Here is a 72089-nt window from a genome sequence, read left to right as displayed (position 1 = left end):
CAGAGGGAAGGACAGCCAAATATTACAATATATAACTAGAGCAAGATACACATCATGTTCAGATTACATTGAAGTTCGATTTTTTTTCTTTCATATTTTATAATACAATGATTGAAATCACAATGGTTTAGGTTACAGATGGGTGGGTTTCTTCATGCCAACATGGAAGCTTCGTCCCTGGTGTAAATGTTCATTTCTACTTTGGTTAATAAAAATGAGACCTGCCTCAGAAAAAAAATCATGTATCAAAAATACAGCAACAAATTAATTTAAGACAAAATTATTTTTAATGGCGCAAACACAACCAGACCTCCATTCCCATGGAACCAGGACATAATATCCTCCTACATCACAATACAAGGCTTTGGAATTTAGTTGAAAGTAACTGCTAGGCTACTATACCGCCTCCTTTGATGAATTTGTGCAATCGACAACGCAAAATAAACAATGACTGGATATGTCAACATCCAAACACGAAACAAACACAAATGTGTTTGATTACTTTCAGAGTTCGCTTGTCAGCTCCGGTAAATAAAATCAGAAAGGTGTTTTTAATTTAGACCAAGTAATCAAGAAATTATAGAATTACAAATAATGATAACAATTCTTATTCCTATTCATATTCATTGTGCTGCTTTATATCATATTGACAAAACCACAAAGTAAGAAGAGAGTCAGGGAACTGGTCGTGTGAATTATTAATGGAGACAGGACCATCAGACTCCATTGACGACACCGATACATAAGACACAGACGTATTGGAGCGCACGTGAAAAAGTTCACTACAGGTCTGCTCATGTATGAGTATACAAGGGATTCTTTATAGTCCTGTTGAAATAATGATGACATCGATGAAAAAGAACGTACAAAAGGTACAACTAACTGACTCCTTCAAAGCAAATGCTCAGTTTGTCTCAATGCGACATGCGCTTGCAGACACATTGAAACTCTATTAAAAGAAGACAATCTTTTCTATCTTGATGACACAATGCACCTATTTGGCAAATCTATATGATATTAAAATTCAGCTCAAGCTAATAGGAGGTTCTGCAGTCTTACATAGAATGCAATTCTATCTGTGGAACAAAATTCAGGCTTTTTCTTATGGCCATGCTGCGACAGGACGGATCTTTGCAGACTGCTTTTAAAGAGTTATACTCGTGAAAACAATGCAGCACTTAAGAGTCCAATAAAGCTGTCACAGACAACTGAAGATGTGCATAAAAAGAACTGATAAACAAGACAATAATATCTTTAAAAACCAAGAGAGAGTGCACTTTGGTGGACTCCAGGGCAGGATGCAGGGTCAAAAGAGCTGCGGTAAGCTCAATAGCCACAGTCAAGTGACTCAATTACCACATTTGCTCTTTGTGTTGACCCCTCAATTAGTGTGGAACTGTAACAATCTGCCCACCAAATACAGCCATTCATCACCAACTGCCCAAACCACCAACCTGCTTCGCTGAGCCACCTCGCTAGAGAAGAGGGCAGGCAGAGGTCAAATTAAAGCCTGGCCTCTGTAACTAGCCTCCTTAATATCCTCTGTTCAACAGGATGAACTCGGATACGTCCGCAGTCATTACAGATGCAGTGCAACATGCCATGAGACATTAAAGTAACACAGAGCAACGATGCAGTCTTGGTAGCGCTCTGTTTGTTGAAGGTTGCGGATGTCGGATCACTGTGATGGAAAAATAATAGTTCAAACTGGTCTGCTTCAGCAACAAGAGACTGCTCTGGTTCGTCTATCATTTATGGGGGTTTTTTTGTTGTTGTTTTTGGAATGTATCAATATTGGATCATTATTTGTGGAACAGACTTCCGAAAAAACAACACATTCAACATGAATAATTAAAAATATCCAGTGCTGACATGTTCATTTGTAAACTTTTGGTTAAATGTGATGTTGCAAGGTGAGCGAGGTACTTAAAGTTAACTCGACCGTGTGTTAAATTTGTCTAAATGTTCCGAAAATGCATGTTATAGTAAATGGATTTCACTTATAACGTGCTTTCCCACCAGATAAGCAGTCCCCAAATCACATTCACCCATTCACACACACATTCACACACCAGTGGATGCGGCTTCCATGCATGGTCAAAAATGACAACAAGGGTATACTTCAAGGCATTCAGTAGGTTTGTTATAGTATGTAAATGTAGGTGTGTACGTTGTTTGGAGATATAAGGCAGTATATAAGATATAAAGCAATTTGGGGATGTAAGGTAGTTTCCGAGTAGAAGTCAGAAAGACTTTCATGGTGTCATCTACACATTGTATTTTTGGTCATTTCAGGGAAAAGATGGGCAAACATGACAACACTTGACCTCATGGCTTAAAGTCTGTGGTCTTATGTAGCACAGAGTGCAAAGTCAGTGGAAATAATGCAATGAACAAATCAACACTCGTGTTACTACTTAAGAGGTTTTCAGATACTTACTTTCTTTAGAGTAAAAGAAAATGTTTATGGGACTCATAAAAAGAGGGAAAGCTTGTAGAACTGTGGCAGCAGAAACCTGGTTTAAACGATGGATGATCCAGGTTCTACCATGACCGCCACATTATGATGTCATTATGTCTTTATGTATCGACGCATGACGCAGCAGACATCATTATACGAATTCCAAATTAAATTTAGAAAGAAAGAACAAAAATGCAACAAAACATTAGGCCACATGAGGAATCTCAAGTCCTTGACAATAAGAAGTTTTCTAAAAGGGGCAAGTTAAATATTAATATTCATATTTGAACTCTGAAAACAGCTCAAAAGAGCACACTGCAAGTTAGGCAAAAGGTTAAAAGGCAAAACCAGAAATGGATCATATGGTCGAAAACTGCGTCGTCACAGTCTTTAGAACCGTGCAGGTAATTTTCTGGGTAATAAGTCAGTGAGGATCTTTCCTCACGCAGGTTATGACGATGTTTAAAGGTAGTGCGGTAAGTAACGGTGGCCAAGGAGTAACTGAGAGAGCGATAGCACAGATATCTAGATAAGGTCTAAGTGGGTGTTAGTTGGGTCGCCGTTGCCCCACCAGCTTCTACTATCCTCCACCATTCAGCAAAGCTCTGCGCTCTTTGGTTACGCTGTCAGCGCTGTGTGACAGAGCCACGTTCCTCTTGCCCCTCTCCTGCTGAGGTTAGGGTTGCACGCGCAGTAAAAGCCAGGCAGTGATGATTTAATTATGATACTGGTTCATTCAGTCACCGAGGTTAGGTTTCCAGTCAAGGGTGAACTGATATGAGCTAAGTTTGGTTCATGCTTACAGGAGCACACGGTGGCTCCCAAACAAATAACATTTAATCTCCCGGGAAGGCTGCCCAGAGGGTGTTTGGGGTCTCTGGGGGAAAACGTCTTGTCCTGCCGTCTCACTCAAACCCCGTGCAGTGAGACCTGTCGCTCTGCTCTCAGAGGTCTAATTTATTAATGACAGATAACTATCCACTGTCCTGCTGCCTGCACCGGTTCATCTCCTGTTTGGCAAAGTGAGTGACGCACCTCACTCTGGGGATTCGGTGAGTCTGAAAACCGCTTAGCAGTTCCATGACTGACTGCTTTGATTAACAGCTGGTGTGTATGATGATCTGAGTGGTACTGATCATAAGTTCCATCTCAACCTTTTGCTGAGTTACAAAAAATATCTTTTTTTTTGTTTGTTTGTTTTTTTTTGATAAACCACAGGAACACAGCAAACCAGAGAGTGGCTGCATGGCTTTTGTCTCACAAAGCAAATCCCTGTCTGTTATGACTTCAGGGTCCTTTCTTCACTCCACAGTTTGATGGCTTACTCTTCCTTTAAACCACAATCAATACCTTTTAGGCAAAATTTGCATTTCATAATTAAAGCAAGAGGGAGATATCAATTTGGAGCCATTATGCACCAGGCCTTATGGTGTCTGACATTTAGTTGTGATTACACCAGTGCCTGTATACTGTCATGAAAGTCATTAGACTGCTGTCATCTCGACATGTTTTTCTGGCCTCATTAACACAGCTTTCATGCAATTATGTGACAGCTACATATAGGCTAAAACTACAATTTCTTTCACTTTTATCCACAGAGGGGGTGGATAGGGTGTCAAACCTGGCCCAAGTGCCAAAACCGGGCCATTTTGCAAATTGCAAAAAAGAATTAGTCTCTGATTTTTTATTTGTGTGTCCAATTTATTTACTGGGGATCAGTGTTACAGTTTACAGAAGATGTTTCCACACTACAGGAGTAACATGCAGACTCCAGGCCACAAGCCCTTAATCGCAACAGGGGTTTTTGTGTTGAAAGTACTTAACCATCACAGCCACAGTCAACCTGCAAATGATTGCAGCAGAAAGTATTCATTATTTTTTTTCTACCAGGGATGGATTATAGCGTGCATTTCACAGATTCCACCTTGAGCCCATTGTGTTACATTATGTCCAAAGCTGAACTTGGTCCTGCGTCACCAGATGACCCTGCATTGTTCTACATGGGCACCCATGCTGCCTTGAATGACCCCCTTAAAATGAACAACTGTTTTTTTTTTTTTGCTGCTGTTGTTGTTGTTGTTGCTGTTCACACCGGGCTTCCTTTTGTTTAAACCCAGCCTTGGTCTCCTTTCTCTGTGGAGTTCAGGTGATGTGTGATGAGCGACGCTACAATAAACAGAGCAGCTGTATTGAGCCTCATCCTTGAAACGGCGTCTCAGTCGCCAGCATCTTATTTACATTCAAGATCGGGCTGCAGTGAACACTCTGACATTAACTACTCACGGTGTTTTATGAAGCACCCATCAGACAGCCATGACCTCGGCAGAAACAAGAGGCAGCGCTACAAATACCAGCACTCCAACTCAACAGCACCAAGAAAAGAAACTAATTCTAATTTGAACTTTTCTGCTTTATGTGGCCTCTTTTTTCTTTTTTTTTTTTTTCTCTTCTGGAGCCCTTTGGGGCATACTTTGCGATGTCAGGCTATAAATAAATAAAACCTGACTTGTCTTTACTGGAAAGGAACACCATCTGCTGAGCATTTATAGACTACACACTATTGTGTTCAATAGAGCTGCAATGAAAGCTGTTGTCTCATACTAACCTGTGAAACAGGAAGGAGAAAACATACATCAAGAGCTTGACACAAGTGCCAGACTGGGAAATAATTTTTAAGGAGCAGAGCAATTCCTGAATGATTGAATTTACGTTAACATTGATAAAATGTTCACTTGAAACAAACTTGTAAAATAAAGCAACATATTTACTTCATCATATAGGGGAAAATACACAACTTCATTTATTCTTCTGGAAGTACCACAACTCCCCGAGCAGTTTTTCTTGTTGTTGCTTTAATTAAAAAGACAGATGGGTGAGTAAAAAACAAAACAAAAGAAAGTGCATGGTTCATTTTCAAGTGTGTAACTGTATGCGATCCTGCCTGACAGATACAGTGAGAAAAGCCCAGCAGACCACCTGGCAGAATTATTTTCCGAGAAAGCAATTTAATACAATATCCCACATGACCTCCTCCGCACAAATAAGCCACGCGTGGCGGTCAGCCGGGTTGGGTTTTTGCAGGAGCGACTGCATGTATATGAGGGGAACCACAAAACAAATTATAGAGCAGGTAAATGGTCACAAGGCTCGGAGCGGCCCGCTTCACCGAACACACTGTCCGACGGAGGGAGCGTCCCACGCAGCCTCTATTCTGTGGAGGCTGCTGCGAGCTAAACGGCATTGCTGGTGTTGATAATCAATTCCACTGGATTAGTTAAAAGTGGAGGACAAAACACTAACAAATCAGATGGCTTCTTTTAAAACAGCACCATAAAGACACGGAGCAGCAGAGCATATAGATTTTCCACAGGGCTCAATTGTGTGAGAAGTTGTTGGGCTTGCATTATTGACTTTCTCAGTATGGTGGAACCGTGGTAGTTAGGTGCCTTTCCTCAACTCTAATTATGGTGTCATAAACAGGAGAGACCATTAATGAAAACCACTCATGGCTTTAAAACAGCAGATAGGATTTGGAGAGTACAGAGGAGGGGGGCTAAGAGAGGCCTTAGAGTAGTCATGGTATCAATCACAGCAAACTACTCCTCTGTTGAGTAACGAGCATGAGAGGTGGTCAATAAGTCAGCCAGAGAGTCAACACACTGTAATAGAGACACAGCAGAGGATGGGAAGCAGAGGTATTTGACCTGAGACTGCCTGTCATGTCGGTGGTGTCGTGCTCGTGGATCATCCCGGTGAAAAAGTCACTCTGCCATGCGCTTGTCTGCAAAAATCAATATCATACAATAACACAGCGTGTCATGTATTTCCTACAATATCAAGATCAGAAATAGTCCTCTGGAAAAACATGCTTTTTTTTTTCTTCTTCTTCTTTTTTTTTTGTAGCCGATCAAGTATAAGATGGTGTCTGTGTCATAAAACAACTTGTATAAAAGCTGCATGCAGCTAAAAATATTTTCAAAGGTCACAGCGTATGACTGAAGTGCCAAGGACGCGTCTTTCCTCCTCAATCAGCAGTGCAGGTCACCTCAAGTTCAGGTGCTGCAAGAACCAGAGGATCAATACCACATCTACTCTACAATAAAAACATAATGCAAGCGAGACAAAGCTGCCGGACACCCTAATAATTTAATCATTTCTTTTTTCCAGCTGGAAGTGCAACATCTGATTTTGATAAACTGATTTTGATAAACAAGTTTTCACTCTCCCTGTTTCATAGGAAAATAGCAATGGAACTTTTTAAATGCAATTTATTCTGGGGGGGGGGGGGGGGGGACCATTGATTTGAAAGAAAAATGCACATTTTGCATCCTTTCATGATTAAATCTGCAGCACAAACAAAACAACATGAAAAACATTGGTCACAATTATGACTGATCAAGTATTAAAAACTCCCATTATGTGAAATTCCATTGCAGTATTTATTTGCTATTTCTTTTCCCCCAAAGGCTTTGCTTTACCACATGGTAGACATATATAATTATGACAAATATTTTCCTTTTGAGATTTGTCTGCAGATTTGGAAGACCGTCAGTTGAGTTACTCATGTTGAGCTCATTTTACTTTTGCAATTTAACAGCATGTATAACAATTCCATTTGAAGGGGAGACATTTCTGAATTTGGAAACTGTAGAAAAGGTCACATTAGAATGTCTTTCTTGTTTTGTGTATTGTCGGATGACAATGAAATAGAAAGTGTTTATCATTTTAGTGCCAAAGATTTATGGATTTAGGGTATTTATATTTTTAATAAACATGAAGTTTCATCAAAGAAATGTCCCGATTTGGAATTTCAGCATCATAAGAGCTCAACACATCTGGAGTCATAAATGACAATTGTGGGAGCAGAAGAAACAAAGAGTCCTCTACCAGATGGTTTAACTCCCACAGAGCGGTGATTTCTCCATGCCATGGAGCTACTGCAAGATTAAATGAAAAAAAAACTAAAACACTTTGAGTTCAGTTCTATAAATGGACTGTGGTAAGTTTTCAAAGATACTGGAGCAGCACATCTTAAGTACCCGTGTGTAAAAAGTGCCTCAGAGAGCTGGAACTGCTTCAAAAAGCTGAAGTTTGTCACACTAAATATCGATTTCATGCACGTTTTTATGTTTGCTGCATATTTGATGAAAAGGGAAACTTGTGATACGCCATTTACATGGTTTTTATGAGCTGTTCGTGAACTGAACGTAACCCTTTATTTACAATGCTGACTAAAAATTATCCTGATTAAAAATCCGCGTGGCTCCATTTATCAAACATCTTTTCAGTGATTGTCAGTGTAACTTTTGATGAAAGAAAAGTACGATTCAAAATATCACTTTATCAGCGGATATATTTTAAAGAAACATATATAGAATGTATTAAACATATAAACGTGTATGAGGAAATAAGCCACAGTGACCGACCATGAGTCTAACAGGTTAGACAGTTGCAGCCTAATAGAGAATAACTTCCAAACCTCTGAAGCTTCTCACCAGTGTGCTTCAGATATTATTTTCATTTTGCGTGTGGCCGCCAGTGTTTGAGCCGCGTGCACTGTGAGTTTCACTGTTGGAAGTGTGAGAGCTGGCAGCGTGCTTTACTTGGATCTTAAAATACAATACGTGATATATTTTGTTCGATCCGCTGATGAAGTTTCTTTAATCACTGTGATCTGAAGATCAGAGTAGTTCAGCATTGATCATAGGGTGGCAGATCCCATTTTATTACTTTTCCTCTATTAAATTGTGTAAGTGTTGTGAGTTTGTCACAAATGTGCTGTTCAGTTCATCTTGGAGGAAGTCTACAGCGGTGGTAAAACACTTTGATATAAAATTTCCCCGTAAAGAATTCATTGAATGGAGCTTTAAATAAAAACAGAAAAAGTAGGACTGTTAGGGTTTATTTACTCGAGTAGCATCCCATTAAGGTATTTCTCATGTTTGAGGGTTTGAGTGCCTCTCTCCCTGATGGTGTCGATTGTAGCAAGTCTACATGCATTTACAATATGATGGCCGCAGTAAAGCCATTTTGATTTTCTGGAGTGAGGGGCAATAAAATGTAATTACAACATGTTTTACTATTAACTTCAAGACAGAGTCGAAACGGCCAAAGCAATTTCATGCTGCCTGTAAAAACAGTATCCAACAAGAGGGGAAAGGCAGAGTCATGGTTGAGTGGCGGAGAGTGTGAGTGAGGCATTGATAGCCCTCTACAGGCTAACGCCAGAGCCCACACAAGCACTGTACACCTAAACTAGACAAATCTATCTCAGACACATATTAGATAAATATTTATATGCTATAAACTGTATCAATAAATCCCTTGGGGAAGGGAAGCTATTCCACAGTATGTCAATAACTGATTTCGCCAGCAGATAATCATTTTTCTCTCAATGGTGGAGCTTGATATGACGTCGATACATGCTGTCAGAGTTCATTTTTGCTGCGGCGGGTAGAAAGAGCATCGCTGAGAGGATATGGCATCCTTCTATTCAGGCCCATTGATTGGGAGGCAGTGTGTTAGCGTGGGGGGTGGGGTGGGGGGGGTGGTGCAGGCTGTCACGTCTTATGTCTTATGGTGTGCGTCGTATTAAGCTGGATGGAGACTATGAGCTGTGTGGAAGGTCTCCAGCTCCATTTGGCCACGGCGGTACAGGGCACACAGGGGAGTCAGGCCTTTTAATTGTCTCACTGAGACCCGGCTGCATACAAGTAGCTCATGATACACAGGAGGAGAGAGCAGTGGAGGGTTCACGGGTCTGAAATGGCAATTGCACAACACTACTCTGATACCACGAACATATACAATCAGTCAGGATAAAGATCTCACCCTTGGCGGCATGAAAAGGGAGAAGTGAGCAGCGCTCAGGAAAAATCAATACGGAACCGCTCATTTTGGAGGGACATGTGTGTCACAGTCAATAGGAGTTAATAGGCTGGGTTGTTCAGTGAAGACAGGCGGCTTGGGAGAGCAGCCCACTCTGACAGCTTAATACATACTGAATGGCAAGCTGGCTGCATGTAACAGTCACTGCGGACACGTCAAGTGTGGAAGGGAACCTGATGTGCGCAGGCAAAAGTTAATTATAGAATAGAGCTGAAGGTCTTACACACAGAACTAGAGAATTACCCATCCAGTAATCAGAACAGACACATGCAGCTGACCCGCAGTCCGCAGAACACGCGCTTACTCTTTATTATTAACAGTGACTGTGGAGGAAAGTTTGCCGAAAGATGCTGGACTGACGGCAGCTTCTCACCAGTCCGTCTGTGGAGATTGAAAGGATGCAGCTATCTGACTGCAGAGGCCACTTTCAAATGCATCTAAAAGAATTAAAATTAAAAAAAAGACAATAAAGATGAAAATGCTATTGTTTGGTAAATAATTTCTACACCAATAACTAATGAAAAAAAATGAATTACAAACATTTTTGAAATTCAAATTATGAGAATTGTGGATTTTTGTTCATACAATGTAGGAAAAACAGAGTGTTATTTGATTGCAATGATGTCTCGGCTGACAATGTGAAGGTTAATAAAATAATAAAAATTCTAGTTAATTCTAATAGACGTAACCTATTCAGAAATCTATTTTAATTGAAATGTCTAAACTAAAATGCATTGTCTGCCAATATTTTGAGATGCCCCTTTAGAAATCTATAGGATTCACAATGTGGATAATTAAATGCGGAGACAAAACCATTTAGTAAGCTCATTGTTAGAGTAAAGAGTCAACATGGTGAATTGTTATTCCAATCATAATTAATTTGCTTTCAATACATGATAGTTACTTTGATCAAATGAGTACAAATCTCCAAAAACATTTTAAGCAACTGGTAGGGAAGGTTTAACCTCTAATATTTTAGTCTAAAAATATTCAATATCACTGAAAATTTACTTACTACTATTTACATCATCTGTGTATAAAAATCCAGCCTCTATTTTTATCTTGAATTTTCAGTTATAGTTTTCCCAGTTTTGGAAAGACGAACAAATTAGTTGTGTTGAGTACAAGTACTGCAACACGACACTAAATTCCAAACATTTGAACATATTAGTTACTTTCTTACCACATGTAATTACATCGTCAACAGAAGAACTTCTATTACATTTATCTGTACAAAATATTATGTTCAAAGCACATATTTAGACAAAGTATATAAAATGACTATGGTTTGATTATTAATTCAAATTGTGGCCGTATCATTATTAACCAGATTACATGGTGTAGCTTCGATTTATATACAAACCGTAATGTGAGTATTTGTCTTTCACTCCTTATTCCCTTCAGAGAATATTTGTGGTGTTTTTGCTATTATTCAGATAGCTGGTGAGATTGAGAGAGACGTGTAAAAGGGTGAAGGGACATGTGGTAAAGGTCTGGCTGGCTGAGACTCACGCTGGAGGCTCAGCTGCTGAGAGCTTTTCAGGCCACAGTGAAATCTGCCTAAAGTAGTTGTGATGCACAAGGAGCTCCCCCCCAAAAAAGCCAACAGCAACATGATCTGATTTTAAGGTGGACAACTTTTGACATTTCTTCAGTTTTGACCTCAAACATTGTGTCTGGATAAAAGATAAAATTCCACTCAGACCATTTTTTTTTTTTTGTGTGTGGATTCTCATGAGTTGACAAAGGCAACAGATAGCAGCTAAACGCTGAAGTGCAGCCCTGCATCCTGCTCTAATTAATCAGTGTTCACCAACATCTCACCACAGGTTAATTGGCTACAAGGCACCTTGTAGCAAAACAAACCAAAAGACACATTTCCAGCATGTTGTGATATATTATGCCATCAGTTGAAAGAGAACCAGGCAGAGGGAGTCTAAGGCTAATAATAACTTAATTAATTGGGGTCTTTAGGTCATGCTGTTTGGTTCCATAAAGAAGGATACTCCTCTTAATTAGTACCCATTAACATCTAATTTGGATTATTATCACCTCTTAATTTTATCCAGCTAATTAATAATTAATTACAATTTCAGTATACGTTGAAGTTCAAATCCTCTGCTACAATTTCATTTCATAAATGGCAGTAAATTGTGAGTCATGGTAACAAAGTAATGCAAATATATACCTGTATTAATGTGTTGGTATATCATCCCTGTTGGAAGAATAATCGCAAGAACACAAGATGTATTGTATTAAATATCATGAGATGTGAATCTGAGTTGTATCATCCAGGATTGGTTAGCATTCGGGGCCGGAAAGGGGAAGCAGCCATATCGTACCAAGAAAGAGTGAGAAGAGAAGGAAAAAGGTTTTGGCTCCAATTGACATTTCAATAAGTGGAACAGAGCATTAGCAATCCATTCCCAACTTTTCTGAAACAATTATTGAGATGGTACCTCCAGGCGATGTGTGTTCCTGGTCCCTGGAGTCCTGCTGGCTGAAACAGTAATTGACTAAATTGTAGAACACATCGGGGCCATTTACAAATTTGCCAAAAATGAATCGTTTAAAACGAAATGAGGGTGACTCTCAAATTAGCAAGGAGTATGATTGAGATGTGGCTCTGGGAATTAAGGAACATGATTTAGAGCTCTGCAGGAACGAGCATCTGTGAATAGTCCAGTGTTACTCACCAGCCTGCTCTGACTCCTATTTAAGTCTTACCGCTGTTTAACACACGCTCAATAAAACATGACCATAGATAGATAGATAGATAGATAGATAGATAGATAGATAGATAGATAGATAGATAGATAGATAGATAGATAGATAGATAGATAGATAGATAGATAGATAGATAGATAGATAGATAGATAGATAATATAATATACGGGAAAACAAAGAGTGAGAAACGCTCATCATTGCATTATGTTAATTTTTTATTCCTTCATGTAGTCTTATACTTACATTGAATGTGTGATTGACTGGACATTAAGGCGAAAAACAAAACAACAAATAATCGAAACCGCTGAGCTATAACAATGAGCCAAACACTGGAAAGCAATGTAACGTTCAGCGGCGCAGTACATTGTAGATGGAAGTGACTTCAGGCTTGGCTGGAGTTGTTTGAGCCCACGAAACACTTTCTTAGCTCAAAAAAATGTTTTTTGTTTTTTTTTCTCAGTGCAGTGTGATAAATCATACAACACAAAGCTCATTGGTTTAAACATATTGTGCTGCAAGGTGTTTGGTGGAAGTGATCTTAGCTACATTTTACAAGGTGTAGTCATTTCTGAAAAACACCAGTGAATTACTCTGACTGTTCAGGCCCTGACAGGTCTGATTGATTGTTGTGCAGACACTGTGTTGATTGTTGCCTGTTGTGCCATTCCTGTGGCTCTCAGCAGCCACTGCTTTCATCTCGCACGGGCTAAACTCTTCCAACCAGTGATGAGTAATTACTAAGTTCATTAGTCGCACTAGTGGCCTAGAGATTTATTAAGAGCAAAATTTGTCATCAACTCTCTCCCCTGCTTTTTGAACATCTTAACTGACTTCATTTTATATTGAAATGGGCAATTATTACCTCATCTGAAAATACAGGTGCAAGAAGGAAAATAACCTGCATGTGAGAATAACATTATATTAGACATTGCTGAGGTGCAGATTCTCTGTGTTGGTCTGTTTCAGGAGAAAACAACTGATAAATAGTGATTATTCTGCAATAATTTAGTTCCTGTTGGGCAACTATTAGGTCACCAAACTGACTGCTTTATAAATGCTGGGAAACTTCATTCAGCTTTATTGAAACTTAAGGTGGTGGATGGCTGGACCTAATGTAAGCTGACATTGGATGAGGTTACATGTTGCCAGTTCATCACAGGGCAAATACACAAAGACAGAATCACTCATAGTGTTGAGTTAGAGGAACTGAGTCATCTAATAAGCATGGTTTTGGAGGAGCAAAGCAGAGTGTGTGCAGAAAAAGGATGCATGCACAGGGAAAACATGCAAACGCTAGAGAAATAGGCCGGAATTAAGCCAAAGGCATTCTTACTGTAAAGTGAGAGGACTAATCAGCCTCCATCTTGAGCACCCACTCACTATGAAAGGGCAAGTTTGTGCACACCTTGTATATTTTATGAAAAAACCGTGTCTTCAGGTGCAATATAAATTAACAAATTAGACAAACTTTCCTTAACACATTAGTCCGACTGATATTGTGTGATATCCACCTCAAAATCGATGAAGCCAAGTAAAATATGCACAAAAACTAAAGAAACAAATGCAAAGAAAAGCTGTTTAGTGTTAGTAGAGAAGATGTGGCTTTTTATTTTCTTTTTATGGATGCCACCAACATAAGCTCTGGTGCGCCTCCCATCAATGCATATTTCGGAGAAGTGTGGTGCCATTTAAAATGGAAATAAATGTGCTTCCCCAGTGGTACGGAGCAAGTACTGTTACAGCAAAGAAAGAATAGACCAAACACAAAGTTCCTTACTTGTCAGCTTGTTTTACCAATCCAAAATGAAACCAAAGATGAATATGAAATGTTATGTCAAAAGGAGATGAACTGTAAAATTGCACTATTCATACCTATTAAATAATAGGGGAAAGTTATTAAGATTAATATTGAGGTGAAAAGGAAACAATATCAGTTGAGGTCACAATAGAAAGATGTGATCTGAATCAAGTCAGAACAGCCTCAACTGAGCAGCACAAAAAACCAAAAAATACGTTCAGTGGATACTTGAATGAAAACAGCAAAGACCGAGGACAAAATTCCGTGAACTCCAACAAGATCTTACCTTAACAGCCATGATGTGAAAGAGCCACAAGCCATCTTAGTACAATGTTCAAGTAATTTTTCTTTAATAGGAAAATTGTTACTTATTGATCTGCACTTTGTGAAGCCTTCAAGCAACGCTCCAATCACCTCAGCTGTCAAAGCCGCCGAAATACACTCTGCTCCTCTGCGATTTGATGGCACACTGATTCCCATTACTGGCACATATCCAACGTTAATTACCTTCGACATAACATTGTTTCCCTGTAAAGAGTGTAGTGAAGGCCACCAGCGTCCCACCAGAGGACAGTGGGCGGTAAGAGTGATAGGGAGAGTGCGCAGATACTGTCCTTTGCTTCGTCGAGAGCTTGTGTTGAATCTGTGCACCACTGAGTCTGGCCATTAGGCAGCATGATGGGCTTTTCTTTTCCAGACCATTTCCCATGGTCAAAATAGCATAAGAACACCATTTTGGTTCAATAGCAAAGATTTCAACTGAATAATCACAAGGGTGAAACTGTAACTATTACAGAGGCACCTCTGGGATAACCATACATAACTGGGGTGTCAAAAAACACTGTAGGTTTTCTGGAGGGCAAAGTGTTTAAAGTGTATGCTGTTGGCTCTTGCTCCAACATCTGCTTTTAATTACTCAATTAGCGCAATCATTTAGTCTCCTTGACATTCATCCAAATGGCAAATCATAGCCGGAAGTTGTTCTGTTTAAGCAGAGCGTTAAGAGGAGTCATGAAAAATGCATACACGATAATGTATATGGATACTTAACTAATTGAACCAATTAAAGGGAGGGAAGTGGTTGGAGTGAGAGCAGCGCCGACATCGCCCTCCGGGAAGAAGCTTTGACACTTCTGATCTACAGCCTCCCCTCTCTCTATTCACAAACCCGGGCCTGAGGTCATATTTTAGCAGACAAAAGGTTTTTGACTTCAGTCGCACAGCAACAATGAACCAAAAAATTAACAGCCATGCAAATTGAAGGCTTTGAGAGGCGCCATTTATGGCGAAAACTATCTGCCCATCCCGAGTCTTCAGAAAATGTCCACGGTATTTAGAATATTGGGTCTGTCCTTGGGAACTGCAACATTAAAAATAAATTAAGATGTTTGTCTGTTTGGTTTTACTGAAAAAATTCCAAAATATAAAAAAAATAAAAAATTATAATAATTTAAGATTAGTTCATGCAAAAACAAATTAAAATTCTGCTTTCTTCTCTATGAGATTCTGTGCCATTGCGAAGACGGTTATGATGATCCATGTGACTGTGCAGCTGCAACATGCACATCAGGGCAATCTTGTGTTTGTTGTTACTTCTGCAACTTTTGTCTGTGCATGGGATGTCTGGAAAAGGAGAACGTACTTTGACATGAATGCATGTATATTTCACCACAGGCATACCGACAGATCAACCTCAGGGGGAAATGAATATCTGCTCGATTTGCGATGAGCTTGCTTACCTCCTCCCAAAGTTAAAGTACCGTAATGCAGCCCCCCCTACCACAAAAAAAAAAAAAAGAAATAAAGAATGATTGTACCCCTGCGGTGGTGATTTCCTACATGCTATGGATGCATAAATAAACATAGGCATAAATACACAGAGGACACTGACTGGGACCAGCCGGCCAAGTGGGGCAGCTGTTATTAAAAGGGCTATTTATCATTGTCACCCCTCTCAGGTTCCATCCCTCTCTGCCCTCCAGCGATGTCACTAGGCCGCACAGGAACAATGTGGCTCATCCAACCAAACCTACCCCCTCTATCATATGCACATGCAAACACACACACACACACGTGGTCACAGACCCTCACACTCAAAGTAAATATAGCTTTACCTGCTGTTATATGCATATTTTGTGCATATACAAGAAACTGCCTGCTCGTTTGATGACAAGGCTGAACCCAAACGGAGAAACAAGAACCTTGCATCTTTCGATTTCCGTCAAATATCCACAACGCAGCTACACTGCCCACACGGTTCATTTTCTGCTCTGTTACTCTATTGATCGTGGCCACAATTATCCACTTTTCTGAAGCACTGCATTAAGTGAATTCCCCCTTTGTTGGACAATAAGTACAGAAGGTTGGCTAAGTCATACTATTCCTCAGCCTAAGGGGACAGACTACATCTACTGCACCCTCATCATCATTAGCAAGCCAGATAAAAACACACCTCAATTAGTCCACATCAGCTGCAGGAGCCACGTCAAGGAATGCTTCCCAGTGACCCGGGACAAAACGTCACTCGTAGCAGCTTCAACGTATTCAGACTGAAGGGGAAATATCCAGGGAAGCATTCACACACGGATAGAAAGGAGAGACTTTGTTTGTCGGGAGCCTTTTCATACATTGCCTCTCTTCATTTCTCACTTTTTCGTCTACTAAAGAAAAAGTGAAATCTATTGCAGCACTTGACGATGAATTCACGATGAATAAAAGTTGATAGATCCAGAACCAACAGCTATAGACAACATATTTGCTGGTATATTGTACAAATGCAATTACTCCAAACAGACACACAACCCCAGCTCTAAACTCAAACAACCTTTGCCATAGCTTGTTAGTTTTTTTTAATGTCCTGGTGGAAGATCATGTGAATTGTTAATGAAGAAAAGACTCCACACTGTAAATCCCAAAGCTTCTCTCGTCACCATAACTGATAAAAAAAAAAGAAGAAGCAGATACCTTTAGAAAAACTGGAATCAGAGAAACTGTGGCAGTTCTTTTTACTATTTTTGTTTAATAACAGTCTGAAATGATTAAATATTAATCAAAATAATTGACCTGTCTATCCACTGATCGGTTAATGGACAAGGACTCTCACTTCTATGTTATGTACATTATTTTCTATATCACGCCAACATTCTTATTCCAATCTAGACCTCGTTATTTTTCTCTCATCTGAGTACTAGAGGTCTGCTTCGCATATAAACCTCTCACACATGGCAATCCACTCACGATTAATGAAGTGCTTACTTAACCAATTTAAACCCTTAATTCCTATTAATTCAACATAATAGCCACCCCCTCCAACAGAATTAACAACACTCTAGCAGAAACCTGCAAATCTCTGCGGGCCAGAAAGAGTCAACCCAGCAAAATCCATATCCTTTGATAAATATGTAACAGTATGTATATCACTGTTAAAATGCATAACCCTCGCGTAAGACCCCTATCAAGTCTGCTTTACACCTGTATTACATTTCTCCCTCAATCAGCAGCTTTTCTGAGACACCGGCCTCCCACGAGGAGCAGAAACCATTAAAAGGCACTGCAGCTCATTTGCAGAAAGATTGGAGATCACACTGCATCAAAAAGTATGTGAAACATTTCTGGGAACAAAATTGATTTGTTCCATTTTTGTGTTTGTATGCAGCCTCGGTATCAGTGTATTTAATCTAAATCCCCTATCCAGCACTGGGTTGCTGTGTAGGTTGCTGCTTATTGTGCAAGTGAGAAGTGTGGCGGTCGAATAACACAAGTGGGGCCTTGTGTGTCCTAAATTAAGGGACATATAGCATTTTTGCTTCTATATGTGATATTTTGCCTTGAACGAGATGGCAAAAGCATATATGCAATGCTGCAATTTATATCACTCGAACAAAATCATCCATTGTTCCCTTTTTCCAATCCACTGATGCCGCTTGTTTAAGCTAGAAAGACATTATGCTTTTCTTTGGTGAGACACAACACATAAACAAATAAATAAATAAATATAACAGAGTATTTCAATTTTGACTTAGAGAAAACAGATCAAGCAAAGCCTGTGGCTAGAGGAGCCTGACTGCACGCTGGTGGGGGGTAAAAGACAGCCTGGGGGGTGTGGAGGGCGTCTGTTTTTTAATGAGCTGAAACTTTAAATACTGCATAATATATAATAAAAATGGATAGTTCATTTCACTCTCCCGATAAGTCGGAGGGAAAAAAAAAACTATTAAAATCCATTTCTCTCTTAATGTCAACAGAGTAAGCATTAAGTATGAATGAAGTGGATGTGATGCCACATCATCGACATAAAAAAAAAAAAAAAAACAGACGAGCAAAAATAATAATCAAGTTGAACTGGAGGAAGAAAGGGGCTTCAGGCACGCGGAGATAAGTGCAACATCTAAACACAGAACACACAAAAACAACGATAGAAACTATGACCAGAATATGACAGACGCCCCAAAAACACAAAGTGATCATTTAGTTACATCTATATATGAAGCTTGTAAATATCTATACTGATTAAGAAGTTGGCGCTCGGTGGTAATGTAAGCTCTTGGAGGAATGACTGACAGCTATTTCTGCCACCCACTGACAGTCGCTTTGGCAACACTGGCACAGTAGGAATAATCTTTCACTGGTCGCTCTTCCCCCTGCATGTGCACACACACACACACACACACGCACACACACACACACACACACACACACACACACACACACACACACACACACACACACACACACACACACACACACACACACACACACACACACACACACACACACACATACACACACCTATATATGTAAAAAAAATCAAATAAAAGCAATAAAAGCATTTTTAATGGCGATCCAGTTGCTTAGAGGAAAAAGAAAAAAAATAACCTTTAAAATGTCACTGTCAAGAGGTGACCAATTAATATGTACAGAAAGTCTTTTTCGTGATCACGAGGCAGTGTTTCTGGAGTGCTCCTCTTTCGAAAATGACCAAAGGGTGCACATCTCCAACTGCAGGCGCTCCCAGAAGAAACGCAAATGGGTTTCATGTTTCAGTTGTCACAATGCAATTCCAAAGGAAAGTGCCATTCGACAGTAAATATTATGACAATGCGGGCTGACACTTCCACATGGAGATGTAATTCCAGCGTGATCCTTAAAGTGATCTGAGTGATGGCTCAGGTACCCCCGCTGCTCGAGGAGCAAGCGCAGCGACAACGCTGGTAGCCCCACCAGAGGCTCTGTAATGATAACCTCGCCACATTAGCTGCAGGGGTTGTTCGCACAATAATTGTTTCTGCCAAGCCATATATCCATATGACAAGAGGAAAAACTGGTGCGACTTTCCTGCTAAATAATTGATCTGCAGAGCGGCTGGATCAACTGTTTCGGGGAGTTGGTTTGTTCTGTTTTGTTGCTTTTTTTTTGTTCTTTATTGTGACAAAACTGAGAACTTATTAGCTAATTAGAAGATAATTACAACTCTCTGCAAGTTGATTAGCAATTTCACTGCTGAACATTAACAATTTACAGCAACACCACACTCAATTTCAGCACTTGTTTTGCTTTAGTTACCTAAATTCTAAGCAGTACAAGTATTTAAAGATTTCACCTTGACAAAACTTATTACCAGCTCCAGCGTGCAATTAAACTTGCCAAACGGGCATTAATTCTTTGTTCATTACCACGTTAGGTGTGTGTTGGGTAATTTAGACACTTCAATACAGGAACAACACAAGCGCGGCTATTAAAACGCTTCAATCTTGCGTCAGCGGCAGACACATTTTGTTAATTTACAGAAGTCCATTTGGCGGTGGAGATACACTAGACCTGCAGTGGTGGTGACTAAGGTTCAGTGTGTAACGCTAAGCCTCGGGCCAGGCTGAAGGGGCGCCCTCCCCTGTAGTTTAGAGTGACTCAAAGGTGAAGCCCTGAAAACAAATACAAAGTACTCACATGCTCCACAGTTTAGATTTCACTGACTCACATCATCTGGTAATAGCCGGCATACAAAGCTGCAGTCAGTTGGAACCCCACACAATCGTGTCTGGCTGTACGGCAGTATCAATGCGGCTCGTGGGTCAAAGGGTCAATGAGTAATTAAGACATGGTTGCCTGAGCATTCCCCATGCACACTTTCAGTCCTGATGAAAGGTTGGAAATGAAAGGAGAGGGATTTAAATGTCGCCCGAACCCAACAGATCAGATTTCCATAAGTGTGTCTAAATGTTCCTTGTTCGTGGCAATTAGTATGATTAAAGCGTTAATGCGGTGTCACAACTCTGTTTAGGAGGATTTTGCACGTAAATTCTGCATGAGGTTTAGACAATTCGCGCCCAATGAAGGTTACACTGCCTGCAATAACATTTAAGCTCGCGGCCTTTTTGAGTTTCAGCTGAGCAGTGTGCTAAGCACTGCATATTAAGGGACTTTAATTATCTGTTAAAAATCTGAACATTTAATCACAAGCGCTCACGGTCTACGCGTAACAAACAGACGCAATAAACCTGCAACCGAGCTCATTTTATTGGACATCAGTATTTCTTGCATCCCACTGTTTCAATCTTATTTGTAAATAGTTGGTATTCACTTATCTGTTTGAGTTCACTTTTGAGTGTATTTAAGTTAAGTTTAATCCTTTTATCTCCCCATCCATCTTCTGTAATCTATCTCCTTTATTCAACTTGGGGTTGCAGGGCGATGAAGCTGATCCCAGCTCAGGCTGGATGAAGTCAGGGTACACCCTGGACCATCAGTCCATCACAGGCCAAAAAGGCACACACTCACATTCACGCCTACGGGTGGAGAACAAGCAAGCTCCACGTGGAAGAGTCCTTTTGGCTGACCCCACATTTCAATAAGAGATCTTCTTGCCACAAAACCAGTGTTATATATGTTGGGGTTACACTTCTAGAATTTACTGTTACTCGTGTGTATTTGGCTGCTCCCAAAACACACTACTGCAGCTTGTACTGTAAAGTATTTATTTCTTAGCTGTATCAGTGAATACATGCAATTTTTTTTTTTTTAATGTTTCCCATCTTTCGGGGCTGATGCAGTATCACGTTTTTGCTTTATCTTTTTATGGAAAAATTATGGTGGCAACATAATTGGTGTGTAATTGTCTTGTAGATGAGCTCGTTTTACATTTGACATCTGATAAGACCCCTCCCATTTGGAACGGCATGTCAAGGGGATTAATGTAGCCTTCAAGTGCAAAGGAGGTCAAAAGGTGAATTGATCCCCGTGTACAACAAGAAATGATTCGTTCAGATTCATTGTTGCTAAAAATGAAGAGGCCAAGACCTGAAAATTGAGGTTGCTGATAAATGCCATTAGCAAGCGATGCTAAGGGGAGAAATCAATATGGCAGTTTGTCAACCTGCCTCTCCAAAAGAGCAGAAGTGTGCAGCAGAGGTAAGCGCACCCCTTCAACAAAGCACATTACCAGAAATCAAAGGCCAGAGGAGGCCTGAAGGAAAGGATGTAAATGTCTCTCTACAAAGACCACACTTTGGTAATTAAAACCTATTTTATCAGCACTGTCTCGTCACTGGTTTTTCTCTAACACTATTGACTATCTGTTATGTGGAGGGTGACCACTAATTTAACCTTAAATAAATGAGCTGGGGTTATTTAGATTCCTGCCTTGGTTTACCAAAAAAAATGGAGCGACGGTGTTAAATTGATCAAGAACTGATGTATAAACTTAAGCAATGCAGAAAAAACCTGTATCTGAATCGTCTTCGGTGGTCATACTAAACACGGGGTCAAGCACAAGGAGACAAGAAAAACCTTTGTCATCAAGTCAATTTTTTGTATTGTGTTACCTCCGTTTTCACAGTAAACTGAATGGGCAAGCTCTCATTTACAGCAGCCTATAAGAAAGGTCATTGTGACAATCACTCTATTCTTTGAGAAATCCTAAGCTTCCCATTAAAGTTTAATGGGAAGTTAGCTCTCCGAATAAACACTAAGTATTGTGTTTCACTGTAATAACATGCATAACTGACTCCTCCTGTGCAACTTCAAATCTTGAATAATTAAAGATAAATCAACCTGTACAGTCACACAACAGCGTGGGTGGGGTGACAAGAGAGACAGCACATCAGTGGGACAAAACTCTCTTCAGTTCATATTTAAATTACGTTTTTTTAATTTTACATTTCTTAGAACTGTGCACCCTCGTCTTCTTTGTAAGCAAAATAGACTGTGACGGGTCCACAACTTGTCTGTACGGTTTCTTCGGCTCCCACAACCATCCAGCAACCAATACCATAGGCCAAACAAGGGATGCCTGCAAAAAAAGAGACACAATATGTTGTGTCTGCATCAGACAATCCAATACAGTTATAAAACGCAATCCCTCAGTCTTAATATCTTGTCTTACAATTAACTTCACACTAATGTAAAACCATTTCATCTCTCACTCTTGACAAGAAAGTTTGCCCATGGTCTAAAAAGTGAAGGAACTTCACTTTAAAACACTTGTGATATAAATCCTTCTGCTGAATTTTTGAGATTTCAATCGAACTTTGATTACACCTGTTGTACTTTCTGTGGCAAAAACCTTGAAACAACTGAGCATCTATTTTTTGACTGTAAATTGTGTGATTCTTTTTGGGTGGACTTGCATAGCTGATTGTTTTGCACATTTGACAATCGGTCTCACCTTTAAAAAAAAGAACATCTTTTATTTGGTATTTATTTCTCTTATACAAAATTCAGTTCATGATTTGGTCTTTGACACGATTTTATACACTGAAAATCTTCTGTCAACACAAAAACAACCACATTTTTTGCATTTTTCACAAGAAGCTATGCCAGTATTTTTCATTATTGACATGTATGGAGAAAATAATACAAAAGAACTTTGCACTGTAGTAGAGGACTTTAACGTTTTCTCCATTTTGGCCCATTTACACGACAAGGTATTCAAGTGAAAACGTTGCGTTTTGAGGGTACGTTTACACAACTTTGCTCAGAGCCAGTGAAAATGCATCTTTCTGGAAACAGCTCTGAAGGTGGGAATTTTAGAAAATGCTCCCAATGGCTTTTTTTTACATGATTATAATTGTCTGTATCTTACAAAAATGAGGGACAAAATGACTAATACTGACCCAGATTGATAACTTTCAACATGGTAAAGAAGTTGTCTTCAAAGTGCAGGTTCTGTGGAGGTGCTTTGGTGCAGTGGTACTTTATGAATGGGAAGCAGCCAGTCCTCAGGATGTGGTAGTTGGAGTCCTGGACCCTCCAGTTAAAGTTGGACCGTCCAAACTGATCATTGAGGACGGAGCTGTAGTGGACAACGTATGAAGTCCAGGGGGGCAGATTCCTCTGCAGCAGGTGGCAGGTCAACACCTCCGAGGCTGCAGGACGAACACCTTTCCTACCCAAAGAGCTCGGAAACAGGGCGATCTTTAAAAAGAGGCCGTGTAGCTTCATAAAAAACCTCTTCATGCCTGCTGAAGGCAGATACACACGCGCTCCTTATCGTATCGTTTCCATGAGATGCGGATTATTCACACGGAGCTCCGATTTGTTCTTATCAGTTCCGCTTTATGGAAGAAAAAACACAAAAAAACCCGCTCGAGATATTCTGTTCCACAGATCTGTTTGACGGGATATAAAGGTTAAATGCACACACATCGAAGAGAAATGTGCAGCTTTTCTACACTTAAGTCATTGCTCTGACCTGGTACTCCGGCATCAGTCATCCGGCTGGAAACGCAGCACCTACAAATGGTTCCGCTTCTCTTCAGGAACAACGGCAGCCTGACTGCGACTCATGCTTCCTCGAAATCCACACACAAGGCTACCGCAGCATTCATACACAATGTGTTGCGCACATCACCAGTCAATCCATAGAAAAAAGGCAAACTTTTATTCAACCGGATTAAACACTATTTACAAGCCACAAAATGCAATGTATCACCAAATGATCTGACTTGTGTTTTATATATATATATATTATTTTATTTTTTTATCAGGGTGATTAGTCATCTACCATAATTGTTTCAATCAATTGAAAGTCTAAATGTATGATCTGTAAATTAATTCCATAAAGATCTGTAACTGATACCAGTGTACCAGTTCGTGAAATAAAAAGACAATTTTGTTGTAATTTCAAAGGTGAACCACTTGTAGAAATACACTCTTCATTGTTCACTAGTATATTCTGTGTTTTTTCCCCACCAAATTCATTTAAACAAGCACTCTGATTTTAGACTATGAGTAAATTCAACTTTCTTCAGCAAAAACATTGCAGCTAAAAACAGCTTCACTGAAATTATGCAAGTTTGACAACACAAATGAGGAGAGATCGTTAACTCGTTAACATGATACCTTGAAATTGGTTTTCTCCTTGGATTTCACAGGATGATATTTCCTGATGAATGACTGACAGAATTCGAGCAAAGGTCACAAGAGCTCCCCAGAGATCCACCAAGACTGCTCTATTAACGACACCCCAAACAAACGAGTTTACTAATGATCCCCATGTTGCCAGCTAAGAAACAATCACCTTGTTCATCTGATGGTGGTGGTTAAATGAAACTTTCAGCAGACAACATCTTCTGTCTTCAGGGGGATGAGCACAGCTTGATTTAACTATTACAGCGCTGTGAAAGCGAAAGGATTTGTGTGATAAATATGTGAAATAACCCTCTGCTTAACAACTTTTAGAGTTTGGAACATTTACGAAGCCAGAGGTGGCATCCTAATCCTCTAAAAGAAATTGGTTTCATTCTCCTTCTCGTGAAGTTTTCCACCCACCAAATTGTCTTTCCATGTGCTTGTTTGTCGAACTGAGAAATGTAAGAGGACTGTACGTGTGCCAAAGTTGTTCCATTGGAAATGAGCACTGAATAAAAATCAAGCTAAATAACCTATACCAAAAGTTTTTTTTTAAACAATGTTGTATTACAGTTACAAACTTCATCCAGAAAATCAAAAAACGCAGGTAGACATATAAGGAAGAAATGTCTTTTATGATAAGCTGCTTCTTCCATGTTGCACTGTGATGGTACATTGGAGGTATTGATTATCAGGGGTGGAAGTAGTCACAATATTGTAACCAGCGTTTTTGAGTACCTGCACTCTTACAAGTTTTAGCCATACACTGGAACAATTTATTACCTGTAATCCACTTCATCTAAAAATATGATTCCATAGTGAATGTGATTTACAGGTGACAATTTCCTAAACATTCTTGCTTTTTGTGTACATTTGTTCACAAAAACCAAATGTCATATTGTAGTTTTTACAATCTTCATTCTGGAAAATGTGTATATTTGTCTGATCCACGCACATTCAATCGAATACCTGTTTTCAAATGCTAAAAAGAAATTTATTTTAGCAATTTTAATAATACCTTATTATTAATAGCTGTGAACAATACCTAATAATAATTTTTAGGAAGACATGATTACATTTTAGTGAGAGTTTTGTTTTACTTGTAATTTATTACAATTTATGAAATTGCTCTGTTGAATAGAAACTTTCTAGTATGCTTATGACTTACAAAATGAGATCAAATTTATGGACCACTTATGGGAAAACAAGGTCACACCAAAGTGTTGGTACATCTTAAACCTATCATAAAGTTGCTTCCATCATTCCAACACTGCACTGTTTATTACAGTCATAAAGGGAAAAGGCAATGCTTTGTTTCCTCTGAAATAGAGGTTACAAACACACGATTAAAATTAGAGCTCCATGTAGATTTAGTGAGCATCCAATCCCAATTTAGCACTACCCTTCAACAGCTGTTGTATATCTAACGTGCAACCTTAATCTCAGTGCCTCAAGCAGTGTGAGAAGCAGGTTACAGAAGTCTGGTAAAGACTATTTTGGCCTTCTCACAGCCAGTTTTATGTGTCTTTTAACCCCAATTGACATAAAAATAAAATGCTAAATATTGTGAACACTTCTGTGTAAAATGTGTGGCCTTGCCTTAAAAATCTATCATGTGTGAAGTTTTGAAATGAATGGCGTAAAAGAAAGTAGAAAAGCAAACAGATGTGTTATGCTTTCTCGCTATGTTGAATCATATGACCTTGGAGAGGTTAGACTTAATCAAGTGGCTTCCTGTAACTGCATAACAAGGACCAACAGGAGGAAGAACATAAGTGATGCATGTTTGCAAGAATTCATCAAAACCTAAAAAAATATATATATGTCGTCATATAGTTTGGATATGAGTGTAATAGGTTGTGGATTGTGGAAAATCTGTGTAGAGCAGAGATGGCGGAGTCCCGTGCATGTCCTGAGGGTCACTGCAGAGTGCGTGTGTGTGTGTGTGTGTGTGTGTGTGTGTGTGTGTGTGTGTGTGTGTGTGTGTGTGTGTGTGTGTGTGTGTGTGTGTGTGTGTGTGTGTGTGTGTGTGTGTGTGTGTGTGTGTGTGTGTGTGTGTGTGTGTGTGTGTGTGTGATTAGTGAACATGATGGGGATGGGGCACATGTGGTAAACTGTTGGGCCTTTCTTAATTAACTGCTGGGAGGAACAATTAATGTTTAGAAGACATGCCAAACACAAGATGAGCTTAATTGTACGACACCACTCAAACAAACCACGGTGTGAGGACGGAACATTTTTTGTTTTGCGCCCATTGTGAGGCCAAAGCGCGACTGAATGCACAAAAGAACCACTCACGGCACTATACATATCACCATAATAGACGGATGCTGAGCTTGTGGGTGTCATAAGTAGCACTGGAGAGGTTGATTACTTAAAAGTGGTGGGGCTCAGGAGGATAAAAATTGTCCTGCTTCTCAGCCACCTTTGGGAGACTACCAGAGCAGGCCTAAGCCCCTGCGAGCTCAGGAGATAGCGCATAACTCGCTGTGACGGCTGCGTGTTTGCACTTGTCAAGCACTGGACCCTCACACAACAATTAAAGTGTCCAGCAGGGATTTAATTGTGTTTGTAATATGCATGTCCCCAATGATGACCACTGTTAAAACCATTAACTCCTGCAGCGGCTCGACGGCTGTACTAAAACACCAGGCCAGCAACTAAATAAATGTTTGATGAAATAATACAAGTCGCAGAGTAACAAGCATAAACTCAGAAATGCTGCAAATAAAAAAAATTTAAAAAAGGAAAGAAAGCTTTTTGTTTAAGGTCTGGCACCAGGTTGATGAGGTGTTCAGGCATGCATACACATGCATAATGAAAATGGTATGAATTATTAATGTGTTGATTATTTAGGCTCATCTATCAAAATGATAATGAATTCAGCACCTAAACACCAATTGAGCTCAGTGCGTAATTACAGTATTAGTTGTATTTAACAATAATGAAGACCAAAATGTTGATCTATCTTTGTGATTACTGTAGTGGTACAAATACCCTCGAAAGTCTCAGGAATGCAACACACAAGTTTTTTTTTTTTTTTCTTGTTGCAGACAAAAACAAACAAAAAAGACTATTCAAGCTAAATTGAGGCATTTAAAATCAGGCTTTTTCAGATGTTCGAGAGAAAAACAACAATGTCACAATTGTAAACAAATCTGAATGCCACTTTGACTTGAATCTGGTGCTTACAGCTTTTATTTCTGATGGTATGAGCGCTATTAAACTGCCTGTGTGGCAATTTAGTGTTATTCATGTTATCATCAGAAGCATCTGGGTCACGGCCAGCTGGTCATTGCATGTTATGTCCAGATCAACAGCACACACCTGCATGCAAGGCTTCCTGAACTCTGTGTCACAGCACAGAAAGAGAGGCACTATAAACTTAATATTTCCAGTTTAATCACAAAAAAAACGGAGCATCAAACTCTTTCACCCGGCAATCCTTAGAAAACGAAGGGGTCAGTACCTTTTAGTCTTTACAGTGTTATCCATGTTGAGAGGCAGGAGAGGAAAACACAGTTAATGGTGTGTGTGTTTGACAGATTTAGGTAATTCACTTCTATAGTGACACATGCACAAAGTAGATCCTTCCCTGTGAACTCAGATTCAGTTTGCCCAGGGCTAGTTGGTTTGCCTCCGGTCTACTGAGAAGTAAAGTTCAGATATGTATAGTAAATGGCATCATTATAAGTATATTAAGGGGTCAGGTATGGTTGTAGCCTTCTGCTTAAATAGGGCTAATTTTCCCAATAATAACCTAATAGCTATGCCCTTTCTTCAAAAGTGGCAAATAAATCACCAGTGAAGGAGTTGTTAATAACTAAGTGGCAGTCGGCTGCCTCCTTTAGCTGTTCCTATTTGTCAAAGTAAACGCTGCTGCCACTGAATGCAAATTGCAGCCTGTCTGAACCCCGCAGTCTGTTTAACCTCTGTACTTTATCTCCGCAAGCACATCGACATCTGACCGTCCACGGTAATAATAAAGCTTCACATTGTTTTATACAGATTTAAATATGATGTGAAACATGGAGCTCACACTGAGGGTGCCATAAACAATTATTTCCAGCACTGGCAAATCAGTGTGTCTCAAACATAATTTCCTAGGAAAGGTTTAAAAACAGACATATATGTTTCCAAAATCACCCCTTCAAATGTCTATGCCACCGTTTTAGTTTTGTTCAGTTAAAGTTGTTTCTCCTTGGACAATTACATAATTCATTTTAATATTGTTTTTTGTGTTTGTGGAATATTTTATATTTCATTGGTCTATTTCTTTTTTTTTAACATTTGAAATAGTCTCTTTGTAGCGTATGCAATGGCAATAGCATTCGGTTTCTGATCAAGGATAAAGGCATTCTCCATATGTAAGAAGCTGAAACTGGATCATTGTGTAAAAAAAAAAAACCCAAATAAACCATTAGCTATGATAATTGTAAAATTTTTCAGGCAAGAGTCAAATAGTAGCTTCTGAATACAGATTGTCAAGTTAAAGAAAAAATCATATTCCTGAGCTTCAATATCAGAAATATTAAATCACAACATACCCAATAAACAAATAATTATCTGGTTTTATTTCAAAGGTAGAAGTCATGTATTAAAAATAAGCAATTCCATGTTATCTGAAACACGTTTTCTTCAATAAATCAAAATGATCTCCACCAAGAGGTATTTTACATACAAACTCGAACAAATTTTAAAAAATTGTTAAAATATGGATTAAGTGTGACAATTTGCGCACAACAAAAGCTGTATATATTCATATTCGGCAACAGTTCAGCAGGATGTGCTGCAACCTTTCACCTTTACTGTGGGTGGTATAGAAGCCACCACCGAGTGTCTATGTATCAGGCTGATTCCTGGACCTGAGCGATGGACACACACAGTCGAGCCATTCACTCAACTCACTAAAACTCATACTCCCATGTCCCATTGTCGCTCTTAACAAAGCCGTGGGAAATGTAAGCCTGGGTTGTACCTGTTTTCTATTGCCTTGCATTTTCATTAAAATCCCTGATGCTGCAGCTGGGGCCCCAGCGTTCCACAATGTGAGGAAAGACTGCAAGGGCAAACATATGTGACCCACTTCTTCCCATCAAATAAAGTAGGCAGCTTTTAGCAACAGGTTTGAATCTAAATTGATGTTTAAATCCAGACAGGTTTGCCCATGTGGCTCTCCTCTGTCTCAGCTTTGTGTGCGTGTGAGATGGTTAAGAATCTGTCATTAACGTTCCTGCTTCCATTGAAGCATGCGCTGTTATATAGTCTGTTCTTAATTATGCTGTCAGTGAATCCCTTTCAATATGGGGTCAACACTGAAGATGAAAATTAATTTTAAAGCCGTCATTATTTCATTCTTGACAGTTGGAAAAGGCCGGCAACGTCTTGGTTGCATTTGGAATATAACACATTTTTTCATAGGAATGTCACAATTTTGTCACTAAAATGTCAATTCAGGTTGAGTGTCAAAGTCACAAAATATAAAACAGTAATAGTAATTCTGCAAGGTGTTTTTGCACTAAATTGAAAAATAAATTAAAATGGAAAAAGTGGTATGAGAATATTTCTGTCTTCAATCTTAAAATACAGCTGAATACAAATTCACTTTAGAACAACAACAACAACAATGAAAAAAATAAACACCTGCATATGACTCTGATTTGAATATTCACTGCATTGTTTTGCCTCTTCTGTGCATTATCATCTAATCCAAAGGATGCTACCCTCTAGTGGCAAATGTGGCCTTGCTTAGTGTCTACTGAAAATTATTCCTTAAATATGAAGTTATATTGTGAAGTAAAATATAAATAAAGCTTTTAAAAATATAAAGAAGGCTTGAGACAATTGCACTAAAATATAATGTGCTACAAAATGTCCTTTTGCAGATTTTTTTTCTTCTCTTTTTATTTTTCTTTCTTACGCTTTGGCAAACATGTAAAATAGGTGTCGAGCTTCACGCCACCATTCTGAAGGTTTGGAGTTTTATAGCCCATATTATAAACAAAGCATTTGATTTTTACAGCTCTGGATCAATAGGCAGTCAATGTGGCCACATGTTAGGAGCAAAGGTTAAACCATAATAAACCAGTCCATTTCAAATATCATAAATCAAGAAGCTTTCAGAAAAAACTAAATCCTGACAAACGAGATCCAGTCTCGCTCTAATAACATACATTTCAGCAGACGACTGCAGGTAACCGGGTTGGGGTTAAACACTGACAGGTTATCCCGAGAAGCTGCCAAATCACTTTAGAGTGACCATTTGAAAGATAGGTACCTCTGAATTTCTCTGAAGTGTAAGGTTAAAGGGCAAACCTTAAATGGAGGAATCAGTGTATCGACACAATAAGACCTGGCAGTTTATTAGATGGCCTTGTGACACATTTCGTCCCTTTGCCCACAGTTTGCCTTTGCTGTGTTCCAGATCCCAGGGGAGCAGTATGAGAGGCACCTCTCCCGATGATATGGATCCCTGATCCAGCTGAAAAATTGGATCTTTCCTACCAATATGGCGAAATTGAGGCCTGAACAGACCTGTTCACATGGGTGGGGTCTGGTGAAGATCGGAGCACATAGTTTACAGCCATGGGGCCGGTCTCCAGAGGACAGTGGGGTCACCCCAAGGCTCCGGCAGCAGATCCACTGTCAGACAAGGTAACAAGGTCTGGATCAGTATAAGCCACCTGGACAGAGCGAGAGCAGAAAAATGGCTACAATACCCAACAAAAGGCTACCTACAAAACAGCACCTGAACTCTTCTGGATGCTGTGTAAGAACCACTAAAGGTGACGTGAAAATTATTTAATTTGTCAGCTCAAACGAGGAAGGACACAGGAAAATGCTAATTCTATACAGCTGTATTTGCAAGTGAAAAGCATTCAGCACATTACAATAGTTATGCGACCTTGCCTGAGGAAGGTGTTCAGGAAGCAGGCCAATTGTGATATGAGAAGCTTTAGCGGTCTGGGCATAATGGACGAGCCATCCGGGGATCTCATCTAAATATCTGGCATTAGTCATTCACTGAAAAGAAGTCCGAAATAGATCTAGGGACATTAGGAATTTTTTTTTTTCCTTCTAGCAATTCAATGTAAAATATTCTGTGTTATTCCTTGTTGTCCTTTTAACACAGCTTTGTAGGTGTCGACCACGTTATTGGTAACACTGTGTTATCCCGACAACTCCAGTGACTACTTGTTATCCTTGGGACCTTTGGTGGCTGCTTCAATTTCTGTGTGAGTGTCTGATGGATACTGCGACAGGGTCTATCTGTGAGTGACAGCCTATTATCAGAAGGCCTCAGGAGTCTAATGGCTTTAACTCACAGCCTCGAACCACCTGCCCTCAATAACAACTCTCTCCACTGGGCAGCTGATGAATACCTAAGCTAACCCCATCTATCTGGGGATCAATCAGGGCTTGACTGGGATCGATATCGCTCTTGTTTCTGTAAGTAGGAGACGCTATAATGGCTTCACCACTTAATTACGCTGTTAATTTCGAACTTTTGTTTTAGGTGTCTCTTAAACAGTTTGGCAACTCAAGTACAATCTTTCCTCTTACAATAGTTTGATATAGTGATATATTTAAATGCAAACCTGTGCCCCCGTTCGACTCTTTAATATCCCTTTATCACACCACTACAACTTGCAACTTACAAGAAATGGCCAGTTGTCTTGTCTGTGGGAAGTGTGCTTCTTTTAAATACAGACCTATATGAATGTGTGTGTTTCACCATTAGGCATGAATTTAATTTCACCACACAGAACAAAATATGAGATGACGATAATGTGAATGGAAATGAAGCCTTTGTTCTTTTCTTCAAAAATATCCCGAGCGTTACCTTGTTTTGACTACGCGCTGTCTGGCTTCGCTGGAGACGGGACCAGAGATTATGCTGTTGATATTCCAGTCATGTAAGAGCCATCATCATATTCAAGTACTGTAAGAGGCGAGGTCAAATGCTACACAGTGATTCCCCCTATACAAACCATAAAGCACACAATGGTGCGGCAAAAAGTGTAAGGGAACGGTTGTCATTCTCAACGGAAGAGCGGTCTCACCCCAGGACTTTGCTTATGCAGTTCACAGAAACAGCAGGACAGCAAGAACAGAAAGAAAAGTATTTTGCAATAAATTATTTGGATTTAAACTGCGTACAGTACCCCGTGATAGGATTCAGCCTTTGCTTGGTGTCCGCATAAAGCCAAGCAATCTGGTCATAAATAAAATAGATGTTGCGTCGCCTCTTTGATTGCTATTTCATCTCTCTGTTATGTAGCGGACAACCAGGAAGCAGCAGTAAGTCTCTGGGAAAAAGAGGACATTATTCGCCGAGTGTTATACTTTGCATGAATATTTGTTCTGTGTAACACTGTCACTCTAAATCTTCTGTGAAGTATTAAATGGCACATTTTGTTCTATTTTTCATGATATGCCATCTTTAATTGAATGTGTACAATGACATTTCTAGTATATAAACACTGCCGAGAAATATTTCTGACCTGCACTCAAATGAAAGAAAACCGCAGAAAAGCCTTTGAATTCAGGTTAATTATTTTAAGCCTGAACATTAGATATTTAAACTCTTCCATGCAAGCACAGACTGAACAATATTTAGACAGAAAACATCTGTATAAAATGTCCCTCTACCTCTTCAGTGGTAGTGATTATCAAATGACCCATTTCGTTGACAAACTTAACCTAAATAAGGTGTTGCTCAAGATCTGTTTGTACGCAGCATGACAAAAAGAAATACTCCATCTGTTGACGCTATTAGGTGTAATTTTTACCCTCTTGTGCCTAATGATCCGTATGCAAGCTGTGTGAGCGCTTAAGTGTGTGTATGGCTCCCTTCAGGCATTGCATGGTTGCAGATCTACATGTCTTTAACCTCTCCCTGTGTAAACGCTGAAAGAGGCCTGGGGGCTTTCTGCAGGCTGGAACATTGTGCTGGAAGCTGTGGGCCTCACAATGTTTAGAGAAGCACATGTTTTCCTAAACCTCGGCGGACAACACTACACTGTGATTCGCTCTTCCTTCTCCTGCATGATGCCTCGGTTTAGGTTCTTTTGCATAATGAGAAGAGATCCAATTGTTGGCATTATTCGGAAAGGCAACATGGTGTCTTTTCGGGCTTGTTCATACTGAGCCCTTTAAAAACAAGCAATAATTCAAAGAATATGCACGCTCTCTGTGTAGGCTGAGACCAATTACACTCTCTAATACCCTCGCTACTTTTATAGTGATTATTAACGGCATGGGACATTCCACTAAACAGTGACACGGATTTAATATAATACACTCTCGTATTCACTTATTTGTTATTTATTGGTAAACAATTATCTTGGGTAGAACTGGTAAATTATACATTATCATTAAAATGCGTAATTTGATCATTTGTATTTGATTAATAATTGATTAAATTACAACTATTTTGTGGACTAAGCTTCAAGCATCTGTTATCCAAAGGCTTTAAATGTTTGCAAATATTCAGTATTCATCCTCATCATTAGCTGTCATTGCCAATGCAATTAGGTCTACTGCTTTTCTGCAAAATGCGACATTAATGAGAATTATATCACACAAAAATTGCTGTTAAGTTGAAACATCCATCTGAGGTTTCTGCTGAGAGGAGAAGATAACAAGGCAATATACTAATATAAAATATTCATATGGTTGAGTCTAATCAACAACATTGTTCTGTATTTTTTAACACAGAGAGCCAAATTGCATCTCTTCATTATAAACTAGTAAAACCGCACAAGGACGGAGCAATACATTCAATGGGCTTATACAGTTTTAGGGGGAAACAATGTTGTTACAAAAAAAAAAAAACATGCAATGAGAAGCACAGGATGTGGGCTTTGCTTTGATTAAAAGAGCAAGGTGTAGAATAAAGGCCAGTTGAAGTGTTGTGTCCATATGGCCCAGAAGCCCTGAGGCTGTCGGCCTACACTGGGGGCCTCGGCACTCTTCCCTCTCCATGGGACCCCAGCTGGTGAAAGAAACCCCATTTACTTTCCTGTGCTGCCTCAGCCACCATTATGGACCTTGGCTGAGGCTCAGCCACTCTCTGCCATAATTAACAGCACCGAAGCCACAACAATTACAGCCCCGCACCACACATACACTATGAATCAAAGAACGAGCTAATAGGAACAAAACAGAGTGAGCCATAAGAAGCTCGAGATGACTGCTGTTCTTTCGAATGGAATAAAAAGTAAAATCGTTGTGCTTCAAGCCCACAATCATTAGCCTGTAATTAGTTTACACAAAGCTCCCAGTTAAATGGCAAAATACGGTAATTAACACATGACAGAAAATCAAAGGCTACTTTGTAAGCATATGAGAAATAAGAGCCAGGGGCTCAGAAGCTCTGTACAGATTGCATCTGTGGTAAATGAATGGTGTACCAATGATTAAGTACATTTTATTTCTTTTGAATAGGTCCACAATGGAATTAGAGTGTATTAAAAAAAAGGAAGAAGATAGTATTATACCACACCATATTTGCATGTGTTGGCTTTAAATGAATTGTACCTATATAGACATATATTTAAGGGGATGAACAAAGATAGTTCATTTTTGTGATTGAAGCTCAACAGAGCTACAGTAAGAATAGTTTGAATTATCTGTCTCAGCAAGAGACTATTAAATATATTAGAATTGTATTCATACTATTAGAATATTGTATTAAATATTGAATATAGAATATTGCTGAAAACTTAGAATATTGAAAGTTAAAGTTGATGCAAATTCCTTTATATACATATACAAACATGTAACTGCTCATCAGGCTATTTACAACGGAATTTGATTATTACTTTAAGGGCATCACTCTTATTGTACCTGATACACAGTAACTTATAGGGTCCTTGTGCTGAGACTGACTGTTTGGATGAACAGGAGTTTCATCTATTGATTTAATGTTCTGAGACTCTGGGGACAACGGTTACAATCCTGTATTATAGGCAACAACAATGTGACTGATAAACGGAGACTTCCAGCTACACAGTGGCATCTGTCTCACCCCGCTGTGACCTAAGCTTTTATTCATCTGTGAATCTGAGCCTTTTTTGAGCTGTCTCATCTGAAAAAAGGAACACAATCTCAATTCCAATATCTAGCTGTTAGTGTAATGTTATCTGTTAAGTATCTAGTTGTTGCCACGTGTTAACTTTAAATGGCTCCTTTCTCATTGGTATGAGTGTAATAATAATAGCAATAAACTTCATTTGTAAGGCACTTCTCCAAAACCAGTGCTCTGGAGCGAGCTATAAAAACAAGACATAATAGTAAAAACATCAATTTAGGAAGAGGTAATAAGGGAAACAAATAAAAAAAAAAAAATACAAACCCCAAATTCAAGTAAATTCAATAAAACATTGCATAAAAGTAAGTGGAGAACATGGGCTATAGGGTGTGGTCAAATAGTTTATGTTAACGGGGTGGCAACTTAACCTTCCCATCCTTACCTGAATCCTCTCTGTGTTCCCAGACTCCACCACGGTGATGGTATCCCTGCAGGGCCCACTGATAACAGCCGAGATGGCATACATCACCGTGCGATGTGCCATGAGCAGTCTGTCTTGAAAAACCAGTGCTACAAAGCAATGTTTTCAGCTCCAGTGTTTCATGAAGCTTAATAAAAACTAAAAACTAAAAAAAAAGATAATTAAAAACATTTAAAAGCATTATAATATATACAACACTGAATTAGAGAGCCCTGTGAAGGGATCTGAATGTGTACATATCATTAACATCTGACCTGGTTTCGTGAGTAGATCAGGTGGAACACCAACAAGATCATCCTCCTTTCAGACTTCTGGACCAAGAATAAGAACAACCGACTCATCAGCCTCTGCTGGGTCAGCCACATCACAATGTAGGCCTGCTTCCCCTCCATGAAGTTTCTGATACGCCTCGGGGTGTGTGGACTGTACTTCAGCAGAGTTGACAGGCAGATGTTATGAGACTGGAGGAAAAGAGAACGACAAAAGCTGGAGCGAAGTGTTCTCGGCGTGTCTTCCAAGGGTTGTTTCTTGACCTGATTTATCACTGTGTACACACAACAGATCTATTATTGAAATAGCCAGCAGGGTTTTGACCTCTCCTGTATTCTAGCAGGTTGAATTGATAAAAGCTGCCTGTGGGAGGCCTCCCCTATCTTTCACGTCTTTAATGTGTGCTACCAATGAGCTCCTTGGGAATACAACTAATTACTTCACATCTGTATTTATTTGATCCACATGGAATTATCCCTTCTGTCACTGGCAGAATGCGCTGCCAGCCATGGGTAGCAGTGATTCATCCCAGCAACACGTCTGGCACAGTTTAACAACAAAACAGCAGGAAAATCAATAAAAAACAAATGAAAAAGACCATGTCATGGTGCACATTTATTCTCACACAGAAGTACTCGAAAGATGAACAAATAAAAAGACAATAGAAAAATACTCTGGTTTTTATTGTAGTAAGGTAATCAAAACAATTCTAAAAATGCAGCAGTTAGGTGGAGTAAACGCTTAATTAAACCAACTATGTTGAAATTTAATCAGCTACAGAACAGCAGCGACTATTAGATATATTTTAATTAAGTATAGCTTAATATAGTTCTCTTGTGTTTACTGAAAAATAACATAAAGGTTTAGTTTCAAACGTGGTAAGAAGCACTGTTTGGCTCTCCAAGGACGACTGCGGAGTAACAACCTCCTCTAGTACCCTCTAGAGGAAGATTTAAAAAGTACAAATGCATGTGGCACCTCTGAAGTACAGTAATTATCAGAAGAGCTTTAAAGTCTAAAGTCCTACATTGGCTGCGCGCTGCTGTTTCGGTGCCTCAAAGTCTGAATTTGCGAGAGAATTTGTGCAGATGATGAACTTTACCGGGCTGGAATCTGCAGCCTCGGGTGTGAGAATGATGAAGCGTCTGGTGCAGGGGGAGGATTGAGTGGCCCTGATATCAGTCCCATCTGCAGCTCCATCACACTTCAGGAGGCTGATGTAAAAGTGCAAGATGTCGTTGCCCAGATGCTGGGAACATACGTAGATCACCTCCACATTTTCATCTCAAATTACAGAGCAAAGTCTTCACAAGGGATTAATTCACCCGAGAACAAACACAGCAGTGTACTGTGTATAAGCTGAGGCCTCTATTATCTCACAGTCTGCTTATTTTGGTGCTGTGTAACATGTGTAAAAATCCCAAATTGTGTTGACGCTTCTGGCAAGACCTTCTCACAAAAACTTTGTTTTCTCCGTGTAGTTATTTACATATTTCAGATGTTTTTTGTTTTTTTATGACAAATAGATTTAAGTCCATTCTTTACAAACCATTGAGGAATTTAGCTCAATAATGGCATGTCATGTGCTGGGTGTCCTGTTGCACTATGTCCAGCCATCATTGAAGTACATCCTGTGATACCGCCAGGATTTCACTCTATGTATGTCTGGATTTCTGCCTGAGAGAGAATCCTCAGCTGAATCAAGGTAATTAAATGATTGGATTCATGCTAATTAACAACAATGGGGTTCAACTTTCTAATTATCCTTGCTCACACAGCACTCTCCGTAGCCACCCCAAGTGCAAATAAAGCATTCCATCTGCTAGTAATTAGGCTTAATAATTTTAGACAATCGTTCAATGATTTACAATGCACATGCCTGATTACAGTCTAAATGTGAGCGCTGTGGTGAAATTAGAACAAGAACTGATCATAGCTTGCATTCCATCTTCAGCTCAAAAATCACAGCGGCTCCTTCCTCTATTGTGTGTGTTGCATGAGTGTCTTTGTGCGGCAATAAAATAAGACCTTTGTGCCTTTTGTAAATATTCAGCATAATGGCTTTTCATTTGCTTAATCTGCAAATTAAATGGCGATTGAGACTAAATTGTTCAGTTCCCTGGCATGGGGACTGTCATCATCCTGTGAGTGCTTTCCTGCAGAGAGTCATTTGAACGAGACAGAGTGCCGGCACCAGGGCCACAGACTGGGGCAGCAGAGACCGGGAATGACTGCTGCTGGATCAGATGTGTGTGACTGTGTAGAGAGAAAGCTACCTAATGAAGGGATGTTGATAATGGTCCTTTTGGAGGACTGGATGTGTTTCCAGTTGGCTGCCAGATGCTGGGGACAAAAAAAAAAGGAAAAAAAAGGAGTGATCAGTGATGGGACTGCCTCAGTGAACACATGCACACGCGTGAGGGCACACACACACACACACACACACACACACACACACACACACACACACACACACACACACACACACACACACACACAACGCACACAAATCATCACACCACTGCATAGCTAAAACACATCAAGCCAATCTCTCTCTGGGCTCGCAGAAGCGAACCAAGCATAAAATACCACCATAATTAAATTAAGCGTTTACTTTAGAAACATCTTCTCACAATTAATTCAATCAGCAAGGTACATGATGCTACTGCCAGGGGAAGATTAGCAGGCTTAATTAACGGGGTATGAATGTTTAAAGAGGGCGAACATACGTTAAGTGCATGTATACACACACAAGGATGTTAAAACTAAATGAACTCATAGGCACTAATTAATATCATGTCAGCACTCTCAAAGATGTTCAACCCAGATGACAGCATAGACATGACATCTACACTGAATGAGGAAAGAATTACAGAACATTGTGTATCTCAGAGTATCGTGCTGTCAGGCGGCTCTCCTGGAGCACAAAACAGAAGAACAATTTTTATCCCTGGTGTCTAAGATTGGGGACATTATTCTATATTATACATTCTGCCGTGACAGACAGATACTAAAATATTTGGAGCTATTGAGCATGAACCCTGTGAAACTCTGACAATAGTGTCAAACTCAGTTTTCAGATATCAAAGTTAATATAATATCGCGTCAATTTTAAAGTGAGATTTAATCTTGCAAAGTTTTCATATATGGTATATTTTGGCCCCATTCCAACTAAATATCTTCTTTTTACTCTTTCTTGTATACCAAGCTAATATTAAGACCAACAGTCATTAATTTCTACTTTTTAAAAGTTACAAAACATGTAAAGGATTGCACTACTGTGCATATGATTTAGCCAGGTCAGAAAATATTTGCACACTCTCTTATAACATTCAATAATCTCTGAGAAAACAAGAAACAATGACAAAAACCCGTTTCAAGTTAAAGGTATTCAAAACTGACTTGAGGTATTTATACCAATTCATTATGTATTCAGGAGCTGTTAAATAGACACAGGTAGATGACACATTTGTTGACTTTAGTCCCAAGCATCACTTCGCTTGTTATTTACAGTGACACCTTGGTTCTTTTGTGTGAATAATTGTAACCCCTACATAGAGCATATCTTCATTTGGCTTTGACACTGGGTAAAAATTCCCAACTGCCATCAATAATTAGATGATCCCTGGTGGAACATATTTATTATCTGCTTTAGATCAAGCTAAATAAATCTAATCTGCGATTTTGAGCACTGCTGATTTGATCCACACTATTAAGTCTAATATCAATTTCAACGATATTGTTGGGTATAATTTGACTTGGAACAAACCTCAAAAGTAGGAGAAAAAAAAAAGACATTCACATTTTTGTATATTTTGGTGTAGTCTGATTGAATGCTTTGTTTAATTTCAGGGTAAGATTTTTTGTGTCTTTACTACTATCAAATATCACAATGGGTCCATTCAGAGCTGAACAGTATGTGAGGCTTAACTGGCTCCTGTAACGAGAAGTTTATTACTCAATTTATTTACGACAAGTTCATATGAAGCTCTGAAAAGGTGTGATGAATGACGGCTGAAAGGTATGGGCCTCCCGGTGCTGGGTCCGCCGGGCCTCTCGGCCCCCTCCTGGGGATCTCTTACATGGCTCACCAGCCGGGGTTTGGTAACTGAGGTCCCTGCAGTCCACTTGCTGCAATAGTGGCTGCAGCAGTGGCTCAGAGAGGCTGTCTGGACTCCATAGCGCCTCCAGCAGGACTGTATGTGGATGGCAGCCGCCTCAACGCCTCCCTCTCCTTTGACCCTTGTCGCGACCTCACGCCCCGCCTCCATGTTCAAGCACCGAGAGGAGAGAGGCGTTTATCCCAACAGCATCTTGACTCCTCTCTCAGGGGCCTCCAGAGCACCGACCACATTGTTCCCGGCACCAACTGCTTGGAGTGGCAGAAAGCTGTCGCCAGTGGGTCGATCTGCCCCTTCATGATGGAGAGTGGACATCTGCTGATGTCTGAAGTAGCTGGCACAGGTACAGAAAGCATGAAAGAGGCAGCCAATCCAGACTTCAAGAAGTTACAGTGGAAAGAAAATTAATTCTGAGCTGCTTCAGTGTACTTCATATTATTATTTTATCATTAAATGAGCTTGGAAATAATGTAGAAATTATACTTAAAAATTGAAGCTGGATAAGTCAGTACAGAAGATGAATGAACAGATGTCCCATTGGTGCATGTTCTCAGAAACTGTGGAGGGTGAAGGAGCCCTGCTGGTCCAGAACAATCTCCCATATCTTCTTAAAGTGGTGGATTCAGGTGCTATTTTACATCTTTGCTGCTGAAGGCAAATGGACCTTGAACCGATCAGGCCAAAAATGGCAAAAGTTGCAAGCAGGTACTGATCAGATCATATCAAAGGGCGACAATTGACACTGCATCAGTGATGATGCAGTGTCAATCTCATCAAGTCGACCATTTTTTAACAACCAAGGCATCAGAGATTGCACAAAGAAATAAGTCACAACCTATTATTTTCAAATGGAGACACATAGATTTGTTGTATATAAAAACTGTTATGGTAATACGTTTAATTAAAAAAGACAAAATGTGATAAAACCGCCTTGTGTAGAGTGTGAGGAGGAGGACAGAAACACCCTACATTGTATATCTTCGCTCTCAGGAATAGATAGCTCTGGTATGAGTTGACATAGAAACCATATTTACCGGTACACATGACACAGAGTGTAAAATAAATTGAAATGATTCAAAAGCTGTTCTTATCAATGTGTCTAAATGTCAGAGACAAATCTAAATCACCTCGAAACATACAGAACAATCAGGAGAGCAAAGGTTAATGTGTTCAAGAAGATCTGAATAAGTGATTATGGCAATGTCAAAGTTTGTCACTGAATATTAGACGTAGCCTTGTCTTAGTGATCCAATCAAAGTAATATGAATATTGACCAAGCAATTTCACTGGGCATTCATCACAATAACAGAAATGAGGTTGAGCTTGTCGACATGTCTCTTCATCTGTCTCCTTGTTTCTACACATATAACTGGGATGTAGGTTGTTTTGTCCCCACGGTCTCAGCAGAGAGACCCTATTCTGGGACAAAGGTTAAATTTTTATTGTTCCTGTTATGTCACAATGAATTAACCAAACTCTCGTGAGAAACACTGCAGAAAACACACTCTGAACCTATATATGAGGCAGATTCTGAGCTCCACAATTACATGATATCGAAGTCACATTGTACAAAATATATCAGTACACTACACTCACTGATCTATTCATGCATTAACAACTTACGCTCAGCCATAAATACATGGCAGACTCTGGCATATTTACCATAATAAATAAGCAGGTGTATTAAATACTGAGCTTCATCGTGTGTTGCAATAAAAACTTTATAAATGCAAAGTTTTATGAAACCAAAGCACTTTATAATCCCTTTTGCTGTCTACATCAAAAAACAACTGAATAGTTCTGAATGCAACATATTCACTCAACAGCAAGATTTTCCTTCCTTCTCTTGAGATAGTAGAAATTAATATAAACAGCTAATTTAGAAACAATATAAAACTTCTCATAGAAAAGTTGTAAATTATCCACTTTTTAGTGATTAGATTAAAGATTGTAGAATCATGAGGTTATTATAAAGATTATGCTGGACTTAATAAAACACAGAGGATTTCCCTTCTGCCAAACTTAAACATTACCAATACACATGTCACAATAAATATCCTTATTTAAGATAAATGAGCAGACGCATCCAATGTGACATCATCATGCATATATTCAGATGTTTCACCACTCGTGAGGCACAAAGTTTATGTTCCTGCAGACTTGTCACCTAATGTCCTCTCCTTCGTTCTCCTCAGACCACTGAGCTCTCTGACAGACCACAGGTAGGAGCCAGGTGCTGGGAGATTCTCCCCTCAAAGGCACACATCTGTTTCAGATGGCATTGGGAAAAGGTGGGACCTTTTGTGAAATTGCTAAAATGCAAACGCTCAGTCCCTGGCATGGGTACAGAGCAGAGAAGAGCTGGCTGGAGATGCACGGGGCGGCAGCAGGCAGCGAGCCAGTGGTTAGCAGTTGGGGAAGCTACGGCTGTCTTATTGGCATGCTGGACCAGGTACCCACTTCTGTCTTGAGACAGCTGTAAACCAGTAGCCCATAGCACAGCAATCAGGCGCCTGTTTCTTTAGAAGAATGCTGATGTGCTGCAATCTGCTGCTTTCTGCTTTTTGCAGCCAGCACTTCCATCCCTCCTACATCAGACTGACAGTCTTGGCCTCTATTTCTATAATGTCAGGTACAGATTTCCAAAAACACATGGGAAAAGAAAGTGTAAAATATATCTAAAACTAATGCCGACCTTTGCAGAGATTAATTTGTTTGCTGTGACAAGTGCTGGATGTCACCGCTAAGCCAGCTGACCTTTATGTCACCGTCTGTCTGGGCATGATGCTTGAAGCATCCATTAATGCAGACCAGCATCATCACTCTTCACTGCAGCATAAAGTGTCTATTCTGAGGATTAAAGGAGTGAGTCCCAGGCAAAGGAACAATGATATCCAATCCATCTTAGTTAGAGCAGATACTTAGGATACTTATTAATCAGGTCTTTCACAGGTAATGTATTGTATGATCATGTCTTTGGCTGTACATACGATTAATACCAATAAAGACCAGAAACTCAGGAATCAATGTATCATTGTAAAAAGAATAAATAAATAAATAAATAAATAAATAAATAAATAAATAAATAAATAAATAAATAAATAAATAAATACATAAATAAATAAATCGCACTTGAAGATGTGTGTCTTATGAAGTAAATACAAATTTGAAATCCGTCGAGCCCTCATCACTCATAAGTACAATTTAATCAGGTAGACAGCAAACCATTTTTTTGCAGAAAAGTACAACTATAACTATATAACTATATAACTACTAAAACAAACTGTAAAATGTTTAGTGCACACCATTGTGAAACATCAAGTTTACAGGGTTTATTTTAAATAAACAGTAAAGCTAACATACCTTAACCCTTTGCAGGTGTCCCATGTGTTTGATGCTTGTTTATGATTGTCAGTTGCCCATCAAGTGTGATGTGTGTCTGTCTCTGTTTGCCTTGTGATAGACTGATGACTTATATGTCTTCCCCCCTTGTTAGCTGACGTCGGCTCTGGTACCATGTAATCTTAAACTGTATAATATGGATTACAAGCTGGATTGGTGGGTTTGATAAACTGGAGTAAAAACAGTGGGACTAGGAGAACACAGCATGCACAGATTCAAATCTAAGAACTTAGTGCATGCTATTAGGTTCTGTAGTTTAAGGGTGCCAAACATATAGGCACCAGTCCTGGTGACAACCTAACCTGAAACTCTGGTAACCACACTATGAACACTTTGGACTACAACTCCCATAGTCTTCACAGTGACCATATTTTCCCATCATGTGATGCCTTGTGATTTCCAAGTGTGTATTTGTTGACATCAACAATTTCTTTTTCAGAATGATGAATGATGAAGGTGTTTGAATGACTTGATTGTATGTTTGATTCCAGTGTTTCAAATGAACTTTATATTTTGAAATGGGACAACAAAGAAAAGCCATACAATTTGCTGAACAATTGCTCGAACCATGTTTCTTTGGAAACCTAAAACCTACTTTTCCACATGGATGTTTTAACCAAATGAAATGCATATTATTTTAAATACGTCTGCTTAATTTGTCATCAGATTTAAATTAATTTGCAGTCACCTTGAGTTTAAAGGATTGTTTTTAATGTAATTTTTGTCTGCTGCTGCAGGTTTCTGGCAATGTCCAAATGCCTCCCAACCTTAAATCGCTTACTCATATAAAACTAATGTGCAGTCCTGAAAAATAACAGGGTAAACCAGAGCACCTGAAGTAAAACTTGTCAAACTTGAATACTACACCTTTCCAATTTAGTCATGCTCAAAAGACCTGGGGATCCCATTGCGTTGAAGAACCCGTTGAAAGAACCATGACATAATTGTGGCTATATCTTTAGTCTTGGCTCTAAATCAGTTGTCCTATGTTGCACTGTGCATGTTGCACTGTGTATGTTGCACTGTGAGACAGATTCAAGGACGGTTACTGTCACAGTCTTGTGACCACCTGCAAAAAAACTCTGATAGTGTCAGGGGGATTATCTGACAGTGTGACTGCTACTGCGACCTACGTCTACTCACTAACCAATAGAAATGCATTACGGAATGATGTACTAATCAGAGCAACAGTAGCACGAAACCCAAATAGCTGCTACAATGGCAACGTGTAAAAAAAGAGTCAAGTTTCTCATTCTCCTTTTGTTGGGATTTGTCCTCAAACACATAAATGCCACAAGAGCAAGGGCTCTGTTCTTGCTTTGCTAGTATATTTTTCAAGGATGTATGGCACACAATTCCAACTTTGTATTCTTATGTATTCACTTGAACTCATTTACATTGTAAGCTGCGATTCAGCAACCCCTACAGCAAACTTTCTTGCCATGCCCAAAGTTTATTAGGTCATTCAGTGTGGCTAGCTGTGAACTTGTTATTGTGAAAATCGCAGTTTTTAGCCAGCCATAGACAGCCTGGACACTGAATCACCACTGCATCAGTTCCATTTGTCCACTGTTGCGCCAGTGGATGGTCTTACAACTCGAACTAAATAAGGTGTAGAGAGGTGTAATTGTTGGCAAAATGTGAATGCGCTTGAGACACATACATTACCAAATAAACACAGCGCATATGAAAACATTATTGTTTTCATTTTTTTTTTTTTTTAACAATCAAAAATAAATTATATTCTCTATTTTAGAGGGGGGGGGGGGTTTCTGGCTCAAATAAGTCAATGCATATTTAAAAAATAAACAAACAAACAAAAAACTGTGAAAGCGTTTTCTTCGTTGCCCCGGAAGTGATCATCACGCGATCAGAGTTGAAAGGTCATACACGGTGGCTAGCGATACTCAGCGAAGCTAACAGCTGGTAAATCTTTCTGTTTGTTTGGATTGAAGATGTCGGACACGGAGGAAAGCACAGAGATGCCCATCCCATGTGTGGCTGTCACCAGCTGTGACAGTGAGTTTAAAGAAGAAGAGCTGATAAAACGTGAGTTCAATCCAATACATGGATTTGCGTGGAGGCGAACGTGAAGCGAAGCTAATTTGAATGTAGCTGTCAGCAGGTGCCTACGTGTTAGTAATAATAACTGGTTATAACTAGATTGTTTAAGGTTTTCATTGTCAGGCTTTTGTAAAATTATCTACAAATCGCATACATGCTGTACAGCAACGAGAGACAACAAGCTGTAATGTGCTTTATATGAAGATAACATTATTTTATAAAGGAATTGGGAGATTGAATAGAATAGAATAGATATACCGTATTGTGTTGCTCCACACAGTATAAACGGAAAGAAAGTGAAATATCAAATATGCAAAATTAAAAGTTAATAATAGTAATATTACAGGCTTTACTGTGACGAAAGGATGGAATCAACCAAAACACAACAAACGATATTTACAGGAAGGCGCTATATAGTCTTATGAGGAAGTTGTACTTTCTGTTGATCAGGACATCGTGGAGAGGGTCAGAGATGGTGTTTAGGATGGACCTGTTTTGATTAGATCCTCCTCTACTAAACCAACCCCACTTCACCACGTCACTGGCCTTTCTAATGAGTTTATTGAGCCTGTTACTGTCGGCCACCCTCACCCTCCTGTCCCAGCATGCAACAGCAGAGAGGATAGAACACCTTCATAGTACCTCAGATGTTGAAGGACCTCAGCTGCCTAAAGGAGATATTCTACTTTGGCCTTTCCTGTGAAGAGCTTCAGTGATTTCATCCAGTCCAGTTTATTGTCAATGTACACGCCCAGAGTTTATCCCATTTGGTTGGCCTCCTTTAATAAAAGAGATAAGCTTTGACATCTTAGAAAGATCTTTTCGCACCATAGTATTGATTGAAATTGGATCCAGAGAAATTATAGACGATACACGGAGCTGATGAGGCTGAGATGTTAAGCCACTTCAGTCCAGACTATTAGATGTCGTTCTAAGCATTGCTTTGTACATAAATGTAGAAATGTTATTATGAAACCATATTTGAACACATGCAAGAAACAGTGACATTTACATTCAATCACTCATTTTGTTTACAATACATTGCTCGCTCTTTTGTTATTACTGATTTAAACATGAAGTGCCTCTTGATTTTGTTGGTTGTTCTTATTGCAATATCCTGGTTTTGCGTCCATTTCCACAGAGGATTTGTGGTTCTATTAACCGACATATTTGTCTACACCTCCCTGCAAAGTTCCTTCAAAGCCAATGTGCAAATGTACTGAGAAGAAAAAAAAAAAAATGCTTGTTGAGTCACCAAAAACGAATCTTCTAAATGAACCTTGAAACATACTAAATGGTTAAGATTGACGAGTTGAAGATTGACTCATTTGTTTGTGTTTCAGAGATCCTCAACACAAAGACATTGCCTGAGCCAATCAAACAAGAAGAAACAGTAGCCTGGTACCCTTGGACCATCAACAACAAATATTACACAGCTGACGTGAGGCTGTGTGCTGTGCCAAGTACTTTTCAAATGTCATCAGAGATCGCCCAGTCCATGCAGGCTTTCATTGCTTTTTTTGACAGCTCAGCCGTAAGTGACTGAAGACATCAGTAACACATCCATGTATAGTTGTATGACATCAAGTATGGGCTCTTGGGTACTTTCAGAAAGATGGACTGGAAAAGCTACAGCCTTGGATACCAATCGTGGAGGATCTTGCCCCGGAGGTGCTCATTCTGGTGTGCGACAGAGTCTGTGACAAAGGTCGGTTCACTAACTCTTTGTGGTGTGTGTCGTTTTGTGGAGGACGGCGCGGGTCAGCTTCATAGTACTCCGTTTGTCTTCTAGGCATCAGCAGACATCAGGCACAACAGTGGTGTTTGGGTCATGCTTTTGAGCTGGTTGAACTCAATCCACAGGAGCTGCCAGATGAAGATGGTGAGCTTTGTACACCATTCATTCATCCAGAGAAATGCTAAAATACAGGCATGATCAAGTGTTTCATGCTACTTGTTGTTGGTATTCTCACTCGCTGTTGAATTCGTCAGATGACTTCCCAGAGTCCACAGGAGTGAAGAGAATCGTGCAGGCTCTGAATGCCAATGTTTGGACCAGTGTGGAGATGAAAGATGGTGAGATGGATCCATGGCTGTCATTATTATTTAATGTTTTTTTTGTTTATGTTGTGCTGTAGTACGTGACAGTTCATAACACCTCTGCCCTTCAGGACACAATCAAGGTTTTGGTCTGATGAGCAGTTTGGTGGCGTCCAGACACAACAACCCACGTAACTGCCAAGATCCACCAGTCAGTGATTTTTTTTTCTCCTATTTATTTATTTGCATTTACTGAATTATTTCCTTTCATATTTGTAAGTCATTCAACCTTCCCCTCTTTCCTGTGGCAGTCCTCCAGTTTGCCAGTAGAGGGCTCACCTCCAAATGAAGAAGTCAACCATACAGAAGAGAATACAAACAGAGGCGCACAGGTGGACACAGTGGTTGGTAAGTGAACATCTTGAAATGAAATCCGTTTTCCTCCCCTGGCCCTTGTGAGTCCTGTAGGCACGCCGATCACTTGTGTGTATAATTGTGTTGATTCCCGCAGATGCAATGACTGATTTGGACATTCAGGAACTTGCCAATCTCACAGCTGGAGATGCAGATGTGGATAACTTTGAGCGGCTCTTTACCAAATTAAAGGAGATGAAAGGTAGTTGAGAAAGGAAAAGAAAAAACGCTTAATGCCTAACTTATTTGAAATGTGACTTAATCTGTGGTGTATTTGTTCCTCTCGTTGTGGAGGTCAAATACACGTCTGCCTGATGAACTGCAAATCATTTGTCTTCTGTAACTTCCAACCTGCAGATAAAGCTTCTTCTTTACCTCACGAGCAGAGAAAAGTACATGCAGAAAAGGTGAGCAGTTTAAAGCAGTTGCATCTTTGTTCATCGATCCGAATACAGTGACTAAATCAAAGAAAAGTGTGCGAGGTATTTCTCATTCCGACGTCAACTCGGTCCGTCTGTAAGTATTGAATGTGTGTTCCAGGTGGCAAAAGCCTTTTGGATGGCCATCGGCGGCGATGAGGACGAGATCGACGGGTTATCGTCGGGCGAGGAAAGCTAAACGCGGAGGACTGTAAGCCCGCCTCCTCACCTGACCCTCCCGTCTCTCCTGGGGCTCCCACGCGATTCAGCCCCCTGTGATGTCAAACTCCTGCAAGGAAAGTGGAGATGCTTATGGATCCAACTGCAGCGTCCGTCTTATCTAGGAACTTTTGAATTGTAGGTGTAAGCGCAAGGACCAAATGGGTGAACTGAATAGAAGATAACGAGAGGCCCTGACCCTCAGTCGACTCCCCTCCTCTTCCTCACTAAGCTTCAGCCCGGAGTGAGCCTTCGCAACATGAGTGTGTTGTAGGTGAAATAAAAATTTGTGGGCTTTGATTGATGTATTTGTCATGAGGTACTGTGTATACATCTATTTTTAAATTGCGTCACGTGCCTTATCCTCAGAGTTGCAAGAGATTTAATGCACATGAATCAGTATGACAACTTGGACTTTAGATATTTTGTCTTAAGTGAGTGTGACTTATTTATTGTGAACACCGTCACACTTGTTGGGTAAAAACTGCTCAACACATTCAGACTACATTAACATATTACATGTATTATGCATTGGAATAAAAAAAAAAAGGAATAGATGACTCATCTTCCGTTTCTTTGGAGTTACGTTTTTTTATAGCAGACTAACAAAATAAAGGACTTTTTTTATTATGATGCAATTTATTAAAACTTCACAGATGAAACGATGGTCATTCAAGAACATATCAGGCAACATGAAAAAAAAACATGTAAATAAGACTCAAAACAGAAAATTACCAACAAAGCAACACAAGTACTAATACAGATCTACCATCTACCTAATGCACTGTATTCTTGTTCGACACCCATGTAACGGTTTTAAATAGATCACATGGTGACTCAGTCATGTACTGTAGGTAAGTGCAGGATTAACGTGGCGGCTTCATAAGATGACGACCAAGGACAGTGAGCTTATTACACATGCCTCATAAGCGCAGCAAATGTACATGGAATTTACAGTAATTCATTGGACGAGCAAATCACCACAACAACTAAAGCGTTACGCTGATCAACACAGTAAACTCGAAGTGCATCGTTTCCCCTCGCAAGGAGAAGAGTGTTCTATTGGCTAAAAAGTTGGTAATATGAGGAGACCCGTCGCTCCACGGGATCTTGCGCGGACGCAAGAACCGCAGCCTCGCGTGCGTCACATACGTTTGTATTGTGAAATATTAGCAAAAGCAGGTAGAGTAAACCTGTGTGTGTGTGTGTGTCATACTAAAGAACCAGCTGACCCGAGTTAGAGAAGCTCCAGTGGGTCAGGTTTGCGGTTTATTAAAACAATATGAAGACAACCACGCCAGATCAGGCCGGTCCACTGTTTCAAGCAAATGCATGACTACGAGAAATCACAAGCTATAAATATCTATGTACAATCATATTGAGGCAATAATAAAAATATATTCCCATGCAGGACAATATGCAAAAATAACTTAGAAAATGTCTCTTTTTCACTGAGCAAAATAGTTTTAATATAAGGGTTATTTACCAGAAACAATCGTGCTTGTTTTTCTTAAAATAGATAAAATACCAATTAAGTGATCAGTTACTTGATGTTTTCAACAATGATGATAGATGAACGAATATGGGCAAAGTACCTCGTACTTAAAATAGTAATTCAATATATTCCATTAAATCGTGAGAGAGAATAACACTTTGCATGTTAAGTCAGTGGATAAATAAGACTCCCATTTCAGAGATTAGAAACAGTGGTACTAGCACACCGACACATCAACGATGGAAGAGTATTCATTATCTTGGTTAATTCATAGAATCAAAAATGTTCGGAAACGTGTAGACAATGGTCAAGCTGAAATAGTACCATTACTTCAACTAAGCAAACAAACATTCCTACTTTCTCGATGAAAAATAAACTACAGCATTAAAACACAAGAGTTTGAATGAATCAGAAGAAAAATCTTTTTTTTCTTCTTTCTCCCCCTTTCAAAACTGCCTGTGCGGCATCATCCTGAAAGAATGTACAAGTCCTAAAATAACCATCCAACGGAGACTAAGTGGTATTTAAAAAGTGCTACCCATGTGATGAGAAATGTCCCACAGCAAGGGAGAAAGTGGTTTTATGAATGATGCAGCCTTAGCAGAAGTAGCTGCGGTTACATGGACCAGAAGTAAACCAATTAAATGTCAATCTGATTAAAAGCCTCCTCGTGCAATTAGTCCCCTCTGATCAGATTGAAATTACCATTCATTCGGAGGGGGCTTGTAGGATTGCGCCCGCATCGCTTCCCACTGTTGGGAGAATTTTGTGTGCATATCCGTTATGCAACGCGACGATTCACCGACATGGTGTTCAGATACAAGCACAATGTCTTGATGAAGGCGACGTCTTTTCCAGATCATATTCGGAGTATGGGGAATGTTTCTTTGGTGGAGCGGTTTCAAAAGAAACAAAAAGAAACATAACACTAGTTTAGTCTAACAAACAAATACATTCTCAATACTGGGGGGGGGGGGGGGGGGGGGGGTCTTCTCTCTGAATCAGAAAGAATTTAATCAGATTGACAAAAAAAAAAGTGACCAATGTAAACGCAGCTACTGAGAAAGGCTGTGGGTTTTCCTATGCGGTTTCAGTGTGAGTCTGTGGATGAGGAGGGGAGGGGCTGATGGGAAGTGAGCGGTCCTCCTAGGACACACTGGAGCAGTGGATGCTGGGAGAGCCCATCTGGGTGAGGACCTTGTCCAGCCACTGCAGAGGACCGTTGAGATGGAGCTCTATCCAGCAGGGGGTGCTGGTCACCGTCTGACGCCTGCAGGATAAGGGAGGGGTGCGTGGTTAAAAGGGACCCCCGTCACTTCATCACAGCATCACACATTTCAAGTCGACCTGCCACATGTCACTCTTAATGCAACGTCAATATAGCCTCTGCAACAGATCCAGTTTCGGTATTTTTAGATGAACTGGCAAGCAAGAGTGCAGCCAATGCTGCGCGCTATTTTTGAAGTCATTCAAGTTTGTATCAGAGACGTTCTCCTCCGAGGGGGTTTGGTGCCAGAAATTCAACACGCACTGGTCATAGTGCGGTGGGAATCCCCCTGCAATCCCACCACTGCATGCCTGCTGCATTCTTTATTCTGTGTTGCCCACTTACAGCTGCAGCCTCTCCCCATCATCCTCTTTTTACTTCACTACTCTGACATCATCACTGCACATAAATCACTCATTTTACTTTCTCACCCATACATTGGTTTTAAAGGACACCTTTGAGACTGAAGGAAGTTCCATTAAAATAGTCTTTCACCAATAATGACTTTCATATAAAAAAAAATAAAATAAAAAAAAAGCCAATTACATGGATCAAATGTATTTTGAAGATTCTGAATCTCTCCAGGACAATGCGCAGTTTTCATTTCCAAAAGGTTTTAGGAATGGCTATTTCAGAATGTAATCCTGACAAGAAAGAGGGGAAATGTGCTGCGGATCAAATCTACCCTTCAGCAAGAATCTCAATCATTGAGCTAAAGTAATGAAGTACCGTCATAAGGTATGAAGATGTGACCGGCATGGACAAATGAGGACGGCTGCAGCACAAAAGTCAATCAGATTCAGATCATGACTGAGGTTTCGCCTGTAAGCAATACCCAAGAACGCTGCTCTACACCCCCAACAACCAACCCTTTCGATCATATTTACCTGTATTCAGCTCCCCAACCCTTCACAAAACTCATGCGAATGGTGCACATCCTGGTGAGCTGGTAGACGGCCTCAAAGCCTTGGTTGACCGACTGAGCGAGCAGACCAGCAAACTCCTGGTTGTTGAAGATCTTCAGGTTGCAGCCTGAGGAAACAATGATTGTCGATAAGCGGCTCAGACGCGCAAATTATTTATTTTACCTGTCGAGTGCAAGAACTGCCATGCACCGACCTGGAGGTATTTTGCACACGGTCGCAGGATGCCAGCCGTATCGCTGATTGCAGTTGGGACTTTGTACAAAGATGGCGCTGTCACTGAGACACTCTGCAAACACCTCTCCTCCGATGTAGTACAATCTCACGCCCCGACCTGAAAGCATTCAAGACAGGATTATCAGTAAAGAGACCAAAGAGCTTTCTGATGATATTGAGAACCAATAGGCTCTTAGACGAGCGGGATTAGATGGGAGTACCTATGTGTCTGCGCGTGAGCTCGACCGCCGAGTTGCGGTTGACGTTGGACAGCAGGCCCAGGCAGAAGCGTTCAGAGTTGGACGGGTCCGTGAACCCGTCGACCGTGAGCGACGGCTGGGAGGCGTGGAAGGTCTCTCCTACACGTTGGTTCAGCTCGTAGTAGGAGATCGAGCACCAGAAGGCGGATTCGCAGTACGTCACAGGTTGCAAGTCTGAGACAAAAGAGGAATTTAAATAATGAAGTTTTGGCCGTCAAAAAGAATCAGGAAGTTCGTGTGAGCTGCTAAACCGTTTTTACTGTGAAGATGCAACCGGTTGATAACGCGTCCCTTTGATTTCTCTTTGAAAGCCCTTTCCCACGGCTCCCCCTGGACCCCAGCCAGGAAGGAACGAGATGTGACGCACCTACTTATTTGACCGCCTGGTAGATTTCCACATACGGAGAACAACCTGGATATTCACTGAATTATCCTGAGCAGTGTGTCGCTGGCCTTTCCACAGATGAAGACAAATCATAGACAGAGACTCCATTCATGCCACATTCACTCTGATACCGCCCTGAGGCCAAGATTCCCAGACTCACCGAGTACACTCGCTGCTTTATTATAATTCACACACACATACCTATTCTCGTCTTAAACTCAGTTGGACAGTGTTCAAACATAATCATCACAAGGTAATTTAATATCACAATGCTGCTCGTGAGCATTGCACACAAATGTCAAAAGTTAAGGGACTATTGTAACGAGACGTGGCTCAATTCTGGGGCTCAACCAACCCTCATCTTCAATAATTCAACGTAGTTCATGTCAATAGATGAATGAAAAATAGATTTCAAATAGATTATGATGCAGATAGTGAATCCACAGGAAATACATGATGTACTTACTGTTTCAGTTGAAATAGGTTTCAAAGTGGCTGTGGAGAATTATTTAATGTGCCTTCGTCGTTACCATTGCCATTACATTATAAAGATTTTGAATTGTTCTTACTTAATCTTGTCCTCAACCGTAAATTATATTAAAGATACTTGTTTCAGAATAGAAATACTTTTTAACCCCAGAGGAAATTATTGAAATCTTTTATCGCTGAAAAGTCAAAACTGCAATACGTGTCCTATAAGTAACGATTAGGCATTAGAACACAATCATAGTACAGAAATAGATGTTTCTACAGTGGCTCTCTGACCTGAGGTTAACGCTTGTGTATTCCAAGTATTTACATCCATATGGGATGCTAAATAAGATTCTTAAAAAAAAAAAAAGGCAACCACTCAAAATAAATAAGAGACATTTGTAATTCGATTACACGTGCTGCACGTCCAGATACGTGCAGATAATGAATAATCTGTTCAGTGAAGAAAGCTGACCTCTTTGATTTTCTTACCAAGATTGCTGTTTGCGGGCGACACGGGGCTGGGCGACAGGGTGGGTGAACCTGAAATAGAGCCGTAATGGAGGGCTGCGTCACGGACATGATAAGGTGTAATTAGGACAGCGTTGAGCTTCGGCTGCGGTCATGTGTGACTCACCTGTGTCCATACTGTGGTTGAGCTGGTGATCGTTCGTCTCACCATCTTCACTCAGATACCCTGGCGGGGGAGTTTCTGCAGCGCGGATACAGAAAGAAAGGTTAAGCTTCAGGTCTCACTATCATATTGAAGGACAAAAAAAAAAAAAAAAAAACGTTTGATAGGTTTTCAACTACAGGACAGACTTGTGTTTTGGATAAACATATGCATTTACCAGGAGAGAGTTCCATTTTAAACACTGATCATACATCTATTCCCTCTCACCCTTCACATAGGTTTTCACTCACCGGGTATATAATTACTCTGGGGCTCAATGCCAGCAGGGAAATTGGTGTTTTCGGGTATGGAAGGGCTGTAGTCATCCAGCGGTGGGAATTCAGCAGGGATGTCAGTATGTCGTGGCACGAGGACGGGAGGCAAAACTGAAAGCCACCGAGAGACCGAATCAGTTCGGAGCACAGCGGAGCGAAATAATTCTTTCAAATGCAATCATTTGGATCGTGGAGCAATCATGGACACTGACTTGGCGTCTCCACCCTCTGGTAGTGGTACGGATTCACACACACTTCATCTTTCTTGGTGTGGAAGGCAAATTCACAGTGGTCGACGGCCCTCAGCTCATGGTGGGACTGCAGGTCCGGCCAGCGCCACAAGCGGCAGTAGATTACATGAGGAAGACCTTTCCTGTGGGAAACCTGCAGACGGCCATCGAGAGACCTGAAAGACACCGCCGCAGGGTAAATGGTAATTAAACACAATTAGTCCGCTGCGGCTTAAAACAATGTTTACAATTGTGAAGCAGAACTTAAAGCAAGCCTGTACACATAAAGTCTACTGGACTCTGGTGGTTTAACCACAATCAAAACACTACATAATTAAGAATTTTCAATTTCTACAGCTTCTACAAACCTGACATGAAGCTACATTAACACATACAAAAGTTGATTAAACTTGAATTCATATTTATACAGTAACAAATAGTGTTTTATCTTGTAACTGTATAGTGGTGCTTTACAAATCAGTCCATGTGACGCGATACATTTCCTGCATACACTGCTCTAACTAAATTGAAAACAATCAACAGCTTCCCTTCATAGCCAAGAAGCATCGTCATTTATTTCACTTAAAATATTGTCATTTCATTTGAGATGATATCAAACTCACTGAAACTGAGCCGTCTATTCAGCCTGAATGCTCCATTACAAGTGGGTCACAGACCTTCAATCAAAACTCACTTGAACTTTTTAATTCAGTTTTGCAGTTACATGACAAGCAGTGAAACACCCACAGACCAAGTCAAGTGAATGGGACAATTCAATTTCTGCATGGATGGTATATTTGCTGGGTCGTCTCAGGTCAACTTTCCCATGCTTCGCCGAGGTTGGCTCGGGCTTCATCTTTTCTCTCTGACACGATGAATACTATTGAGTGTGACACACAGCTGGACTGAAACAAGCTTCCTGCTCAGCGGAAAGAAACACTGTACTGCTTTCAGCAAGAGATTCCAGGGCATCTCAACACTGATCCCGTATTTAAAAAGCCAGGATTTGAGCAAAATCACCTTGAATAAAAAAGCTCAGACTCTAGAGGCAAGCGCAATCATCACAAAAAAAAATGGGACGTCTTGGATTGAGAAAGAAACTCCTCAGCAACATTGTTTTATGGGTCAAGATGAGTGTTGTGACACGATACAAAACATATCAATACAATGCTTGTGCCAAGTTTATTTAAAGAATCCAGCTTCACTGGTATTATAAATCTGTCCATATTCTGCAGATGGCATAAAACGGAGCTGGCCTCAGTTTCACAGTTCATGTACTTTAGTACATAATAATTTCCTGCTGGTTAAATACACTCCAGCAGCGGCCACCTCAGGCACTCGACCACTTTAATTGCTGACAACTCCTTTCTCCGTGAGCCACATTAGAGGTGGCAATGGAAGTACAGCTCCACGCGGGCCTGCTGTAGCCCAGAATCACTGACTCACTGCATCCCCAACAGATAGCAGGGGCAGCTGTTGCAGCTGCCTGAACCCACGGACCCAGCGGACCTGAAGTGCAATCCAAACAGTGGCCCACACCCTCCCTGGAGCCCCGAGCACATTCCCAACAACTTAGAGGGAGTTCATTAAGTACGATACCACCCGTACTCTTGTCTTCTGCAATCTGAAGGGGGAACTCCCGGTTTTAGACGCAACCAGCAAACAAACAGCCTCTTTGAATAATCAATCAGGAAGAACTTCCAGCAGCTCACTGTCTCTGCACGTCATCTTACCAGGATGACTGTGGTGTTTTGTTTTATTAAAAGTGTTTCAAATGTGTCAATACCCCCCCCCCCCCCCCCCAAAAAAAGCTGCCATGCTGGAAATGAAGCAGTGTGGTAAGAGTGGAATCAGATTATAGACTAATACTTTTACTAACTTCAGACGATTTCGAGAAAGCTGATTATGCAATCATAAATATTTGAGAAAATTCGATCCTTGTCAGTTAGAAACATTTGCTGAAACTAAATGAGCATTTATGTGCACGGTTTCACCCAAATCAATTCAATTTGCTTGAGCTAATTTTATATAATTGTTTGTTGACAGAATTAGTTGTGAGGCAGAAAGACTCATTACGAAATGTTTTTTTTTATTACAATCTGGTCATATGTTCTACTTTATGTATTGTATACCTCGAAGTTACCAATGTCTGTGGAATGATTATGTTCACTGAAGTTCTGGGTGATGGACTGGCGACCGGTCCGGGCTGTACGCTGCCTTCACCCACTGTTAGCTGGGATCGGCTCCAGCAGCTCTCAACCAGGCAAAGTCATGAACTGCCGGACGTATAGAATTTTAAAGCCAAAATTTTATTTGAGACCTCTTTCGACATTATGAATCGACTCAGGGATATGAAAAATGTTCACTGTGTTGTTTCAGTCAGAGCTAAAAAAAAATTTTTTTTAAATGTAGAGTCAACATTCGATTTCTATGCTGATCCCATCACACTGCGCTCTACCCTGATCCACCCTTACATCATCTAGGTTTTATTTACCATTTCTAGTTTCAACTCATCACCAAATCATCATTGTATTTCATGTTTGAATACAGCTTGAGTTGGTTTTTATAATTCTTTGTTAGATTGATTCTGTTCTCTAGTCTTCATGAAGAGCAGTGTTTCCCAACTTTTTCCCCCCTTTGATGTAGAGAGGTCTCAACCCTCCAAGTCTGATCTTACAGCTCTTAAACTGGCAACAAACCGATGTTCAGTCTTTTAAGTTCAGAGCTACCGTAATAAACTTTGGGCACAAGATGAAGTTTCCTGTGGGCAGATTGCAGGATGAAGATGCAATCTGAACCAAACCCTGCAATGACCATGAACCAAGTGATTGTGCAAGAAATAAAAATCATGAGCATGCGCCAACCATTCACAAATAAGAAGCTAGCGAAACATGATTAAAGCCTTGTGGCATTTATGTGTTTGGAGACAAATCCCCCAAATGTTTTTATTAGCATCCCACATACTTTTGATGGTTTTTGCCATTGTCGCCACAAAGCATCTATTTGGGTTAAGCACCAGCACATCATTTCACACTGTATTCCTATTGGTTGGTTAGTTGATGCAGGTCGCATCAGGAGTCACCATCACCCCTCATGTCTGACATCAGAATTGGGTCTTTGGTCACAAATCTGTCTGACAGTGTGAAGTAGGACCATCGATTTAGAGCCAAGACCAAAGAGATCACTTCACTTCTATCATGATTCTTATCTTTCATTGAGCCTGGTCAAAAATCGCAGCGTGTGTGTAGCAGTCTTTAGATAGCACTTCACTTCATTTGTTCTGCCTCATCACATCACAGCCACATCACATCTAGTGACTCCACTTCATTTTCATGGACAGATCGGTGTCCGATATGGGGAATCCCAAACACTTATTCCAAGTTTCCCATAAACACACACACACACACACACACACACACACACACACACACACACACACACACACACACACACACACACACACACACACACACACACGTCTAAACATCCTCTGTGAGTCACACAGCTCAGATCCGTCAAACCACTCCTTCTCCTGTTTATCACACGTGTGAACTGTGGACATGTTTATGTAGGCTACACGCACCACACAGACCATGTCAGCAGGTCAGATCTGATCTGCGAGCAGTACAATATTTCTAATGTACACAACTCACCATTAAAACACTGACAGGTTCAGTGTGCCGGCCGTGCTTGGTTGTGTAATGTAACGTTGAAAATGACATAACAGACTTAAATGTATGGACTAAACCGCGCCGGTTCTCACTAATGTACAATTAATTGCAACATATTATAGATTAATTTCAGACTTTTAAACGCTGGCTTAATGGCGACTCGTGTATGCATTAAAACCAAATTGTTTTCATTTTCGAAGAAAGCGGGTTAAGTTGAGCAGCTAATGTTAGCTGCCCGATATTACAGAGGGCACTTGACAGCTAAAGGTAAATAATTAGTATAAATAAAGGCTCGTTTTTTAAACAGATTCTCCAACTCGTCTGGATCCGGGTGACATCAACAAGCCGTCCGAATAAAATATAAAAAAAATAAAACCTCAACAAAGGAATTGTTCGCTGATATTAGCTCGGGCTAATGCTAAGCGCTGTGCTGCCGTTAGCCTAGCCTAGCCTAGCCTAGCTCGTGGCTAAGTTTCCCTGCTGCAGCCGCTCCGGCGGTGCGACTTTCACCTCACTCACCTGGGTATGGTTAAGCATTTCGTGTTGACATTCTGCGTCGTGATGGCCTTTTCCAGCTCGTCCAGTTGCCCCGTCCTCTTCAACTTCTTCACCAGACTTTTGACAGCCTTCTCGCACCATTTCTCCTCCTGCCCGTTCTGCTCCCCTTTCTTCCAGCCCAGCAGCCGCTTCACGATCGGGGGAGTGAACGGTAATATGGACATCTTAAATGGGAACTGGAGCGGCTCGTCGCGACCCTCTGCGTTGATTCAGACGATATTATCCAGGACTGCAGGCGGTGCAACTCGGGGCTCCGACAGGGTTAGCTTGTTAGCTTCCTCCCGGTGGCTGGAGGCTGCCGGGGCTCGGCGGCTCGAGTCGCTCCGCTAAAGTTGAAGTGTCTGTCCGTCAGAGGGAGGAGGAGAGAGGAGAGAGCAGCACCTCCTGCCTGCCTGCCGGGCGGCCAGTCCGCTGCTACTGCCCCTCCTCCTCCTCCTCAGTCGTCTGTCCTCCTCCACCTGTGGTGGTGATGTCCGTAATTAGTTTAGGTTTAAGGTTCGATCGACGCATCTTTGCTCAATTAACGGATCCAATATTTGCGCAGCGCAATCGGTGTATCGCGTAAATTCCCCCTCATGCACTTTACAATGTGTTCAGCTCTCCAACATCAGAATTAACCATCATAATAAAGACGAACAAACAATACCTTTAACTTGTTGATTATCATTTTCCAAAGCAAAAATAAACACATATGGCCTCAAACATATAGAAAGGAAAACCTCAAAATGTATGTTGTAGTAGGAGGTCTTGGTCTTGACTCGGTCTTGACTCGGTCTCAACAACACAAATTAATATAGAAAGAATACAGAAGACATTTCTGCATACACACATTAATAATAAGACATAACGTAGTAAATCTCACAACTTTATGTTTGAATAAAGTATGAGTAAAGACACCATAACGAATTAACTTTTTTAACACCATGCCCTTGGTTAGATTAAAAAATATATTTTTTTTTTCCTATAGTCATGTTTGGTTTCTGATCTTTTATTCTATTTATGCTATTCTTTTGACATACACGTTTAAAAAGAAAGAAACAACATGCGTGTGGTGAAAATTATTTTTTTTGAATAAGACAGCTTTAATAAGTGAAGGACATGTAAGTATTTCTCTCGTGATCCATATTGATATTTTTCTTATTCAGTGTACTAAAAGAATAGACCATCAGTTGTCCTATTAAACAAGGTTTTCAGTGTCAGTGGATTATTTTCCTCCTGGAAAACACTGTTGGATGCTTACAGCAATTCAACATCCCTCCTTGGAAATGGAAAAAATGTTGTAATCAGAGATATGTCAACAGTGAAAAGTGATCCAACTTTTGCATTTACTGTGTCCCTGAATAGAAGACCCCTTGAAGTAATCCCTTTGATCCCCTCATAAAAGTGATTTAATTTCACTTCTGATCTATCTTTCCAGAAATGGACGAGGGTGTTGACTGTGCATTCAGTGGTATCCGAGGGTTTTATGGTTGTTATTGATAAGTGTAGCTCTGACTGCTGCCTCCAGTAAACAGCAATGTGCCTGTGCTATAAATATGCTTGTCCTGGACCAGCCCCCCTTTCCCTCTCTCTATTTATAACCTCTATCAATGACTGATGTCTATTTTTATGCAAGTACTTGGCATGACTTCTTACTTCCTTCTTCTTAAATAAATATTACAGCTATCTTGGCAGGGTCACTTGTAAAGTAATATTAAAGGACACCTTCATGACCCTCTGCGGAAGAATTACAGCTGGTGACCGTATGTGAAAGTACGTCTTGTTCACTGCGGTTATTACAGGGAAACACTGAAGGGTTTAAAGTGTTCGACACACATTTTTGTGGAATTTATGAATTGAGAAACTGAATGTTTAATTATTTCTTTTGATAAGTCAAGATATGGAATTTCCAAAGATAGATAACCCAAAGAAGAGCAATGTCCTCATTGCAAATGTGATGTGATTTTTACAGCTTTATGAATACACAGTGTTGTGTATTTTATTAGCTAAACTGCCTCAAGCATTTAAATGTATATTCCTCAAACAATGCGTTGGAGGCACATTTTCCGGCTTTTAATCTTTTATGTAGAATATATACATGTAAAATATTGAAATGTCAAGTTTAATACTTCAACACTGCAAATTTCTCAATGTTGTAAAAAGGATTATCTTACCATTCTGTTGGCACTAATATCTTAGATGTGTTAAACAGGGATTTCAAGGATCTCTAATGTTGATTAGCACATATGGATACATAAGTGAATAAAAATATTCTATAGAATGCCGTCAAAGCCGGAAAAGCTTCCTTCTGTGCAAAAACCATCACTGCCATACGTATATGAAGCAGACGAGAGATCATTGAACACTGCATTCTTCTTCTTTTTCAGCTGGTTTGCATCTTTTACTGCCAGGGGACCGGAGCTGGACAGCTGGTGTGGAGAGCTTTTGTGTATGTATGTGTGTGAGAGAGAGCGAGAGAGAGAGAGAGAAATGGGGGGCTCGTGCAGTGTGTGTCAGACAGGGGGGCAGATGGGCCGCAGCAGGCAGGAGAAGGTCTTGGGGACAAAGTAAAGAGTGATTTTGGACAAAAGGCATGGCGGCCGACTGCATAAGTAATGACTGCAGACAGTCTGATGGATAACAATGGCATTGTGATGGACTACTCATAGGCTTTGTGGGAAACAAGCAACGGGGCGCTGTGGGGGCCCAATCAGCTGGGCTGCTGTCAAAACAATACTTTGACAAGGATGGAATAGCAATTAGTGTAAATAATCTATTGTGTGTCCATACAAATTGTAGTGACAACTCAAGTGTCTGTGAAACCAAACCCTCTCCAAAACTCTTGAAGTCTCCACTTTTGAACACAACTTCTGTGACGAGCGCAAATTCTGTGGGAGAGATGATGGCTTCCTGTATATTGTATGATTAAAAAAAAATAAAAAAAATAAGAGGTCACATTTACCCTTCACGAACCTGTAATCGCCTCAGCAGCTAATTATAGACTGTCAGAAGTGGCCGTTCAGTGCAGCGCCATGTGGGTGGGGTACAGCTCCCCCTACAATTTCTGCCTCCTTTTTTAATCTCTCTTCACACTGCAAGCTGTTATCTGTTGCTTGCAGCCATCAATCTCTCCCCAGACGGTGGCACTTCCAAATCTGGGGCGGTTGACCTCCCTTCGTTCTGCTTCCCTGTGAACCGAAGCAGCCTCAGATCCTCCTCCTGTGACTGTCACATCCTCATTTCAGCCTGCCTCCTCACCGTAGTGTGGATTATTAGTCTCTTCTGTGTTTTTTCCCCCCTCACATATGCCTGCATAGTTGAGCGTGATTTTGAGATGCAGTCATGACTCTGTACTGTCACTATACAATATATATAGCAGTCATAGAAGTGTCAAAAGTACACAAAGTCCTCACTTTCATACAATTACAAATGCTTAAGATAAAAGAAAACGCGTAACATCCAAAGTGTATACAAAGTGTAAAACTGCTCCATCATTAGTTTGATCTGGATCAGTGTTAGCCATCTTACTACCAGCTACTTCTCTTATCCAGTTCTCTATGATAGCATACATTATTTAAAGATGTAGCTGCTTTATGTAGAGTAGGGTAGTGGGGGGAGACATGGAGAGGGTGGGTGGGGGGTGGGGGGTTCTGAAGCCATCACAATTCTCAGCTTCAGATTTAATCTAAAGCAACAACCCCACAAAAGGGAAAATCTCTTGTTTTTTTGTACCTTTACAATTGACCCCTTTCACCAGAGATTTATAAGACATTATCTAACTTCGATAGCACTTTATCCTGCAATCCCAGCTGACTGTGGGTGAAGGCAGTATACACCCTGGACAGGTCAGCTGTCCATCACAAATACAGAGATACAGTCAGACCTCAAGTCAGAGTCACTGATTCACTTCATGCACTTGGTTTTGGACTGTGGAGGGGAAAGTAACTGGAGACGATCCATGCAGGGGGAGACCAAACTCCTCAATGATAGGCTATCAAGTCCAAAGTTGAACCGGGGATATTCTTGCAAGGAAGCAAGAGTGCTAACCACTTCACCACTGTACATTTAAATCTATTTTCAAGCCAGTGTTTGTCCTTCAAACCCACATTTACTGCAGGTTTTGATTGTCACAATGCTTCAACATATCAGGTTCAAATAAATGGCCCTCTATTTACACAATGGCAGATTTATCATTAAGCCTACGGATGTCACAAATGCATAATAGCATAACCATGCCCTTTAGAAGAAGTAATGCAATGTCATTTTAAAGTGAGAGTGGAAAGAAAAAGTTGATGAAAAAAAACAACAACAAAAAAATATCCAGCGAAGGTCATGTTTGGTCAAAGGATGACCGGATCCTTGAAACTCTTTACATATTGAGGTGTAACATTCAGACTCTCACATATTTTTAAATCACAATTGCAGACAATTTTTTATGATGTTAGGTCCTTTTATATTATTAGATTTTTTTGGGGGGGGGGTTTGTTATTCTTCTACTCATTGTAGTTATTAATGAATATACAGAACATTTTATTTCTGTAAAGCACTTTGTAATTTTGTCTAGAAAACAGCAAAATGGATGGATGGATGGATGGATGGATGGATGGATGGATTGATTGATTGATAGATGGATGGTAGTATTTAAACAGCTATTCTGGTTTTACATCATTCATGGTTTACGACTTACATCTTACTTCCTACTTCCAAGAAAGATGTTCAGAACCCAAAACACTCTTACTCTTACTCACAGACACAAAGCACCGGTGTGCCATTTAATGTCTTTAAAGAAGCATTTGAAAAGTAGATACAATTCTAAAATGCTGTCGGGATATCCTGAGTTGAAGGTGGTGAAAGTTTACCTCACAATGGTCTGTGGTCCTGATTTAGTATTTTCTGACGTCATTTGGGTAGTATTTTATCGTTGTTCGTCACATTACGTCTTTTTTATATATATTCTCTTGAGTTTCAAGTTGAGTTATATAGTTGTTTTTTCAACATAAATTCAAAAGTTGGTGCAGTGGACTGAAGAAGGCACAACACTTGAAGTGATACAAACAAAATACCCCCACCTTGTGGCTTCAACGTATTACTACAATAGCAAATGCATACTCATGCCCAGCGCTTCAACAGAAGAGAGCTGAGTTGTTAGGATATATGGCAACTTTATTCTATAGCAGAAATTATCTGGATTTGGAAAATGTTAAATGGAGGATAACTATGTGATCTGTTTAGCTTTTCACACCCCACACACATTCTTAAAGTAGTGGACAATTGCTAAAGTAAAGACATTTGCTTTGAAAAGGTTTTCATCAACCTATTGTCATCTTCTGCCTTTTAACCTTCCTCGTTTTTCTTACTGTTTGATTATTTTTATTCCATTTTCTTCTCCTTTATGTTTTTATTTGTCTCACTTTTTTCCCTTTGCCAAGACCCCATGTTGACAACATGTTGTGATTATAATTTATTTGTGAAGCAGTGCCATTGACCCATTGACTTCTATGCTATTCCATAAACACAATTTACATGTTTATTGTGAACAATGGCCCATAACAGCATTAAGTTGATTCAGAGGCTTTGCAAAATATCTCCTCATCTTACATATGAGAGGAATGCAGCACTTGGCCATGATTCATTAACTTCACCTCCAGGCAAAATGGCTTTCTGTTTGGCCTACACCCACCTCAAGCTCCTGGCCCTGTATCTACAAAAGGCCTCTTCCTTGACAAATCTCTCTCTCAAAATTGCCTCTATCACAAATGGACTATATGCAATTGACAGATAGAGAGTCATTTTCCCTAGGTTTAATTTTGTCTTTGGTTTAAAACAAATCTTCTTTTTTTTTTTTTCTAAACAGACAGCAAAGTTCCTTCTGGTGCCACAAAGAGCAGACGTTCATCTCAAACATTTCCTGCACAAAGCTGGTGGAACTTGTCATTTTCCAAAATCTGGTAAATACACTCTGTCACTCACAGCACCACCAAAACTAATGATTGTGAAATTAGTTTCAGAGCAATCAGGAGCTCCCCCGCTAAGACCCACTGTATCCATATGCATGAAATTGGCTGTGTTAATACATGCTATGAATCGTGGGTAATGCAGTGAATAATTCTGACTGCATGCAATAATGCTATCTTCTATTAGACTGGGGATTGTTGTGAAGCTGAAGCCCTGTGGCAAAATGCGTGTAAATGGCCATGTATGGATAATTAAGCATTACTCTTGAACATTAAAACTTGCTTATTTCAGAGAGCTGCAGGCAGTGCGGCGCTCTTATTGGACTCATCACTATTTTGGGTGTTTCCTTATAATGTCTTCTCATTAGTATTAGTATGCAAGCAATTGTGAACTTTTTGATCTCTTTTACTGTATCCTGAAAATGGCTTTTCATTAGTGTGACTATATTAACAGAAGTTACCTTTGTAAGACATTTTCCCGTCATACATCAAGGCACTGTATTTGTTTGAAACCTAAATAAGTTGGATAGTCCCACAGAAATAGTCTTTGCTAACCTACCAAGAGATACAATCAAATAATAAGACAGCAATATGCAAATCTACATTTATAAGTCTTTACATGGTTCATGAGATGTCATATCAACCTACATTTAATATAAAGAAAGCAAGCAAGCTCCAATTTTGCTTGAAAGGGAGTGGGAAGAAGAAAACATTTGTAATCCCACCTCCATTTTCAATTAATTGTCTATATAATGGCCATCACAGTTACGTCTTCCATTTGTCCATAAACTATGGACTCAACTGATTTGGCAATCATCTATACAACAATATTAATAAATCATACAGCAAAAAAAAAAAAAAAACATACCAGCAATTGTAATAAACAACATACCAACAATGGCAAGGAAATAAAAGAGCATACACAGAGTATTGATATAAAATTATGACCCACTCTCTCTATATTGTGACCAGACCTGATGTTTATATAACAGTTTAAATCTATGAAAGCTTTGACATTGCTTAATTTGTATTTCCAATCCGTTCCAAAGTTTTACTCTGCATAAAGACGCACAAAAACTTTACAGAATAGATTGAACTATCGACAATGTAAAATCTCCATATCCTCTCAAATTATGAACTCTCTCTCAAATTACACATTTGAAAATGTACTTCCTTGTTGTTTTAGCTGGGAGCCGACAAGTTAAGTTATTGTAAAATCACACATACAATCATTACATAGAGGGTGAACCGCCATACATGGATGGAGTCCATGTGCCTGAATCTAAATGGACTGAGTGAATAGTGATGTCATCGTGCTTCTGCTGCAGTTCCACGAACAACTGAACGTCTTTTGCGCAGCTCATGATCAGGTTTGACTGAAATCTGTGACTGAAGTGACCTTTAAAGTTTGGTTTGCGTGTGTATGTCAGGCAAGTGTCTGGGCTGCATCTTGAAGTCAAAAGCGGATGCACATGACATGAGGAGACACAGATGTGGAGGGATGAAAGGAGATTAAATCTGAAAGGACCAAACTTTCCCTAATAATGTGTCACATAAAAGGAGAACTATCCTTAAAAAAAAGAAAAAAACCCAAACAAAAACAGCATGCTCTCCCACTCACACACAACCGCATTTCCTCCGCTGTTTTAAATTAGTGGTTGAAGTGAAGAATGTAGGCAACGCTGAGACTTTGGTAACATTTCACTTATAACCTACACAAAACAATCATTCCATCAGAATTCACAGTCACAGTTACTGTAGTTGCTGTGGTGCCCACATTATTATGGTCTGCTTTAGTCACTTGTTGTTAGTGTCCAGTATTTTTGAACTACTCAGTCTCGACTGCAAGGGAGATGCACTTCTCAGAGGTCATGCAGAACTCAGCATACCACCAATTCGCTAAAGACACAATTTATCAACAATGAAGAGAGCAGTAACAAAACAGCTGGATTAAAATACCAACATACCAACTTGCAGCCTGCAGCATTTATAAAAACTAAGCTCACATATATTTAGTCCTGGGAATGGCTGACAGCTGCCATAGATGAAAGCCAATGCCAATGTTACTTCCAGTCGGAAATCTTTCATGCCACAGCATTTCATGCTATTGGGAAGACTGAGATTAGGATTATTGTGGGGTTTTTTTGTTTTGTTTTGGGGTTTTTTGGTTGCTGTTTTGTTAACAGCCATGTAGGGATCATTATGGAGACAGAGGCTCCAAAACAGCTTCAGCTGCAAAAACTTTAAAACTTTAAAAGCAACATGCTTTAAAACTTCACCGATTGATCCATAATGGTAATCAATTACTTGCAAAAGTAATGGCATTACTTTAACATGTTTCTTAAGACAAAGAAGAAGAGGTGTTTACAGCATCTTTAGCAACATGATAAAAATCAACAACAAAATATGTAGAATAGGAATTTATAAATGTAAATTAACATCTAAAGTTGAACTAGAAATGAGTTACTGTAACATTTCGCTCAGTTTAGACTGGGCGCAGTGGTGAGCGTGTCCCCTGTCTTCCCTCATAGGTGGGAGCAGCTCCAGCGCAAACCCCACACTGGATCCAGCCATCTAAATGATGGATGGATAGTTCAGTCCCATCAGTCTATTATAGAACAATGTGAGCGCTCTTTGTGTCATAAGGAGAAACAAAATGTGTTTCCTGTTTAATCTGTGATTTCACCCTTTGCAATGATGGTTTGATAGGTGAGGTACTAAATGCCATTTTTATCATTTGATTTCAACTTCATGACTAATTTCAACTCTATCCATTTCAAAATAGAAAAAAAATTACTTCAGTACTCTCTTGACTATAATCGCAGGTATATATATCTTAACTTGGCTATATTTCCTGTGTGGATGAAGCAGCCAAATGATCCTAAAGCATCTTTTATGTGTTTGGGTTTTTGTCTGCTGCCAGGTACTATCAGTCATTAAAAATACAGTCCTATTATTTTCTCAATGGGAGTAGAGTTTAATGTGGCTTAGAACATGATTTAATGCGGCTCAAGGAAAAGAAAGCAATCAGAGCTCGTTGTAGTTCTCAGCGATATTCGCATTTATCTATTATGCATTATCATTATCGTGCATAGCCTCTGGTCAATCCATATATTTGCAGAACTTAAGCGGTTTAGCACGGACGGGCAGAAAACTGATCTTACAATGTTGGTCTTGCTGCTGGCCGCTTGGAGAGGAGAGATCTGAGATACAAAAAATATGCTGGCAAGAAAACCCAACAAACCCTGGTTTGTTGTTGTTGTTGTTGTTGTTGTTGTTGTTTTTACTCACTTTATGAAGTCATGAAGCTCAAAGAACTGGTCAACCTTTGAAGGGACAAGATATGAAGGGACTTAAAATATTTTATCTCCCAATGGGAATCAAGTTTCACTGAAGTCATAAATTCAATCCGTCCATCAACCCCATCCTCCTCAAAGTATGGATTTTCTTGTTTTGTCAAGCTGTAACGGTACATGACAGCACTCTATTTTTCACTTGTTATAATTATCACAGGGATTTTGTACTTACTGGTCATTTTGGGGAAGTTATTGTGAACAGAAGCTGTGTGATAATTGATTCCACAGAAAGTTCTCAGCACAGTGGAAAATCTTGCAGATTAAATAAACGAGTTTTGCTTAACAAATTTTTGTCACTTTTTGAATAATAAAACAAGTTCAGATATTACTTAAGTAACTAAAAAGACATTAAGTGGTAGAGCAGCAGGGGAGGGACGTGTGCTCCAGGATTACTTTGCTTTATTACATACACAGCATAGCTGTGATGCCTGTGCTCTTTCAAATCCATATGTAAACCATTTCCTCCCTCCTCCGCTCGCTCTCTTAAAACCTCCGGCTCATTAGTGTTGCCTTTATGACATGGCTTTACCTAAATGCCGTGGATTTTTCCATTCCCTTTCAGGCTCATTCTCATGCTCTCACTGAGCTCGGGAGCGAAAAGAGAGAGCGGGAGTACGTTTTCGTACTTCAGCAGTATTCATCTGTGGAGATTACATCTTTAAAAACAGGACGGCCTGTTCCTTTTTATACAAGCACTTATAACAGCCAGTGAATTTACACCTAAAAACCTTTGATCTCTGTATATGAGCCTAAAAGATTCTGATAAACTGTAAACACTTCTGTACAGATGTTTGTTAAATGTGCAGAGACTTTGAGAAAACCAGTCACATCTTATACACCAGAGCTAAAAAAAACAAAACAAAACAAAAAAAAACTGCATTTCACACACACATTTGATTCAAGTCCCCTCCATAAGCATTGTATGTACTTTAAAGGTACTGCATGTAATATTTCATAATGCCTCTTTTGTGCCCCTCAGTGGCGGTAGTGAGCTGGGAATTTGCCACATGTACTCTCACCAAGTGAAATAAATAGCATCATCCCACCTCCACTCTCAAGTGTCTGAACAGATCTGCCCTTTGTACTACTGCATGCTCTTTAAGGTCTGTTTACCTGCACTCTATGTAATCAAACTCTACACCTGAGGCTGGAGCGTCACTACCTGCATCAGTATATGTGAACCATGGTCTTCATCAGATTGTTTTAGTCACGTGGTGTCCTGTGCGTCAGGCTCTTACATGCTCTGGTGGTTTTCTGTTGATTTTTCTTATTTATGCTTTTTTTTTTTAACACTCCAGGATGCTTCTCGGTGCAAAGCTTGAGTGCAATCCTCAGAACATGACACCTCCTATTCTGTTTGTCTTTATCTGAGAATATAATGGTTCCTCCCTCTCAGAATGTCTTGATCATAACTAAGCCATACAATGCTTTGGAATCTTTATCCATTTCTGGTATTGTACAAACTTATATGAGATAGAACGAGTGAGTCATTTGATGATTTGCACATTTTGCACAAGGCACATTTTCTGGACATAAATAAGGATTTCTACCTTTTCACAATCTATACCAGGGGTGTCAAACACATTTTAGTTCAGGGGCCACAATCAGCCGGATTACATCTTGAGTGGGTTGGACTGGTGAAACCGTGCCATAATAACCTTTAAATTTGAACTTTAGATTTTTTTAAACATTTTTATAGTATTATAATAACATACCTTCTGCATTTTGTTTGAAATTTTTTAAACATTTATTGTTAATTGAGAGATATGATGTGCCAATATCATCTTGCATCGCTACTTTATAGCATATTATTCTGTGGGCGGTTTCATTACAAACACAAACAATAGTGGCCCAACATGAATCTACGTTGTTTTCAGCATCTCTGCTGTTTCCATGTAAACAGACATTGTTTTCAAAACGCTGCCGTGAAAACGGAAAACCTTTCTGAAGCGAAAAAGCAAAGACCACCTGTTGTCGCGTAAACAGGGCCTTTGTCTGTACGTTTCCCCTTCACTGCAAAAGTATAGCAGCAATGTCAGCAGCTTCAGCAAAACCCTGTCCCCATTGGCATTTGCTGGGCGTGAATTCCCTCAGCATATTACTGGGAGGGTTCAATTCACCAGTGTGTCAGCCAACATGTCACATCTCCGTCCCGAGTCCCGGAATATCCTGGTGTGAAAGCACCCATACCTTCAAGTGATTGTGGAGAGTCTTTGCATTTTTTTTTCTTGTTGTTGTTGTTTTTTCATTGTTTTTTTGTTTTTAATTGAAAGTTGTTTCCCTTGTTCCATTTTGTTTCAAATAACATGATGATTATGACTGCATGGCTTCCACAAACAAGATTTTGGAGGGGAACATTTTTTTTTTTTTTTTTTTTTTTTTTTACTAGATAGCAGACATGCACACACACACACACACACACACACACACACACACACACACACACACACACACACACACACACACACACACACACACACACACACACACACACACACACACACACACACACACACACAGTTTTAGCATTCATTCGAATGTTTGTTGAATGTTAGTTTGTGCCTGCACAGTACCAAAGAAATCCACCAGGGGGCAACATAACATTTGATTATGAGTTTCCTCAAAAGGGGAATTCACAATGAAATTGACATCATTGGATTTCTGCATTATTGTCACTTAAATCAACACTGTCCTGATGAGACATGTTCAGTCAGAAAACCTCACAATCTGCAAGACATCGTAATTATTCTTTTTCATTTGTCTTTTTTCCTTTTTTTCCTAGTATGTATGAACATGAAGATTCTACTCATCCAAAATCCCCCAATGCCATGTGCCTAACGACATAATTATCAGTCCAACACAAAGAGCATGAAAGACAGAGAGTGAAGGTGAGGCAGCAGTGACTGAGTGAGCCGAATGATCCAACTGGCTCCTGTATTTTACTGAGAGTGCTCAAGGGTGAGAAGTTTTTTCCTGTTTATCCATTCAGTGGAAAATAATATCCTGTAAAAAGCCAATAAGTTTCTGTCTTTGAACTCGCTGAGAGGCTCTGCCTGTTTGGGAGAAATGAGGGTGAGTGGCTTGACGAAGGACTTCCCATCAGCCGCCTCCAAACCTCCACACATGTTTTTGATAGACCTCCACAAACCCCAGTAATCCGAGGGCAGCTCATTCAGAGAAAAGGGGAGTGATAAAAAACAGGAGTGGGTGAGAAGGACGGGAAGGAGGCATAAGAGGGAAGGATGGACAAGAAAGCAAAGTGGGAGCAGGCCAAAGGGGAGGAAACATTTGAGTATAGTGGTTATTTCACTTCTCAAGAGGCTGAGCAGGCTTCTCAGTTGGAAATGGCAAGTTTGTTACCCAGGATCAGGGGGTCTGCAACCTTCATGACCAAAAGAGCCTTTTTTGTTATTTTCTACCAAATCAAATTTACTATGCGCCGCAAAACACATTTAACCTTTCAAAATGAGGCTGACACAGATTCTAAAGTGTCATATATACAGTAGTTTTTAAACACGGGCAAAACATGTATCTTATATTTCAGTTACAATTTAGGATGATAAACATTTCAATATGTTTTCAGCAGTATCTTGTACCTGATTCTAACAGTTTCACTCTGTGTTTTTTTGTTTTGTTTTGTTTTTTACAATTTTGACATTTTATTATAGAAATACTTCATTAATGCCAGAATGA

General features: G+C 40.0%; 4 protein-coding genes across 5 annotated transcripts; 1 reads left to right on the top strand and 3 right to left on the bottom strand.

The window, feature by feature from the left end:
- Positions 1 to 21993: 21993 nt before the first annotated feature.
- On the bottom strand, positions 21994 to 23558 carry cUnh15orf61 (chromosome Un C15orf61 homolog). Its single transcript, XM_080505115.1, has 2 exons — positions 22982 to 23558; positions 21994 to 22158 (listed from the first exon to the last, which is right to left on the bottom strand). Exons 1-2 carry the CDS (start codon positions 23322 to 23324, stop codon positions 22031 to 22033), a joined length of 471 nt encoding a protein of 156 aa, XP_080361241.1. The 5' UTR covers positions 23325 to 23558; the 3' UTR covers positions 21994 to 22030.
- Positions 23559 to 26930: 3372 nt separating this feature from the next.
- On the bottom strand, positions 26931 to 40275 carry iqch (IQ motif containing H; the record flags this gene model as incomplete). The annotated part of the gene is given in 14 exon segments (XM_080504747.1): positions 26931 to 26939; positions 27411 to 27470; positions 27474 to 27568; positions 30627 to 30699; positions 30753 to 30840; positions 30842 to 30901; positions 31104 to 31166; positions 31168 to 31224; positions 33762 to 33768; positions 35696 to 35753; positions 35989 to 36195; positions 37107 to 37288; positions 38281 to 38347; positions 40087 to 40275. Coding segments are annotated over 14 exon segments (1215 nt in total).
- Positions 40276 to 45412: 5137 nt separating this feature from the next.
- aagab (alpha and gamma adaptin binding protein) lies at positions 45413 to 49247 on the top strand. Of its 2 annotated transcripts, none has more exons than XM_080505073.1 (10): positions 45413 to 45576; positions 46935 to 47032; positions 47203 to 47299; positions 47384 to 47473; positions 47584 to 47667; positions 47763 to 47842; positions 47943 to 48039; positions 48143 to 48247; positions 48403 to 48452; positions 48586 to 49247. In XM_080505073.1, exons 1-10 carry the CDS (start codon positions 45483 to 45485, stop codon positions 48661 to 48663), a joined length of 873 nt encoding a protein of 290 aa, XP_080361199.1. In that variant the 5' UTR covers positions 45413 to 45482; the 3' UTR covers positions 48664 to 49247. The 2 variants fall into 2 exon arrangements, with proteins under 2 accessions (XP_080361199.1, XP_080361198.1); XM_080505072.1 differs by having other exon boundaries at positions 46935 to 47125.
- A 1929-nt stretch (positions 49248 to 51176) lies between these two features.
- smad3b (SMAD family member 3b) lies at positions 51177 to 59349 on the bottom strand. Its single transcript, XM_080505071.1, has 9 exons — positions 59069 to 59349; positions 54861 to 55054; positions 54625 to 54759; positions 54338 to 54412; positions 54193 to 54243; positions 52806 to 53018; positions 52565 to 52702; positions 52333 to 52477; positions 51177 to 51448 (listed from the first exon to the last, which is right to left on the bottom strand). The coding sequence occupies exons 1-9, from the start codon at positions 59269 to 59271 to the stop codon at positions 51325 to 51327; spliced, it is 1278 nt and encodes a 425-aa protein (XP_080361197.1). The 5' UTR covers positions 59272 to 59349; the 3' UTR covers positions 51177 to 51324.
- Positions 59350 to 72089: the final 12740 nt, after the last annotated feature.

Source organism: Blennius ocellaris (assembly GCF_963422515.1).
Source record: "Blennius ocellaris genome assembly, chromosome: 11".
Taxonomy (NCBI): domain Eukaryota; kingdom Metazoa; phylum Chordata; class Actinopteri; order Blenniiformes; family Blenniidae; genus Blennius; species Blennius ocellaris.
The sequence above is the reverse complement of the archived record's forward strand: the minus strand, read 5'-3'. Positions and strand labels throughout refer to the sequence as shown.

What these genes read in the sequence shown, in the direction of transcription:
- aagab (XM_080505072.1), top strand. Translation starts at nt 45,483, where the DNA reads ATGTCGGACACGGAGGAAAGCACAGAGATGCCCATCCCATGTGTGGCT. An exon ending in CAGTGTGGAGATGAAAGATG is followed by an intron (nt 47,668 to 47,762) that starts GTGAGATGGATC and finishes TCTGCCCTTCAG; the next exon opens with GACACAATCAAGGTTTTGGT. An exon ending in GAAAAGTACATGCAGAAAAG is followed by an intron (nt 48,453 to 48,585) that starts GTGAGCAGTTTA and finishes TGTGTGTTCCAG; the next exon opens with GTGGCAAAAGCCTTTTGGAT.
- cUnh15orf61 (XM_080505115.1), bottom strand. Translation starts at nt 23,324, where the DNA reads ATGAAGAGGTTTTTTATGAAGCTACACGGCCTCTTTTTAAAGATCGCC. An exon ending in GTTGAAAGTTATCAATCTGG is followed by an intron (nt 22,159 to 22,981) that starts GTCAGTATTAGT and finishes CTTTTTTTGCAG; the next exon opens with GCATCCCTTGTTTGGCCTAT.
- smad3b (XM_080505071.1), bottom strand. Translation starts at nt 59,271, where the DNA reads ATGTCCATATTACCGTTCACTCCCCCGATCGTGAAGCGGCTGCTGGGC. An exon ending in CCAGAGGGTGGAGACGCCAA is followed by an intron (nt 54,760 to 54,860) that starts GTCAGTGTCCAT and finishes GGTGGCTTTCAG; the next exon opens with TTTTGCCTCCCGTCCTCGTG. An exon ending in CGTGTGCAAAATACCTCCAG is followed by an intron (nt 52,478 to 52,564) that starts GTCGGTGCATGG and finishes TTGTTTCCTCAG; the next exon opens with GCTGCAACCTGAAGATCTTC.